General features: G+C 44.7%; 2 long non-coding RNA genes across 2 annotated transcripts; both read left to right on the top strand.

Annotated features, from left to right (window-relative positions):
- Positions 1-20094: 20094 nt before the first annotated feature.
- Positions 20095-31126, top strand: LOC117525228. The gene is made up of 4 exons (XR_004565000.1): positions 20095-20104; positions 26514-26520; positions 27432-27437; positions 30934-31126. It is a non-coding gene; the product is annotated as an uncharacterized LOC117525228 (long non-coding RNA).
- A 17121-nt stretch (positions 31127-48247) lies between these two features.
- Positions 48248-67029, top strand: LOC117524713. The gene is made up of 3 exons (XR_004564836.1): positions 48248-48259; positions 50712-50713; positions 66869-67029. It is a non-coding gene; the product is annotated as an uncharacterized LOC117524713 (long non-coding RNA).
- Positions 67030-69514: the final 2485 nt, after the last annotated feature.

Genomic DNA, 69514 nt, shown 5'->3' with positions numbered 1-69514 from the left:
TGAATCGATGCTAGTCTTGCAGGCTGAATTGAAAACAAGAAGCCAGTAGGTTGCAGCATGCAGATGAAGAACTTCATCAAACTTCAACAGCTTCATCAAACTGTGAGTTTTAAAGCAATCAAAGACATTAGACATGCTCCTATAGAGACTAACAGAGTAATAATATACAAATAATGAATGTTTATGAGTTCAATGGTATGAATATTTCATGAGGTGAAAGATGGAATGTTCCATTCAACCAGGTGAAGCCAAGGTGAATGGTACATTCCGTCTTTCACCAAATTAAATATTTGTTCCATTGAGAGAATGAAAAAACATTCATTATTTGTTTTATATAACGGCTAAAATAGATCCTTGTTATTTGATATTTTATTCATTTTTAAACAACAGAAAAGGGATTCACATGTTGGTGTTTCACTGCTGCTTAACAGCCCAACACAAACTTTAAATAGAAGTCCAAAATTGTTCTCAGTCAACTTGGAAAAACAGTTAGATAGTTCAAAAATAATTGCGACGATGTTGCCGTGCACTGACTTTGTGTACTTCCAATGAACTGTGATAAATCGGGACATGACACAGGGTGTGATATATAAACAGACATGTGATAAGGTATACTTATCACATATTACAACATAAATCTGCACTATACTCATAAACCAGCTGTAGAAGAATTTTTAGGTCCATATTTGAACTGTGATGAACTATCAAGTGTCCTGATCCGAACTGTATGTCCTCTGGTTGAACTAGCAGGTGTTCAACCCAAAAAAAAAGGGCTCTATTAGTCATTTAGTCTGTCAGGGGCTTTCCAAGGCCTTTTAGGTGCTTTCCTGCAGGCCACGTGCAGGGGCCTCAGGCCAGCTGCACGTGTGGCTGAGGCCACGTGCGGAGGGGGCCTCAGGCCAGCTGCACCTGTGGCTGAAGGTCTTTTAAAAAAATCAGTTGTAAATCCTTCATGTTTTAATGGGAGCATTTGTCACATTGAAATAATGGCCTAACACCTGCTTAGGGTTCACTAGAGGACGCTTCCAATAGAAAACCATGTCTTGGGAATGAAATAAATAAAAAAAAGTCGAAGGAGGAGCGATGCCCGCGGGTCTCCAATAAATAGACGAGCGCGGTTGTCATATTCAGTCTCTCTAGAGGACTCAGTTTGTCTAAGCTTTGTGTCGAAGGCTTAAATAAACTTAAAAACTCTGTGCATTTTATCTTGCTTAAGGCTGAATTATTCTAAAGTGTTGTGTCATTTTCTAGCATATCACTTGCAATTAGTTTGTGTTATCTAAAAGACGACATCCTGAGAAGACTAAAGACGAGCCGCGACAGAACTTGGCGAGCCAGCTTCAGGAGGGTCCAGGGGCATTCCGGCAGCCTGGGGCAGTCCAGCTCATCCCTCCAGACCGTAAATAACAGTGATCACGACTAAAAGGTAAGCAGAAACCTTTTATAATTTCTGCACGATCTGGAGGAGTGAGTCGGGATTTCCGCCCAAGTTGACAGGTGATATTTTTAATTGCCTCTTACCCAAAAGAACCTGGACTAAGAAAATTGATAAGAGACTAAAAAAAAGATAAGATTGAAAATTATCAGGCCTTGTAGATAAAATGCTCAGAAGGTGTGTGTGTTCCCGGGAAAAAAGAATGTCTGTGTGAGTGAAAGGTCAGGAATGTTCATGAACTCTGGTGCGGAAAAAGAGTGCGTGAAGAACTAACCTGAATGCTTGGAGAATAATTGGTGTTGAAATTTGTTACTAACGTGCCGGCTGATAGCATGCGCTGTAGGGGTTAATTTAGGGGAGTATACTGACAAATAGATACAAGGTAATACAAGGTTATTTAAAGAGTTTAACAGAGACTGAAGTGAAATAAGTGAGAAAAAAGAGTTTAACAGAGAATACGTGCAGAGAAAGCACAAGATAAGCGCCTGAGGGGGCGCAGTAGAAATACCGTACATGATAAAGAGATTTAAAGAGGAAAGTGCAAAGTGGCACCGCTGACAGTAAGTAAAAGAGCTCAATAAAGGACGTCATTTTTTAAGAAAAGAGAAAAACTATAAAAAAAAAAATGAATGAAGAGCTAGTGCAGAATACATGAGAATTAATGAAGCAGAAAATAGTGCAGTAAGGCACCAGATACACGCTTGTGGGGCGTGGGAGAAGAATAAGTAATTAAGTACACAGTAATATGAGTTTTTTATAAGAAAAGAAAAAGAGAATATTTTCAGTGCAAAGGCACATTAAGCTCATGAGGAGCTCAGTAAGTGAAGAAAAAAGGTAGAAGAAAGTGCAGAAAGGCACAGGATACGCACGCGAGGCGCGGTAAGGCGTAGAAATAAATGAAATATTGTATGCTCAGAAAGGAGCTTGTGAAAATAATATAGTAAGCACAGGATACGCACGCGAGGCGCGGTAAGGCGTAGAAGTAAATGAAATATTGTATGCTCAGAAAGGAGCTGGTGAAAAATAATATATTAAGCACAGGATACGCACGCGAGGCGCGGTAAGGCGTAGAAGTAAATGAAATATTGTACGCTCAAAGAGGGCTTGAAAAAAGTAATATATGAAGTTGCTGACAGCGCCGGAGAAGCTGTCTAACGTGAAGAAGAGATACATGCTTAAACAGAACACATTGGTGTTAAGTGAATAAAAAGGTTGTTTAAAGCCGCGGAGTGAAAAGTGGCAGAAGTCTAGATAGAGATATATAGAAAGTTGTTTTTAATAATTTTTGTGTATAAAGCTTTTGAAGATTGGTGTGTGGGAGAGTGGAGAGTAATCTGTGTAAAGCTGTGAGAACTTGCAGGCTGGCTGACATACAAGATTAATGTGAAAGAGTACGAGGGGGAGGTATTTAGACCCAACAGGAGGACTTGGGAGGTGCATGACAGGCAGAGAGGAAAGTGTGAAACAGAGACAGTGAAGAAAAAGACAGGAGAAGAGTGCTATGTAAATACAGAGAAGGTAGATATTATTTCAAAGAGAGAAAACTAATAAACAAACATAGCAGAAAAAGACGAGAAGCAGAAAGTTAAAAAAAAAAATTAAATTAGAAGGGAAATAGAAAGTCGGGAGCAAAGACATTAGGAAGTGTTAGGGTTGTAAGAGGATTAAATAAATAAAATTGGTTATAAATCAAAAGAGATAAAGCTTAGATTATAGTGAAAAAGCTGACAGACTGATCAATGCTTGGGACAGTCATTGATGGGAGACTTAAGTGATGATGAAATAATACTCCCAGAACATTACTTGACTGACGGAGACATCGAAACCCAGGGAATCAGGACACATTTTTGGCTGGAAAGGACCTATTTTGACAGGGTAGGAGCAGAACATTGGCAGGACGAACAAGAGATCAATCAGAAATTATGGCAGATTACTAAGGTAATCAATCTGAAGCAAAAGAAAGAACAATTCCCTCTAATTAATTGGGAGCTGCTGATAAGACGTCTGTGGCATCAGGGTTTAACCCCGTGGCTGGAGCTGCTTTGTGCTGACCCTAATAAAGAACTTAGCATACCATTAAATCATTTAGTAACACTACCAACCGATCCAGGTGAAGAACTGTTTCCTAGGTTGACTCTGACTGTGGTCCCAAGGAAGGTTCGGTGGGAAACAGGTAAATTTTCATATTTAGTTAAAGAAAAAGAAGACGGGCATAGCAGTTGGAAATTTAATCCTTTTAAGGGTTTAAAATACAAAACAGGTGTTACAGCCAGCAAGTTATTGGTCTGGATCAGGACAGCCCCTGAGGGACTACCAGAACACCATAGAAACACCTCACATAGCGTTTGTCAGGGTTACATGGGTAACTCTCAAGGTCAAGGTCGGGAAAGTACCCCGCTAGACTTAGTACTAAGAAAATATCCAGGAAAACGCACTAAGGCCAACCAATGTATGAGAAAGTGGCACAAAAGGTCACATGGGGGCAGGCAATGGCCTTTGGTGGGATCATTTGATCCGGTGATGTGTGAAGCAGTTGCGGTAGAAATACAGAAAAAAGAAATTAAAGATCAGCAGAAGAACGTAAAAAACAACAAAAAACGCACTGAAGAAAAAGAAGTTTTGGCCTTGTTCAAGCAGGAAGCACAGAGGCTACAGCAGAAAAGAGAAAAAATGACAGAGGAAAGATCCAAAGGGACTAAAGCCAGTGCACCGAGCTGGGAAGCAGAGCCACCCCCATATAAACGTCATGATATGGGGAAGACAGCTGGACAATTTGTATTAGGAACTCGTGAAGAGGACCAAGGCATGGATGTGGAGGGCAAATTCACACTGACACTAAAAGCTCGAGAGCCACAAGGAGACAGGTCCTCAGTCTGTCAAATGGATCATACAAGGTCTCCAAGTCCGAAAGTAAGTGGTCGCTCACCACGACCAGCAGGGGGGGCCACAAATAACAGTGACACGGAGGCAGACGAGGATAAAGAGAGAGACCTGAAGGCTCCGCCTGCACATCGAGGTCCACTGAAAACCATCCCCTCCCACCATAAGTCAGCCAACTGGACCTTCACAGGCTATAGAGGCTCCGAAGAGTGGCACAAGAGCTTCTGTGACACACTGGATCTGGCCAGAAGAGATAATGAAGAACTAGCTGAGCAACTTCGGCTAGCGAAGGAAAGAATACAAAGACATAGGGACGCCGAGGAAAGAAGAATATTACAACAATCGACGCCCAATCAAGGGAATCACATTATAGAGCCACCCACCCGAAAAATCTCTGGTGAGATCATCATTGAGACTGCAAAAGAGGCCCGACTCAGGCAAAGACAACAATGTGTAGCCAAAGACATAGCGGCTTTAGAACAGAATATAACCGACTGGATGGACTGCCTGGAACCAGTCAGTCGCACTCGATCTGGAAGACAGTATGGAGTCCGCACAGAAGAAGAGGAGGACGAAGACCTCATATGCCCATTGGTGGTTAGAAATGGTCATCATGTGTATACCCCATGGAGCTGGACAGACATGGTGGGGCTGGCCAACAGACTGCCAGACATCACCCAAGGAGCTGGGAGATGGATAACTGCCTTAGAAGAAGGCACTGCAGGGGTAACCTTGTCTTTAGCTGACATAAAAGCCTTGCTAATGCATGTCATGGGAAAACATGACACTGAAGAATTGGCAGGAAAGGTTGGACTAACACAAATGATGGGCACTAATCAACATGATGAAGTCCCCTTTAATCGCTATAGAAACTCCATGTGGGAAGGACTGAGAAGAAAGTACCCTGAGGTCTTGGATCCCTCTAAATTGGATGATGAGGAGTGGACACCTGAAGAGTGCCCAAAGAAGTTCCTGCACCGATTCCAGAAAAGATGGGCGGAGGAAACAGGAAATGCATGGAACCATTCTCCAGCAACTGAAATCCTGTTTAAAATAACTGTAAAAAAAGGCTCTACCAGATGAGGTTCAGAAAGCCCTAGATGGAGTTGTGGGACTATCGAAAATGAATTGGGCTTTATACTCTGAGCATATTTGTCACCATCTTGAAATCTACAAGAAAGAAAAACAAAAAGAAGAAGATGCAGCAAAATCCCTGACGAAAAAATTGGTGCAGATGCAGTTGGGAGAGCTAACCAAAGTCAAGAAAGAAAAAACAAAGACCCAGGCACCAATGATGACCCCTGTTCCTTCTGAGTCGGCAAGCCTAGCCCCTACGACAAACACTGCTGCCACCATACAGGCACCTGTGGTAACAGCCACACAGAGCCCCCAAGGAGCAGCAGGGAGCACTGCTGCAGGAGAAGTCTCGGCACCAGTGGAGCATCACTATCACTACCATAGCACTGGCACACCCGGAAATGGACCCACCTACAGTCATGGGTGGAGAGGAGAGTCACGGAACTTTCAAGGTCAAAGAGGAGGGTGGCGAAGAGGATCTCGCCAACCTTCATTTGGAAGCAGATTCCAAAACTCAGCTCCCAGGAACAGTCAAGCGGGACCGCCTATGGGACCAACACCCCCAATAGGGGATCAACCCTCTAATGAGTGTTGGAGCTGTGGACAACCTGGACATCGAATGAGAAATTGTCCGGCCCGACCTTGGGTTGGACCCTCTGCCTATTGGCAATAGGGAGGCCTAGAGAAGACAGAGGGGGAAACGGTGGCATTGGCTATTTCGATGATACCTAAGGAAGAGCCAACCGTCACTGTTAATATACAAAACAGAGATTTCCCTTTCATGGTGGATACAGGGGCAACATACTCTTGCATAGGGAAAATGGGCGCTCATCTCCCCCTCTCTGGGTCTGTAATTAAGACCATCGGCTTCTCTGGGAAGACTCAAATAATACCGTTTACACGCCCACTTCCTGTAACGATTGCAGGAAAAACAATTGAAGCACCCCTGTTATACTCACAAAATACACCTGTGAATTTGCTGGGAAGAGACATTTTATGTAAGCTACAAACCCAGATAGTGTGTACCCATCAAGGACTGCAAATACACTTTCCTGACGAAGCACTCGCCAACATTATGGTGCTTATGGACATGGAAAACAAGGGCCGACCTGTGCAACCCATGGTATACTGGCTGAAGTTACAACCAGAAAATTCAAATCTTCAACTGGAATGGGAAAAATGGAAGCCCTGGGCAGAACAACACTATGAAGCAGTATGTACACCTAGTTTACCTTTACATGTCACCCTGATGTTCGATGCCAAACAAGACCAAACTGACTATGCATGCTGCTGGGATGCATTGATGAATCAACGGCTGTTTCACATAACCACCACAGAAATTTATTTAGGCCCCCAAGGGGCCGCAGCTTCTGTCAAGCTAACTTCAGCTGAACAACAATGGTATCAAGTGCCGAATGCCACACCTCATGTGACCCTTTTAGTCTCAGAAAAGTATGAATCCCATGACCTAGGTCCAATGGTAAAGACAGCCTCAGAAGTTGAAGAATGGCAAAACATGGAAAGTCCACAAGTACATCTGTCAAAAGACCAGCAGTTTATACGAATTAATTTAAAAGTAAATGATGAGGCTATAGCTCAAAAAGTGGAGCTCGATCCTAGACCAGAGGGACAGATGGTGTTATCGGCCCAACAAGAGAAATTGTTAGAGCAAATACCACCAGTGGTGTGGTCCAAAAGCAAAACGGATGTAGGACTAGTAAAAACAGCCTTACCAGTAAAAATAAAAGTAAAACCGGGAGCAAAACTGCCTCACCAAAGGCAGTATCCATTAAAACCTCAGGCTATTGAAGGCATAAAACCAGTAATTAAGGGACTAATGGCAGCTGGAGTTTTAATAAAAACTGCAAGCCCATGCAATACTCCTATCTATCCTATCCCTAAAAACAATACCAAAGAGTATCGGCTGGTACATGATCTGCGTCCTATCAATGCAATAATAGAAATGGATGCACCTATAGTACCTGATCCGCATACTATACTATCAAGCATCCCTGCTGGAGCAAAATGGTACACAGTAATAGATCTGTGTTCAGCCTATTTCAGTGTGCCTGTGCACCCAGACTCACAACATTTGTTTGCATTCACATTTCTGGGACAACAGCTAACGTATACACGGCTACCTCAGGGACTGAACCTGTCCCCAGCCATCTTTAACAAAGTCCTGGCTGAAGATTTACAACACCTTGACATACCCAGTACATTGGTGCAATATATGGATGATCTCCTTATTGCATCAGAGACTCAAGAACAGTGTGAAAAAGATTCATTAATTGTATTGCATGCATTGGCAGATGGAGGTCATAAAGTAAGTAAGGACAAATTGCAGTTCTGCAAACAACAAGTAGAATACTTGGGAAGACAGTTGTGTGGGACCACGCGATGTATAGCCCCAAGCTAAGTGGAGGCTATAATCAAGGCTCCCAAACCCCAAACAGTGGGACAGATGCTTTCATTCCTTGGGATGGCAGGGTACAGTCGGCCGTGGATTTGTGATTATGCTATAAAAACTGCACCTTTGCGTGCCATGATTAGAGCAGTGGGGCAAACAAGCAATGCAGCTCTCCTCGTCTGGACAGATGAGGCAACGGGAGCTTTTGAGGCCCTAAAAACAGACATGCAATCTGCTCCCGCGTTAGGTAACCCAGATTATGGGAAACCTTTCCAGTTGTATGTTACTGAAAAAACTGGATATGCTTGTGCTGTACTAATGCAGGAAACAAATGAAGGAAAACAACCATTGGCCTATTATAGTACAAAGCTTGACAACATTGAAACAGGATTGCCACCATGCTATCAGGGTCTAGCAGCAGCTGCCTTTGCATTTCAAAAAGCATCATCCATAATCATGGGACATGCAGTAACGTTGTACACGTCGCATCAGTTACATGCCCTGCTAACCAGTCAACGTTTTGTCTTAACACAAGCTAGACGCACTGGATATGAAGTTGTGTTGTCCGCTCCAGAAATAACAATACAACGTTGTCACACGGTGAATCCCGCCACCAAATTGACCACACCGTTAGATGGTACTCCACATAACTGTGTGGCAGAGACAGAGAAATTTTTGAGAGCCAGAGAACATTTGTATAATCACGCCATAGATGCAGATCTAACCCTGTTCGTGGATGGCTCATGCTTTCGGGATGCCGCGGGATTGCATGCGGGTATGGGGATTGTTAAACTAAACACGGATGGCGAGACCTTTGAATTACTGGAGTCCCAAGGAATTGATCAGCCTTGTTCAACCCAACTGGCAGAAATCAAAGCCTTAACTATGGCTTGCCAGATAGCTAAAGATCAACGTGTTAATATCTACACAGACTCAGCCTACGCTTATGGCGTATGTCATGTACATGCAAACATTTGGAAACAAAGGGGATTCCTGAGAGCAGATGGCACCCCTGTCACTCATGGAGAAGCGATTTCCCAACTGTTACAAGCTCTCCAATTACCGTCTGAGGTAGCCATCATTAAATGTGCAGGTCATCAAAAGAATAATAACATCATAGCTCAAGGTAACAATCTAGCAGATGACGCAGCTCGCAAAGGAGCACAAGGAGAAAATATGTTTCCCCTGCTAACCATCCAAGATTGTGCCCCACTGGTTTCACTTGACGCACTGATAGTGGCTCAAAGTAGGGCCAGTGGAGAAGAAAAACGAATGTGGGTTAAACGAGGCGCTATTGAGACACGCAGTCAGGGGCCAGCGGACAAGCTGTGGCGCAGTAGTCATGGACATTTTGTGTTACCCACCAATTTATTACGACATGCAATCATTTGGGCCCACGGACCTGATCATTGTTCGCGAGTCCAAATTATGAACAAACTAAAAGCTGTCTGGTGGTCACCATATATGGCAGCTACAGTGGACCGTTTGTTGAATGAGTGTGAGGTATGTGCACAGTACAATGTCCGGAAATCATTCACAGCCCCTTTAGCCCACATTCCGGTCCCTGATGGGCCATTCAGACATCTTATGATGGATTTCATAGACATGGGAGCTGACAATCGAGTTAAACGAATGAGATATGTTTTGGTAGTGATATGCAGATTCAGCCGATGGATTGAGGCAGTAGCCTCTGCAAATCAAGACCATAAAACGGTAGCCAAATTCTTGTGCCGAGATGTCTTTCCAAGATTTGGCATTCCAGATACTATCTCATCTGACAACGGTAGGGCTTTTGTAGCCAAGGTTACACAAGAAACATTCAAACAATTGGGTATCAAACAGAAGTTTGGGTGTGTTTATCACCCCCAATCAAATGGGGCGGTGGAACGGGCTAATGGCATTTTAAAGAACAAACTAGCAAAAATCATAGCAGACAGTAATGGCAAACTAACCTGGCTGGATGCGTTGCCGCTTGCTTTATTGTCAATGCGCTCACAAACTAACCGACTAACCCATTTGACACCATTTGAAGCTCTTACAGGTCGGCCGATGCCTATTCCATACCTGAGAGGACCCTACGAAGGACCATCACTGGAGCAGCTACAAGACGAATGGCATAATTATCTGAGACAGTTAACCCAAATACACAAAACTATCTTTTTGCAGGTCAAAGGTGCTACAGAAGACAGAGAAGCAGAGATTCCACTCGAAAATCAGAGCATCCAGCCTGGTGATCTGGTTTACGTCAAGGTGTTCAAAAAGAAGTGCGACAGGCCCCGCCGAGAAGGTCCTTTCAAAGTTATTCTTGCCTCACGTACAGCAGTCAAAGTAGACGGTAAGGACACTTGGTTTCATTTAAACCACTGCTGTAGGGTTGGTGGCCCAGCGCCCCTGCGGCCTCGGCAAGCTCGTCTTGGCAGAGCCGCCGGGCCAAGGGGGGAAGCAGGAGAAGCCAGAGACCCTACAGCAGCACCGAGGGACGGCCACGCCTCCCTGCAGCCAGAAGAAGCACCGAGGGAAGGCCACGCCTCCCTGCAGCCAGGCGAACACTGGCCAAGGCGCTCACAGAGACTGATTGAACAAAGACGACGCACAGCTTCAGAGAGTAGTGGATCCCTGCCAGATAGAGCAGCGACAGACTCAGATGCAGACTCAGAAACAACTGGAGACGCAGGCCAACAGACAGACAGAAATACAGACCGACAGATAGACAGGCCACAGGAGACATCAGACTCGGACAGCAACTCAGTAGATTTACCGACAGAAGAACCGCAGGAAGTACAACCCAGACAAAGCACAGATACACCACACATCCCTAGTGACAGCTCATCTCGTGACGGCTCACTTAGTAGCACATCTAGTAGCACATCTCAACAGTCATCAGAGCAATGATTAAGGAATTATTCAAGGGATTGACAATACTACTGGTGGTCAGTATGGGAGAAAATAGACATCCAAAACATACAACGGACTGTGCCGTGGCCATGGCCGCAATAGCAGCTAAACAAGGCATTCTAAACACAGGAAAAACATATAATTTGGTATACATTAAATCAAAAGCCTACAAGAACATAGGAATACAGGGAAAGCTGGGGGATTACATATTAGGCGAAGCCATTAGCATCAAATGTGAAGAGGAGGGAACACTCAACATAGAGGTAATTTGTGATAAAAGAGGATGCAGGGAAACCAAGCAAGACGTAACTGTTACAGTACATGAAGCCACAAAATGGGTAAAAATCAAACCAAGGAAAAAGAGGACAATTAGAAGCCTAGAAACAAGCAGTCACTTAGGGAGATGGGATCCCAGTACAGACCTAGCCCGCACACAAGGGTTGAAGACCAATTTATTTTACCAATGGTTGAAATTTTCGGCTAGGCAGATCAGTGAAAAGCCTTGCATAGCCTGTCACTGGAAAGGTGTGATACCTCAGGCTAAACCCCTACCTGATATCAACAACTGTTATAGGAGTCCCCAACATAACTCAGACCAAGCAGAATGCTATACATAATGTGTTATGAAAATGGCAGTAGGTGATGAAAAATATGCTGCCGACAGTAAACTTTGTCCAGTGCCCCTAAGTACAGAAGGAACCGTTCCACCTATGATTAAAATAGAGAAAGGGATGATACACCCATTCTGTATAGCTAAAGGCTTAGTAGCACAATACATAAGCGATTGGCAGGTAGGGACGACCCAGCCAAAACACCACATACAGTGTATGCAAAAGCAGCAAGAATACAAACCGGCCAAAACAGCATGGAACATTACCGTCTGTCACACCCTGCCAGCAGCAGGCATACAGTGTGAACAAATAGTACCGGCCACAGGGGGGTCTGTAATTGGACTGAATCTCACCCATGCTTCATGGGTATCTACTCCAAATTTAGCTAAGGGAACGGTACCCTTAGCTGACATCTTTTGGATATGCGGACAAAAAAGGAAACTCCTGTCATCGCTGTCCCCGAATTGGAAAGGCCTTTGTGCTCCTGTGATGCTCACAGGAGCAATAACAGTAATTGAAATGCCGAATTCAATACAACCCATGCCACAGAAACTTCGTAAGAAAAGAGGAATAATGACGTTTAAAACAGACTACAACATCACAGTAAGAAACGGGATACCAGAAGGGATTCCCCGACAGTTAGAAGCCATAGACAGTAGCAGAGTTAAAGCAGATGAAGATGCGGATAAATGGGGATGGGCATTGGCTCTGTTCGGGGTTACTCCAAAAATCCGTTCTAGGTTCCAGGAGGTGCAGTGGATTAATTACTTATGGTATAATCAGCAAAGATACCTGAACTGGACATTGGCAGCAGTAGGAGCCTTAACCGAACAACTGCACGCCACCTCGCTAATGACAATGCAAAATAGATTAGCTATCGAGATGATGATGGCTGATGAACAAGGAGTTTGTATTATGATCAAAGCCACCGAATGCTGCACAGCTATTCCCATGCGTACAGGGGAAGACGGAAATTTGACAGAGCTCTTAATTACACTTGAAGAGATGCAACAGGAACTGTTAAGTAACTCCATAGGAGGGAGAAATGAAACTGACGATTCTGGATACATTGTAGGGAATGGAATGAATATTGGCCCACTGTTTTCACTGTTTGGGACTCTAAGGAGAGGGTGGATATCATGGAAAGACTGGTTATACCAGATAGGTGTAATCTTGGCACTAACAGGGGTGGCGGTCTTGCTGGTAATATGTTGTGGTATTCCCTTGATAAAATTTCTGGTCAATAAATTGCTTTCATCCACAGTAGGACAGCTCCCACTGTTAGCCATCCGAGCCCTAGAAGAAAGCACAAACGAAACAGACAGAGAACCAGAATATATGGAAATGGATGAAATACCAATTATCCTCCCCGACAGCCCCCAGCTCCCTAATATTGTGGCGTATACCCCAGATAGGGAGGACTGGGATGGACCGTGCTTGGTGATATTGTAGACGAGGAAGAAGACATGCACGCACATTTACATTCACACACATGCACCCACAAAAATGAGGGATAGGATAGACAATATCTGAAAGAATGACATGGAGCTGTAATAATGAACGTATATGTATATTACTAGGACACAGGAGTATGGCTGAGAGACCAGACTCCCCTGATCAGGGACCTATGCCTGATCTGCCTCTATCAAGTCTGATTGGACTCTCAGAACTGTTTGGAGAAGAGGATATGCAGGAGGGATGGTCGAGACATGATTGGTCGCCACAGCCGCCTTCCATCCAGCAGCTAAACCAGTTGGCAACAGAAGGATCTTCATCGTTCCAGCACCTGGCGATGACGGCTTCACAGAATCTGCCTGCAGCAAGAGTCGGCCCCGAGGACTCCACCATCACCTGAAGGACCCTTTGGACTCAGGAACACACCCCTTCCGCAGATGCCATGGAGACAGTCACATGTGCCAGTGGCAACGATACCCTCCAGGGGAGGCAGCCAAGGTCGGCCATATGCAGCAACCGCCCGAGTGCATCCTAGACCCAATTCACTGCTAGGACCTGTCCCCAGCTTTCCACCCCCAAGGCAGGAGAGATATTCTGATCAGCCCAGTACCTCTGAAGGAGGATCAGCAGGGGTAGACCTTAGCCAAACTCACCCACCAGGACAGAGGGGAGCTTTGTACAGGCTGCTAAATGCCCAGAGTGTCCCACCCACTTGCCTGTGCGACATCAACAATACTCCCCCCACACACGAAATGCCTTCCCCCTTGTACTTCCTGTCCCCTGGACTGCACAACCTTAATCTGGTCATGGTCACCCCACAGGACATGGCAATCTTGGTTCGAGAGCTTCGTCTTCCACAAGAGTCTGTTCCAAAAACCTTGGAGCAGCTCCTGCCCCTCACAAATCACATTCCCCATGAGCTATTTGAGGAAATCATGCCACAACTAAGTCAGACAGCTGCATACCTGTTCAGGATACACCGTGACAATGCCAACATCTCTTGTGCTCAGGAGGGCCTCCATACTCAACTGTGTGGTCTTCAGTCTAGTATGGACATGCTAGCCTGCATGATGGAGCATATGGAAAGGGAACAACTAGGGCTGGCCACCACCACCCTGAATGTGGGCAAGAATTCTCTGGGGGCCCTGTACAACCTGGCCAAGCAGCACAAGGAGCTGGAAAGATCCATCAGAGAACTGCACGACTGTCTGAAAGCCAGAATTCCTGATCCTTCCCCCACTACCCCTGAAAGGCCAACCTCCCCATGTTCCCCAACTTCTCCCAAAACTTCAGATGCTGAGTAAATGCTGAGGAGCGCGGACTGACGTAATGGCACTGAACACGGACTATGATCTTGGTTCTTGAGTTTGAATTGCGGACTGGTTTCAGAAATCTGAGTGTAAATAAAACAAAGAAGGATATATGTTAGTAACGCAGGTTGGGTAAATGTCTGTCCTTACCATCATCTGCGTAACACAGATAAAGCTAAATGCATACACATAGATATCACATTGCAAAGTTATAAAAAGGGGACCCTTACACGGCGTGTTTGTAGATTAGTAGTAAAGATGCACCATAGGGACCCCTTTTTTCTTAAATTATAGCATGCCTCAAGAGACATGCATTGCCTAAATTTGGTGTCTGGCCAAAACAGGCATTAGAAAACAAGCTGAAAAAGAAGAAAAACAAAGTGGAGAATGTTGAGAAATGGCCTATAATGAAAACCATTATACGATTGACTAAGGCAAATGACTTAAGGACGGACATGAAGGGAAACCATTTATTGTGTTTATCATTTAACTAGACATAGCTGCGCTAACCTTAGAATAGTTACTTGATTGGTTGACTAAATAGTGGTAACGTAGGGGTTATTTGATGCATTTAAATAATAAATGTGTGACGCTTTAACAAAATAATATGTAGAACCAAGTATAATGGGTTGGAGCCTCTGGTTGAGTGAGTCAATAGATGCCAGAAGATGATTGGTTGCACTGATGTCAATGTGAAGCCTTTACTTTGCCATGATTAAGAGGTTGATGTAACTTGTTTATGTGGCCATTTTAAGTGCCTTGAATTACACCAAAACTCAATGTTTGAATGTCACCTTGTGTTGATATAATCCAGCTAATTGATCACCTTGTGCCTTAGTATGTAGGTTCACCTGCACTTCAATATATTTACCGTGTGACGTATCACTGATATTCATATCCGCACCAGAGTTATCAGTAAGTCGAGTGATGTGTTTTTCTTTTTTATTGCAATGCACAAATGAGGATGTCTTGTCAGTAAACAACCCAAGAGTATAGTTGATGTAATGGGACTCTTTCGAGTCCCAGAGGAGGGACTGTAGAAGAATTTTTAGGTCCATATTTGAACTGTGATGAACTATCAAGTGTCCTGATCCGAACTGTATGTCCTCTGGTTGAACTAGCAGGTGTTCAACCCCAAAAAAAGGGGCTCTATTAGTCATTTAGTCTGTCAGGGGCTTTCCAAGGCCTTTTAGGTGCTTTCCCGCAGGCCACGTGCAGGGGCCTCAGGCCAGCTGCACGTGTGGCTGAGGCCACGTGCGGAGGGGGCCTCAGGCCAGCTGCACCTGTGGCTGAAGGTCTTTTAAAAAAATCAGTTGTAAATCCTTCATGTTTTAATGGGAGCATTTGTCACATTGAAATAATGGCCTAACACCTGCTTAGGGTTCACTAGAGGACGCTTCCAATAGAAAACCATGTCTTGGGAATGAAATAAATAAAAAAAGTCGAAGGAGGAGCGATGCCCGCGGGTCTCCAATAAATAGACGAGCGCGGTTGTCATATTCAGTCTCTCTAGAGGACTCGGTTTGTCTAAGCTTTGTGTCGAAGGCTTAAATAAACTTAAAAACTCTGTGCATTTTATCTTGCTTAAGGCTGAATTATTCTAAAGTGTTGTGTCATTTTCTAGCATATCACTTGCAATTAGTTTGTGTTATCTAAAAGACGACATCCTGAGAAGACTAAAGACGAGCCGCGACACAGCCCTCATGAGACACAAGAAAAAATTGTGCTGATAAATCATACACTTTTCTTATTAATTTTACTGCCCTGGAAACTGTGGCAATAAAATCAGCGCGATACAAATCTTAAAACAGACAATACAAAAAAAAAAAAAGACATTGAAAATGCCAGGCTTTGTACTGCCCTGCTTTTCATCCAATCAGGAGCCCCCAGTTCTCAGCCCCACCAATGACACACCCCCATTTTGTGTTACCCTGGTGACAAGTGCAGGATCCTGATACAGGATCCAGATCATTTCATTCAACCAAGATGTCTGATCAAGGTGAGAGAGTCTTAGCCTCCCTAGCAAGGAGAATTCTACACCTTGAGTCTCAAACTGAAGTTGTGAGACATCAAGAAGTTAGTGGGGAGGACCCTCATGACTTGATAGAGTGACATAAGAACATTCCATAATTTACATAGCTACATGATTTACCTACATTATTCATTCTACATGTTTCATGTGTATCATTATTCTTTAATGATTTTGATGATTATACAGATCAAGACCTACTGTGTTATTATTAGCACAAGTGTTGAATGAACGTCATTGGTGTAGTGAGTAAATGAGTTGTTATTAAATGGAGTTGATGATAATTATATGGTTCTTGTTTTTTATTTTTGTTGTAATATGTGATAATTATCGGACTCGGACTGACACAGATACATTGGGTACATTAGGCTTCATCACGGCGTTGCTGTGCGCCATGCGGCACCGCCGCGACGCGCGGAATTCCTCCGCACGTCTGTCTCAATGTGCCGAAAAAGTGCTGATGTCCACGTCTTTTCACAATTCCTGTGCTAGTCAGACGACGTCCCAGATAAAACACAGCGTTTGGAAATGAATGGCACATTCCACTGTAACAGGAGTTTTTGTCAGGGAAAGAGGAGCAGAGGCTTCGCACGTCATGGCGGTGCCGCATGGTGCACAGCAACGCCGTGATGAAGCCTCACAGGACATGTTCTGGCATGTCCAGGCACATCCACAATTTCTCGGATAATCACTCGATGGAAAAACCACCGACAGCTGTCTGAACGCCATCTCAAAGCTGTCCTGTGAGACCAAAACAGAGGTGGATTTGTCTCGCTCCAGTGGCTAGGCTTTCCATGACAAAATCTCTTGTTAAAAGTGAAATCTGCTGGAAAATGGTTGATGTCCAGCTCTTGTGATAACCAGAGAAATGGGACATGATGGTCACGGATCCAGACAGCCATCCATTTAGAAATGAAATGGTCGTTCAGCCTGTTGATGGCGGCTTCGGAACGCGGCGTGCCCCACAGACGCTGGGGGCCATCCTTACAGCGACAGTAACACTCCTTATTCTTTACCAAGCCTGTAACATTTTCACCGAAAGCCAGATAAATTTTTCTAATGGTTTCCAGCTGCCAGTCTCTAACAGTTTCTGAAAAAATTTGGATGGAAAAAAAAGCCCAAATCATTCCGCCATTTCCTACCAGGTATCATGGATCAGTTTGGATATGTCAAAATACTTGACGAGGTCATGTTGCCTTATGCTGAAGAGGACAATGACCCCAAGCACACTAGTAAATGAGCAAAATCTTGGTTCCAAACCAACAAAATTAATGCCTCGCAGATGTGAAGAAATCATGAAAAACTGTGGTTATACAACTAAATACTAGTTTAGTGATTCACAGGATTGCTAAAAAAGCAGTTTGAACATAATAGTTTTGAGTTTGTAGCATCAACAGCAGATGCTACTGTTATTGTGAAAACGCTCTTTTCTACTTTTTTTTACTAGTAGCCCAGTTTCATAGCCTTAAGAGTGTGCATATCATGAATGCTTGGTCTTGTTGGATTTGTGAGAATCTACTGAATCTACTGGTACCTTGTGTTGTGTGGGCCGCCAGAAGAGGAGGTACTGCTGGCCCACCACCAGAGGGCGCCCTGTCTGGAGTGCGGGCTCCAGGCACCAGAGGGCGCAGCCGCCTCACAGGAGCAGCCAGGGTGACAGCTGTCACGCATTACTACCTGCAACAGCTGTTACCAATCATCTGATCGGCAGGAGTATATCAGCAGGACGACGTCTCCACCTCTTTGCCGAGATATCGTTTCTACCGAGAAGGTAACGTGCTCAGCTGACTGTTTAACAGTGATCTTTGTGACTTTTGTGCATTGCTCTGAGAGTATTTTCCAACGAGAGGTGGAGGTAACTTACCTGCCGTTCGGATTCCTGGGTGCGAACGCGCCCTCCTTTAATTGTCCTTTGTTCCTCGCCAGCAGTACCAGGTCCGACACGCGGAGGCAGTGGCCACCTGGGAGTTCGGGACTTGGCGGCTCCAGTATTCCCGGGGTCTGGTGGCGGAGGAAACCGTGTGGTTCCGGTTCTACTTTGGAGAGGCGTCTCCTATCTTCGAGCCTGCCCACACGACACCTGTGTGAATTTGACTTTGTCCATTATTGTAATCTGTTGTTCTTGTTGTGCATTTTCACAACAGTAAAGTGTGTTATTTGACCTATTCCATTGTCTGTTCATTTGCGCCCCCTGTTGTGGGTCCGTGTACTTACACTTCCCAACACCTTGTTTCCCATGTAACAATAAGAAATATACTCAAACCTGGATTAATCTTTTTAGTCACATAGCACTATTATTATTCTGAACACTACTGGATTCTGAACACTACTGTGTGTGTGTGTGTGTGTGTGTGTGTGTGTGTGTGTGTGTGTGTGTGTGTGTGTGTGTGGTGTGTGTGTGTGTGTGTGTGTGTGTGTATGTATATGTACACACACAAACAAATAGGGGGTTAAAAAAGTAATATTACTATTGTTAATACAGAAAAACATACAAGTTGTATCACCTCTCACATTACATTGCCAATGAAATTCAGCAGAAGGAGCCGGAGACTGAAACTGCAATTCAAACTATAATTAAAAACAAACAGACAAAAATAAATAAATAAATAAATAATCATGAAAAGTTTGGCCTCAGCACAGTCAGTTCCTGCAGTGATCTTCTCATGTTTGTATAAATTCCTCCCATCTTATCTTGGTTTCCACCCAGTGTAAATAAAGCAGCGTGCGTGGAAATCCTGCCCAGCGGCTGATGAACTTATCAGCAGTCCACTTGTTTGATTTTAGACTCGCCCGGGTTCACACTCCACAGCAAAGTGACGAGACGCCGAGGGTTCTTCACTTTTAATATGTCAATCTCTGCTTCCAGACCACTTCAAGATTGATCACTTAAATATTTGTATGCATTTTAAAAGTCTCATGTGATGAACATACTTAGTTTGCATGACACGCACATACAGTATTTTCATGGAATGTTACATTTTCAGGAAACAACTCGCCCTATACATAATTAACATATTATGGTTTCCTTCCATGAAATAATATTAACTCAGTACTTCTGTCATCTGTACTACATATTGAGGGTGTGTTTGGGCGTCATGGGTCATGATTTTGTGTTTTACTTCTGATCTACATGTTCTTTTGTTTTTGGCATTAATGGTTTACCCATGTTCTCTTGGGGGATTTCACGCCCACGTGGGCAGCGACAGTGAGACCTGGAGGGGGATGATCGGGAAGCACGGGCCCTCCCGATCTGAACCCGAGTGGTGTTCAGTTGTTGGACTTCTGTGCTAGTCACAGTTTGTCCATCATGAACACCATGTTCGAGCACAAGGGTGTCCATAAGTGCACGTGGCACGAGGACACCCTGAGCCGGAGGTCGATGATCGACTTTGTAGTCGTCATCTGACCTTTGGCCACGTGTCTCGGACACTCGAGTGAAGAGAGGGGCAGAGCTGTCGACCGATCACCACCTGGTGGTGAGTTGGATCCGCTGGGAGGGGAGGAAGCCGGTCAGACCTGGCAGGCCCAAACGTATGTGAGGGTCTGCTGGGAATGACTGGGGGAACCCTCTGTCAGGGAGGTCTTCAACTCCCACCTCCGGGAGAGCTTCTCACAGATCCCGGGGGAGGTTGGAGCCATGGAGTCCGAGTGGACCATGTTCTCCACCTCTATTGTCGATGCGTCCATCGTAGCTGTGGTAGCAAGGTCCTCTGGTGCCTGTCGCGGTGGCAATCCCCAAACCCGGTGGTGGACACCGGAAGTAAGGGATGCCGTCAAGCTGAAGAAGGAGTCCTACTTATCTTTGTTGGTAGTGGGACCCCAGAGGCAGCTGACAGGTACCGGCAGGCCAAGCATGCCGCAGCCCGTGCGGTTGCAGAGGCAAAAAACTCGGGTCTGGGAGGAGTTTGGGGAGGCTATGGAGGAGGACTATCGGTCGGCCTCGAAGAGATTCTGGCAAACCGTCCGCACCTCAGGAGGCGGAAGCAGCTCTCCACCAGCACTGTTTATGGTTGCGGGTGGGGAGCTGTTGACCCTGACTGGGGATGTTGTTTGGGCGGTGGAAGGAGTACTTCGAGGATCTCCTCAATCCCATCGTCAGTCTCCGAAGAGGAAGCAGAGACTGGGGACGCAGAGGCAGACTCATCTATTACCCAGGACAAAGTCACGGAGGTGGTTAGAAAGCTCCTCGGTGGCAAGGCTCCTGGAGTGGATGAAATCCGTCCTGAGTACCTTAAGTCTCTGGATGTGTGGGACTGTCTTGGCTGACATGCCTCTGCAACATCGTGTGGCGATCGGGGACAGTGCCTCAGGATTGGCAGACGGGGTGGTGGTCCACTCTGTTTAAGAAGGGGGACCAGAGGGTGTGTTCCAACTATAGGGGATCACACTCCTCAGCCTCCCCGGTGAGGTCTATTCCAGAGTACTGGAGAGGAGAATTCGACCGATGGTCGAACCTTGGATCAGGAGGAGCAGTGTGGTTTTTGTCCTGGTTGCGGCACCATGGACCAGCTCTACACGCTCCATCGGGTGCTCGAGAGTTCATGGGAGTTTGCCCAACCAGTCCACATGTGTTTTGGGATTTGGAGAAGGCGTTCGACCGTGTCCCTCGGGGCACCTGTGGGGAGTGCTCCGGGAGTACGGGGTCCGGGGTCCTTTGCTAAGGGCCTATCCGGTCCCTGTACGACCACAGCCGGAGCTTGGTTCGCGTTGCCGGTAGTAAGTCAAACCTGTTCCAGTGCATGTTGGCCTCCGCCAGGGCTGCCTGTCAGGTCATGAGTTTATCTATGCGGGGTTTTGATTAGTTTTATCTGATTGGTTGTTTTCTTGCTTTTAATTATGTTCTTGGTTGACTTTTTCCCTGTGTTGGGTTTTCTGCTCTCTGGGATATGGGGGTGTGTCTCTGTCTCCCTCTCTCTTTTATCTCTTTTCTCGCCCTGGCCATGCCCTCTTTCAGGTGCCTTCTGCGCACACCTGTCTCTTTGCCTCTCATTATCGGAATATATATATATATATATATAGCTCATGTTGCTCTGCTTCTTCGCCAGATTGATGCGCACTGTGCCTTCATTCCTGCCTCCGATTCCTGTGTCCATTGTCCTGCCTGCTTTTGCGTATTACCGACCTCCAGCCTGTTCACTCTGACCTTATTTAAGCCTGACGTCTATGGTACTTTTGCTGTGTTTTTGGACTGTCTCTCCGTGTACCAACCTGTGCTCTTCATCTCACTAAAGTTTTGCTCAAACCCTAACTGCCTACCTGAGTGCTGCATTTGTCTCCAGACAAAACCACCTGTCAGATCAATCTGGCCAGTAATGGAGGCAGCAGACTCAGATCCCTTCCAGCAGGCAGTTCGGTTCCACAGCAAGCAGCTTGCACAGCAGGAAGAAGCTTGCATCACTGAGCTCCGGCATCTCCAAACTCGCCAAACGTCAGAACGATTTTATGTCCTCTGTCAATGCACAGATGAGTCAGCTGCTGTCACGGTTCGATTCTCAGGCTTCGTCGGAGACAGGCGCCCGTGATACCAGCACCAGTGCCTGTCGCATGCAATCAGCTGTCACGTCCAGAATGCTTCTCCGGCAACACCGGAGATGTCAAACCATTCATCACACAATGTGAGCTCCACTTCAAACTAATGGCATCCATGTTCCCAACCGACAGAACCAAGATAGTGTACATGATCACTCACCGCTCCGGTCGCGCGGCAGCCTGGGCTACTGCCAAGTGGGCATGTCAGTCTCCAGCCTGTGTTTCACTTCCAGCATTCACCACCGCACTTGAGCAAGTGTTCCAGCATACGGCTCCTGGGCGCGAGGCAGCGCGCGCACTCATGAGACTGAAGCCGGGCAGCTGCCGGGTCACCGATTACGCCATTGATTTCCGCATTCTTGCTGCAAAAAGTGAATGGAACCCGGCGGCCCTCATCGACATCTTTTTCCAGGGTTTGTCAGCTGAGATACAGGATCAGCTGGTAGCGGTCGACTTGCCGGATGAGCTCGATGAATTAATTGCGCTGGCAATCTGCACTGACAGTCGCCTTCAGGACCGTCCGCGCCGAGGGATCCGCTATCCAGTTCAGCGGATTGACACACACCCAAGCCGTCCCTCTGCCTCCACTCCTGCCAACCTTCCACCCTTCAGCTCAGAGGAGCCCATGCAGTTGGGACGCATGCACCTGTCATCTGCAGAACTACAGCGCCGGCAAGAGGACGGCCTCTGTTTTTACTGTGGACAGTCTGGACATGTCATATCCCATTGTCAAGCCAGGGGCGCCACCATGCGGCCAAAAACAGAATTGCGGGTGAGTCTAAGTTCCATTTCTGTGTCAAGTCAAAATATGATCCTGGCCAAATTAATGTCTGATCATGCCTCAGTTACTGTCTCGGCTTTTGTTGATTCAGGATCAAATGCCAATCTAATTTTGCTCTCTCTTGCCAGGTCCCTTCAGCTAAAGATGTATAGAATCACACGGCCATTGGTGGTACGTGCAGTGGATGGTCACATTTTAGGACAAATTACTCACCGCACTCAGCAAGTTAAAATGTTAATCTCACACAGACATGAAGAATTAATCAGTTTCCACATAATGGAAAATATGACTCACCCGCTCATACTGGGGCACTCCTGGTTGCAACGTCATGGTCCCAACTTTGATTGGGCGAAATGTGAAATTATATCGTGGAGTCCGTCATGTACTAATGTACGTATTCTTGCTCCCGAATGCACTCCGCTAGAGGTTAATCCCGACCTTGCAGGAGTCCCAGAATGTTATCATGACCTTACACCCGTTTTTAGTAAGGCCAGAGCGAAATCGTTACCACCACATCGTGAATATGATTGTGTGATTGAGCTACTGCCAGGAGCAACTCCGCCTCATGGAAAACTTTTTTCCCTTTCAGCCCCAGAACGTCGCGCAATGAATGAGTACATTCAGGAATCTTTAGTAGCTGGATTAATCCATTCTTCGTCATCACCTGCAGGGGCGGCTTTCTTTTTCGTCGAAAAGAAGGATAAAACACTCCGCCCCTGCATCGATTACCGTGGCCTTAATGATATTACCATAAAGAACCGCTATCCACTACCGCTAATCTCCTCTGCATTCGAGTTATTGGAGGGTGCCACGGTCTTTTCCAAGCTCGACTTGCGAAATGCTTATCATCTAGTTAGAATTAAACAAGGAGACGAATGGAAAACAGCTTTCAATACACCCTCCGGACATTATGAATATCTCGTAATGCCGTTTGGACTCACGAACGCACCCGCCGTCTTCCAAAACTGGCCAATGATGTACTACGTGAATTCCTGAACAAATTTGTCTTCGTCTACTTGGACGATATTCTCATTTTTTCCCCAGATCAGGTAACCCACACCCGTAATGTCTGTCAGGTCCTTCAAACACTGCTGCAAAATGTTTTTTTGTGAAAGCCGAAAAGTGTGAATTCCACAGATCCACTATTTCCTTTTTAGGTTTTGTAATTTCGGCTGGAGAAATTAAGATGGATCCTGCAAAAATAGCGGTGGTGCGCAAGTGGGCAGTCCCCGTATCTCGCAAGGAGGTGCAGTGATTTTTAGGTTTTGCCAATTTCTATTGCAAATTCATTCGGGGTTTTAGCACCATCGCAGCTCTTTACATGCAGTCACCTCGTCCCTCTGCCCGTTCTCCTGGATGCCGGAGTGTGACGAGGCGTTCAGAGTCCTAAAAGATCATTTTACCACAGCCCCCGTGCTTCACCTCTCTGACCCCGCATGGCAGGTTGTGGTCGAAGTCGATTCCTCCAATGTAGACATGGGTGCAGTCCTGTCCCAGCGGAAGTCCATCCGACAACAGGCTGCATCCATGCACCTTCTGTCAAAGAAGCTGTCCCCAGCTGAGCGAAACTATGGCATTGGTGACCGCGAACTGTTAGTGGTAAAAGTGGCCTTGGAGGAGTGGCGCACTGGCTAGAGGGGGCACAGCTTCCATAGTTTATACCGTCCACAAAAACCTTGAATATTTGCGCTCTGCCAAACGACTGAACTCCCTGACAGGCCCGTTGGGCAATCTTTTTCAGTAGGTTTCAATTCACCTTGTCCTATCAGCCGGGCTCTAAAAACGGGAAACCCGATGCGCTATCCCGACAGGGGGATCCAGCTGAAGCTACCACAGAGCCAGAATCAATTTTACCCTCATCATGTTTCGTAGCTGCGCTAAACCTGGGACATTGAATCCAAAATAAAGTCTGCAGTAGGAGAGGCGCCTGTTCCCGCAGGATGTCCATGGGGAAAACTATACGTTCCCCCCACACTCAGGGGGGAAACCATCTGGTGGTGGCATGAGAGCCAGATGCTCTGTCACCCAGGGGTCAAGAAAACTGTGTTCATAGTTAAACAAAGGTTTTGGTGGCCAGGGTTATTTAGAGATGTCACTGAGTATGTGTCCGCTTGTCAGCAATGTGCCATACACAAATCTTCCAATCGCCCGCCAGCAGGCACATTACTGCCATTATCAGTCCCGACTCGACCATGGACGCATATAGCGATGGACTTTGTAACCGGGTTTCCTCCCTCTAAGGGTTGTACGGCTGTCCTGACGGTGGTGGATTGTCTCTCTAAGATGGTCCACTTCATTCCTTTGAGAAAGCTACCATCTGCTAAGGAAACTGCTGAGATAATGCTGAAACAGATTTTTAGGTTGCACGGGTTGCCACAAGACATTGTGTTGGACGGGGGCTGCAATTCGTGTCCCATTTTTGGAGGGAGTTTTGCCAGCTGCTTGGGGTTTCGTCCAGCCTTACCTCGGGCTACCATCCACAGGCCAATGGGCTGGTGGAACAGCTTAACCAAGAATTAGAAAAGGGGCTTCGGTTGCTCACCTCATGGCACCCCACATCCTGGTCTGACCAGCTCCCCTGGATTGAGCTTGCCCATAACTGTTTGCCCTCAGTGTCCACCGGTTACTCCCCTTTTCATGTAGTATTTGGTCACCAGCCCGCCTTGTTCCCTCAGCTGATCGCGACTCCTCTGTTCCGTCAGCACTAAGTCTTATCCTTTGTTGACGTAAGGCCTGGGATCGGGCGCGGGCGGTTTTGCTACGTTCCGCGGTGTCCTATAAGGCCTCCACGGATCGGAGACGGTCCCCTGCCCCTTCTTACATCTCGGGTCAGAAGGTATGGCTCTCGACGCGTCACCTTACCCTTAGGGGTGTGCCCACTAAACTAGCTCCGAGATTTGTCAGCCCATTTCTGTTTCCAAGTTCGTAAATCCCGTTTCTGTCCATCTTCGTCTTCCTGGTCCATGCGGGTCCATCCCACGTTTCATGTAGCAATATCAAACCTGTCCGGTCCAATGTTTTGTGTCCTCCTGCCGGCCCCGCCAGCCGCCCGGTGTGGGATGGTGGCCCGGTGTTCTCTGTGCGTCGGCTCCTGGCTTCTCGGCGGTGGGCACGGTTTTCAGTACCTGGTTGATTGGGATGGTTATGGCCCGAGGAGCGGTCGTGGGTTCCCTCCCGCTTTATTCTGGACCCCGGTCTGTCCGGGCCTTTCATCCCGGTCACCCTGCTTCTCTTGGGCCATCTGGGGCCGGCTGTGGCGGGGGGGGGGGGGGGGGGTCCTGTCAGCTCATGAGTTTATCTGCTGTGGGGTTTTGATTAGTTTTTATCTGATTGGTTGTTTTTTTTTTTAATTTTAATTATTGACTTTTTCCCTGTGTGGGTTTTCTGGCTCTCTGGGATGTGGGCGTGTCTCTCTGTCTCCCTCTCTTTATCTCTTTCTTGCCCTGGCCACGCCCTCTTTCAGGTGCCTTCTGCGCACACCTGTCTCTTTGCCTCTCATTATCGGAAGATATGTATATTGCTCATGTTGCTCTGCTTCTTCGCCAGATTGATGCACCCTGTGCTACAAGATCAAGAACTGTGAACAAGAGCTGAGCTGGAACGAAGATACTAGGAAACAACGAAGTGGCGAAGCATGCATGCAGACAGAGGGTTTAAATAAGAAGAATGATCAGAACAGATGAGGTGCAGGTGTGGGAGAACAGATAGGAAGAGGGCGTGGCAAACAAAGAGACAAGACACACCCAAATCCTACCACTAACCAACAGTGTGCAGTAAAGCCAAAACCAAGGAAACCCCACTGTGAGCAGACAAAAAATACACAAAATCCCCACATCAAGCAGATAACAATAAACACCTAAAAAGCAGACATAATCAAAAACTAATGAATTAATATGTCACCTCTGAAACATATACTATAACATTATTTCTTTATGCATTAGGACCTTCTCTCTCCAGATAATCGCCACACTACTTAAACCCACATGAGCTTCTCACTTTCCTTAGTCCAAACCTTCTTGCTCAACCTTGGAATATCTCTTGTAGACAGGAGTCTGAGAATAGCAATGTGTTTGAATTCGACCTCTTATTTATTCTGTAAAGCCTCTTTGTGACAATCTCTGGATTTGCAGAAGTAGAATAATAGCAGGTCAGTTTCAAAATTTAAAGCTGAAAGTTTGAAGGTTGGTGTGTCAGTTGATGCCAGAGCATATATTATTAGGTATGGGACAAAAAAACAAAAAACAAAAAACTTAAAGGAATTGTAACAGAAATTGTGGGTGCAAAAGAAACTTATAGAGACCTTCAAAATGGTGTTTAAATATTTGTTCTATGTCAAATATGAAGAAAGTTATGGGCATTTGAAGGTGGGAAGATCTTGGTAATTTACATCTGTGTGTTTTAAGGGACAAACACCAGAAAGTTGTCACTGGTGTCTCAATGTTTACATTGCAAAATGATGGTACTCTATCAAAGCTAATTATCTCATTTAAATGTGTGATTTGCAACGATCCACTGTATAAACACAGTTTCTGACAGTAGTTTCCAAGGTAAAAAAAATGTCAATTTCGTCATGTCTTGCCGACTCAACATCGGTTTTGCAGATCAGAAGGCTTCAATCACCACCAAACATCGCAGAAAGGTAAGTAATTACATGAATTAAATGTTCTATATGATTTGAAAACAGATCTTACTCACCTTCAAGGCGAATTTCTTTGACTTTTCCAACGTAATTTTTCAATCATGGAATTTCCTAACTTCTACTTGTCACATGGTGTTTGAAAATGAGGTTGCAGTGGAGGATTTCAACTACGTCATCTAATAGGGGGATTCCCAATTGAGAAAAAATAGACATTCCATGAAATGCAAACTCAGCACTACTGCCTGGAAAGTCTCTCAGGCCGTGTACAGCTGATACATCCACGCAGCAGATGCCATATTTAGGTTATACGCACGTACCTACATATATGTAGAACAAACCATGAGTGAGCGTTGAGTGGAGCAGAGGAATTCTTTTGCCAGCTCATGGTTGTGACATATTTGAAAATCTGGAGGGGCAAATTTATCGCTCACACCATCTTGCTCCACTTTCACATGTCCTCACACCATATGTGGGTGATTCTTTAACTACGGGCACTATTGGTCTTGTAAATGTAATTTCCACCACACCATTGCCTTACAATATAAAGCGCCTTGGGGCAACTGTTTGTTGTGATTTGGCACTATATACATGTGCTCTGATGTCACTGTTTATCTCCATAGAAACTACCCAAACAATCTTTCATACAAACTGTTTAAACATTACAGTGTTGTGGTGGAAATTACGGCAATAGTGTGGGACAACTACATTTTGTTTAAAAAATCACAACAGTTGTATGACATTGAATACCCCAATTATGTTTTGATTATTTTACTGATATTTTATTCAGAGATATTTTAAAACATTAGAAAAAACGTTTCTTTACCATTCATTTTTATCATTGAAGATCAAAAGTCTGGGTGTGGGACAAGCACAAAACGGCAATATTTACATATAATGATGCTGAAGAAAGGTGAAAAAGCCATCATAGACTACTAGAACAAATTTCTTAACACACTTTCATTGTAAAGATAACTATAAAAGTGTGAAATTTCCCCTTTTTTCTGTTTTTCATACAATATGATCAAAGGACATAATAAGTGCCCGTAGTCTAAGAATCACCCATGTCTGAAGTTCAATGTATGGTGTGCACATGGTGTGTGCATGCACATGATACATCTGCACTTCAAACACATGGTGTGAGTGTTAACGGTGTTGCCGGCATGATGTGAGAGTGTGACTCACAGCCACGTGACACATGGTGCCAGGCTGAGTGTATGATCATGTTACACCACATATGGTTCAAGACTTCAGACGCATGATTCTTCCACTGATAAATGCATCATTTAAGCATCATTGTTAGATCCACGCTTCAAGACAGAGTGGATAATCCAAACTGACCTTGTATGCAACAGAATCGGAGAAATTCAAACCTACTCATCAAAGAAACTCAGGTAGCATAATGAATGCTGCCACTGAGACTGAAACCCTACTTACCGCTTTCCCAAATCCTCAGCCTTATCCAAAAACAGTCGGCCTGTTCAGGATCTATTTCAGCGAGCAGGCGTGCTTATCTGGAGATCCAAAGGTGACGCCAAAAAGTACATATCCTCCCTGAGAGAGAACCCAGATGCAAATCTCATTCACCTTTGAAATGTCCCTGTCATTCCATGTGTTCAGCTTCCCAAACAGCGGGCAAGTGTTCCAAGGAATTCTGCAAATGCAGGTGTTCTCTTCTCTGCTGCCTGCAGTGCTGGCCTGCTTTTTTTTTTCCTTTTTTTTTTTGAGCAAGTGGTGAGCGATTTTGTTGGAGTAGGGTGAAAATTTACCAGAGCAGGAGCAGGGAAGTCTGCAGTGGCTGTGTGTGACAGAGCGCTCATATGCTCTGGAGATAGCAGTCAAAGTGGTCTATCCTTACAGAGTGATTTTGAAACCTGCTTAAGAACAATTTTAAATCATCTGAGATATTCTTATTCAGGATGTTCATTTCAATTTGGTGAAAATTTGATAAAATGCTGCCTTCTGGCTAGGATACAGGCCAGAGGGGCTGTGGTCTCAGTGGTTGCTGAGGCAAAAAGTTGGGTTGTGGGAGGAGTTTGGAGAGGATGGAGAATGACTTTTGGTCAGCATCAAAGCAGTTCTGGCAAAACAGAAGGCAACTCAGGAAAGTCGGGCAGTTTTTAGCCCAGGCTGTGTTCAGCAAGGGTTGAGGGCTGCTAACCTGGACTGGGGATATTGTCAGACAGTGGAAAGAAGACTGAGTATCTCCTCAACCCTGCCTGAAAGGAGGCAGGGATGGAAGACTTGGGCAAATTTAGTGCCATCATCCTTGTGGAAGTTACTGAGGGAGTCAAAACACTTTTGGTGACAACTCATCAGGAGTGGATAAGATTCATACTGAGATGTTAAACTCTTTGGATGTTCTTGGGCTGTCATGGCTGACAGGCCTGTACAATGTTGAATGGAAGTCTGAGACAGTCTTCTGGATTGGTAAACTGGGGAAGTGGTCCCCATCTTTAAAAAAAGGGGGGCAGGAGCCTGTATTCCAATTATGAAGGAGTCACACTTCTCCGCCTGCTTGGAAAAGCCTAGGCAAGGGTTAGAGAGGAGACTTAGACCGACAGTTGAACCTTGGATTCTGGAGGAACAATGCGGGTTCCATTGTGGTTGTGGAATGGCAGACCAGCTCACAGATCCTGAAAATTGCTTGGATGTATGCCCAACCAGTCTACATGTGTTTTCTTGACGTGTTAAAGGTGTACAACTGGTCCCCCAAGGTGTTTTGTGGGGAGTGCTGTGGGACTGTTCTCTGCATCACATCAGACCTGTTCGCAGTGGGTATTGGACTCCACCGGGGCTTCCCCTTAACAGAAATCCTGTTGGTGATGTTCATGAACAGGATTTCAAGGTGCAGTCAAGTACTGGAGGGTGTCCAACTTTCTGACCTTGGAATTACACCTCTGCTTTATGCAGCTGACGTGGTTGTGCTGACTTCATCAGACTGAGAACTCTGATGTGCAATTCAATACTTAACATTTAACATAATCCTCCTACGCCAGAAACATCAAAGACTATAAATGAATGTGAAAAAAAGTAAATCCAAATAACTGAAGAGGCTTTTCAAATAAAATAAAATAAATAAATAAATCTCTTTTTTTTTATAAACACAGCTTTGGTTCCATTTCCTCCCTCAGTAGTTTATATTTGTCCAGAGGTTGATGTGAGCCATGTGAGGGACCCACCAGTCCAATTTTCTTCGTTGTCTAACCACTAGACCTTGTGAAATAAACACAGACACTATTTCTGCAAAATCACCGAGATCAAGCTCTGATTGAAAATAAATATTTACATCTTATAAATGAGAATGCTGCTGTTAGGGTTTGGTGTAATCATATTTTTTTTAGTATTTTGCTTGTGACGCGCCAAGATAAACGCTCATGAAGACCTCAATGTGACTCTGCTTGTGTAGGGGTGTCACAGACCACAAAAAACCACCATTGTAAGCTGTGGATCATCATCGGATCACAAAAATGCAACAATACTCATCTTCAACCGCTTAGTCCAATTAAGGGTCGCCGGGGGCTGGAACCTATCCCAGCAGTCATAGAGTGCGAGGCGGGGTACACCCAGGACAGGATGCCAGTCTGTCACAAGGCCAAAAAAGCAACAATAATAAATAAATAAAAAAATAATAAAAAATAACATAAAGCAAGGGACAAATGGTTTTTTTCTTTATGAAAACAACTGAATGAGTAATTAAAAAATAAATTTTGTCTGTGTTCCTAAAAGAAAACAAGGTGGCCTATGTTTTATAATTGCTGAATTAAATTGCAGTATGAACAGTATCAGTGAATAAAATATAGCCTAAAAATTATAAAAGTCCAAAAAAGAAAAGGAGCAACACTGATTTGAGTTTAGAACTTCAACTTCTTTTTTTTCCACAAGAGATGAGGATGTCTGTATTATCTGATGAGAAGGTAACAATAATATTTTTATTGATAACCCTTTCTTGACAAATACATTCATCCTACCCACAAGCAAACACTCGGACACAGTCAGGAATATTAATTATTTTTCCGGAGCTGTGGACTTTCAGCCAACTTGGCTGTGCATGCGCTATGAGTACAATACTCGGTTCAGTGGGCTGAACAGGGAAGAGATGACAACTCTTAATATGAATGGAGAGATCACAAGTCTGTACGGGTTCCATTTGTGCGGTGCAACAGCAGGAAAGTGTGCTTCAAAGCTGCTGAATTCAAAACAAGAAGCTGACTGTGGACTAACTAAGTTACAATACCTAGTTATTAAATAACGTCTGATATCAGATAGTACATCACATAATTCAAAGTAAAGACTGCAGCCAAAGCACTCAGAATCAAAGTTTTGAATCGATGCTAGTCTTGCAGGCTGAATTGAAAACAAGAAGCCAGTAGGTTGCAGCATGCAGATGAAGAACTTCATCAAACTTCAACAGCTTCATCAAACTGTGAGTTTTAAAGCAATCAAAGACATTAGACATGCTCCTATAGAGACTAACAGAGTAATAATATACAAATAATGAATGTTTATGAGTTCAATGGTATGAATATTTCATGAGGTGAAAGATGGAATGTTCCATTCAACCAGGTGAAGCCAAGGTGAATGGTACATTCCGTCTTTCACCAAATTAAATATTTGTTCCATTGAGAGAATGAAAAAACATTCATTATTTGTTTTATATAACGGCTAAAATAGATCCTTGTTATTTGATATTTTATTCATTTTTAAACAACAGAAAAGGGATTCACATGTTGGTGTTTCACTGCTGCTTAACAGCCCAACACAAACTTTAAATAGAAGTCCAAAATTGTTCTCAGTCAACTTGGAAAAACAGTTAGATAGTTCAAAAATAATTGCGACGATGTTGCCGTGCACTGACTTTGTGTACTTCCAATGAACTGTGATAAATCGGGACATGACACAGGGTGTGATATATAAACAGACATGTGATAAGGTATACTTATCACATATTACAACATAAATCTGCACTATACTCATAAACCAGCTGTAGAAGAATTTTTAGGTCCATATTTGAACTGTGATGAACTATCAAGTGTCCTGATCCGAACTGTATGTCCTCTGGTTGAACTAGCAGGTGTTCAACCCAAAAAAAAAGGGCTCTATTAGTCATTTAGTCTGTCAGGGGCTTTCCAAGGCCTTTTAGGTGCTTTCCTGCAGGCCACGTGCAGGGGCCTCAGGCCAGCTGCACGTGTGGCTGAGGCCACGTGCGGAGGGGGCCTCAGGCCAGCTGCACCTGTGGCTGAAGGTCTTTTAAAAAAATCAGTTGTAAATCCTTCATGTTTTAATGGGAGCATTTGTCACATTGAAATAATGGCCTAACACCTGCTTAGGGTTCACTAGAGGACGCTTCCAATAGAAAACCATGTCTTGGGAATGAAATAAATAAAAAAAAGTCGAAGGAGGAGCGATGCCCGCGGGTCTCCAATAAATAGACGAGCGCGGTTGTCATATTCAGTCTCTCTAGAGGACTCAGTTTGTCTAAGCTTTGTGTCGAAGGCTTAAATAAACTTAAAAACTCTGTGCATTTTATCTTGCTTAAGGCTGAATTATTCTAAGTGTTGTGTCATTTTCTAGCATATCACTTGCAATTAGTTTGTGTTATCTAAAAGACGACATCCTGAGAAGACTAAAGACGAGCCGCGACAGAACTTGGCGAGCCAGCTTCAGGAGGGTCCAGGGGCATTCCGGCAGCCTGGGGCAGTCCAGCTCATCCCTCCAGACCGTAAATAACAGTGATCACGACTAAAAGGTAAGCAGAAACCTTTTATAATTTCTGCACGATCTGGAGGAGTGAGTCGGGATTTCCGCCCAAGTTGACAGGTGATATTTTTAATTGCCTCTTACCCAAAGAACCTGGACTAAGAAAATTGATAAGAGACTAAAAAAAAGATAAGATTGAAAATTATCAGGCCTTGTAGATAAAATGCTCAGAAGGTGTGTGTGTTCCCGGGAAAAAAGAATGTCTGTGTGAGTGAAAGGTCAGGAATGTTCATGAACTCTGGTGCGGAAAAAGAGTGCGTGAAGAACTAACCTGAATGCTTGGAGAATAATTGGTGTTGAAATTTGTTACTAACGTGCCGGCTGATAGCATGCGCTGTAGGGGTTAATTTAGGGGAGTATACTGACAAATAGATACAAGGTAATACAAGGTTATTTAAAGAGTTTAACAGAGACTGAAGTGAAATAAGTGAGAAAAAAGAGTTTAACAGAGAATACGTGCAGAGAAAGCACAAGATAAGCGCCTGAGGGGGCGCAGTAGAAATACCGTACATGATAAAGAGATTTAAAGAGGAAAGTGCAAAGTGGCACCGCTGACAGTAAGTAAAAGAGCTCAATAAAGGACGTCATTTTTTAAGAAAAGAGAAAAACTATAAAAAAAAAAATGAATGAAGAGCTAGTGCAGAATACATGAGAATTAATGAAGCAGAAAAATAGTGCAGTAAGGCACCAGATACACGCTTGTGGGGCGTGGGAGAAGAATAAGTAATTAAGTACACAGTAATATGAGTTTTTTATAAGAAAAGAAAAAGAGAATATTTTCAGTGCAAAGGCACATTAAGCTCATGAGGAGCTCAGTAAGTGAAGAAAAAGGTAGAAGAAAGTGCAGAAAGGCACAGGATACGCACGCGAGGCGCGGTAAGGCGTAGAAATAAATGAAATATTGTATGCTCAGAAAGGAGCTTGTGAAAATAATATAGTAAGCACAGGATACGCACGCGAGGCGCGGTAAGGCGTTAGAAGTAAATGAAATATTGTATGCTCAGAAAGGAGCTGGTGAAAAATAATATATTAAGCACAGGATACGCACGCGAGGCGCGGTAAGGCGTAGAAGTAAATGAAATATTGTACGCTCAAAGAGGGCTTGAAAAAGTAATATATGAAGTTGCTGACAGCGCCGGAGAAGCTGTCTAACGTGAAGAAGAGATACATGCTTAAACAGAACACATTGGTGTTAAGTGAATAAAAGGTTGTTTAAAGCCGCGGAGTGAAAAGTGGCAGAAGTCTAGATAGAGATATATAGAAAGTTGTTTTAATAATTTTTGTTGTATAAAGCTTTTGAAGATTGGTGTGTGGGAGAGTGGAGAGTAATCTGTGTAAAGCTGTGAGAACTTGCAGGCTGGCTGACATACAAGATTAATGTGAAAGAGTACGAGGGGGAGGTATTTAGACCCAACAGGAGGACTTGGGAGGTGCATGACAGGCAGAGAGGGAAAGTGTGAACAGAGACAGTGAAGAAAAAGACAGGAGAAGAGTGCTATGTAAATACAGAGAAGGTAGATATTATTTCAAAGAGAGAAAACTAATAAACAAACATAGCAGAAAAGACGAGAAGCAGAAAGTTAAAAAAAAAAATTAAATTAGAAGGGAAATAGAAAGTCGGGAGCAAAGACATTAGGAAGTGTTAGGGTTGTAAGAGGATTAAATAAATAAAATTGGTTATAAATCAAAAGAGATAAAGCTTAGATTATAGTGAAAAAGCTGACAGACTGATCAATGCTTGGGACAGTCATTGATGGGAGACTTAAGTGATGATGAAATAATACTCCCAGAACATTACTTGACTGACGGAGACATCGAAACCCAGGGAATCAGGACACATTTTTGGCTGGAAAGGACCTATTTTGACAGGGTAGGAGCAGAACATTGGCAGGACGAACAAGAGATCAATCAGAAATTATGGCAGATTACTAAGGTAATCAATCTGAAGCAAAAGAAAGAACAATTCCCTCTAATTAATTGGGAGCTGCTGATAAGACGTCTGTGGCATCAGGGTTTAACCCCGTGGCTGGAGCTGCTTTGTGCTGACCCTAATAAAGAACTTAGCATACCATTAAATCATTTAGTAACACTACCAACCGATCCAGGTGAAGAACTGTTTCCTAGGTTGACTCTGACTGTGGTCCCAAGGAAGGTTCGGTGGGAAACAGGTAAATTTTCATATTTAGTTAAAGATAAGAAGACGGGCATAGCAGTTGGAAATTTAATCCTTTTAAGGGTTTAAAATACAAAACAGGTGTTACAGCCAGCAAGTTATTGGTCTGGATCAGGACAGCCCCTGAGGGACTACCAGAACACCATAGAAACACCTCACATAGCGTTTGTCAGGGTTACATGGGTAACTCTCAAGGTCAAGGTCGGGAAAGTACCCCGCTAGACTTAGTACTAAGAAAATATCCAGGAAAACGCACTAAGGCCAACCAATGTATGAGAAAGTGGCACAAAAGGTCACATGGGGGCAGGCAATGGCCTTTGGTGGGATCATTTGATCCGGTGATGTGTGAAGCAGTTGCGGTAGAAATACAGAAAAAAGAAATTAAAGATCAGCAGAAGAACGTAAAAAACAACAAAAACGCACTGAAGAAAAAGAAGTTTTGGCCTTGTTCAAGCAGGAAGCACAGAGGCTACAGCAGAAAAGAGAAAAAATGACAGAGGAAAGATCCAAAGGGACTAAAGCCAGTGCACCGAGCTGGGAAGCAGAGCCACCCCCATATAAACGTCATGATATGGGGAAGACAGCTGGACAATTTGTATTAGGAACTCGTGAAGAGGACCAAGGGCATGGATGTGGAGGGCAAATTCACACTGACACTAAAAGCTCGAGAGCCACAAGGAGACAGGTCCTCAGTCTGTCAAATGGATCATACAAGGTCTCCAAGTCCGAAAGTAAGTGGTCGCTCACCACGACCAGCAGGGGGGGGCCACAAATAACAGTGACACGGAGGCAGACGAGGATAAAGAGAGAGACCTGAAGGCTCCGCCTGCACATCGAGGTCCACTGAAAACCATCCCCTCCCACCATAAGTCAGCCAACTGGACCTTCACAGGCTATAGAGGCTCCGAAGAGTGGCACAAGAGCTTCTGTGACACACTGGATCTGGCCAGAAGAGATAATGAAGAACTAGCTGAGCAACTTCGGCTAGCGAAGGAAAGAATACAAAGACATAGGGACGCCGAGGAAAGAAGAATATTACAACAATCGACGCCCAATCAAGGGAATCACATTATAGAGCCACCCACCCGAAAATCTCTGGTGAGATCATCATTGAGACTGCAAAAGAGGCCCGACTCAGGCAAAGACAACAATGTGTAGCCAAAGACATAGCGGCTTTAGAACAGAATATAACCGACTGGATGGACTGCCTGGAACCAGTCAGTCGCACTCGATCTGGAAGACAGTATGGAGTCCGCACAGAAGAAGAGGAGGACGAAGACCTCATATGCCCATTGGTGGTTAGAAATGGTCATCATGTGTATACCCCATGGAGCTGGACAGACATGGTGGGGCTGGCCAACAGACTGCCAGACATCACCCAAGGAGCTGGGAGATGGATAACTGCCTTAGAAGAAGGCACTGCAGGGGTAACCTTGTCTTTAGCTGACATAAAAGCCTTGCTAATGCATGTCATGGGAAAACATGACACTGAAGAATTGGCAGGAAAGGTGGACTAACACAATGATGGGCACTAATCAACATGATGAAGTCCCCTTAATCGCTATAGAAACTCCATGTGGGAAGGACTGAGAAGAAGTACCCTGAGGTCTTGGATCCCTCTAAATTGGATGATGAGGAGTGGACACCTGAAGAGTGCCCAAAGAAGTTCCTGCACCGATTCCAGAAAAGATGGGCGGAGGGGAACCAGGAAATGCATGGAACCATTCTCCAGCAACTGAAATCCTGTTTAAAATAACTGTAAAAAAAGGCTCTACCAGATGAGGTTCAGAAAGCCCTAGATGGAGTTGTGGGACTATCGAAAATGAATTGGGCTTTATACTCTGAGCATATTTGTCACCATCTTGAAATCTACAAGAAAGAAAAACAAAAAGAAGAAGAGCAGCAAAATCCCTGACGAAAAAATTGGTGCAGATGCAGTTGGGAGAGCTAACCAAGTCAAGAAAGAAAAAAACAAAGACCCAGGCACCCAATGATGACCCCTGTTCCTTCTGAGTCGGCAAGCCTAGCCCCTAGACAAACACTGCTGCCACCATACAGGCACTGTGGTAACAGCCACACCGAGCCCCCAAGGAGCAGCAGGGAGCACTGCTGCAGGAGAAGTCTCGGCACCAGTGGAGCATCACTATCACTACATAGCACTGGCACACCTGGAAATGGACCCACCTACAGTCATGGGTGGAGAGGAGAGTCACGGAACTTTCAGGTCAAAGAGGAGGTGGCGAAGAGGATCTCGCCAACCTTCATTTGGAAGCAGATTCCAAAACTCAGCTCCCAGGAACAGTCAAGCGGGACCGCCTATGGGACCAACACCCCCAATAGGGGATCAACCCTCTAATGACTGTTGGAGCTGTGGACAACCTGGACATCGAATGAGAGAATTGTCCGGCCCCGACCTTGGGTGGACCCTCTGCCTATTGGCAATAGGGAGGCCTAGAGAAGACAGAGGGGGAACGGTGGCATTGGCTATTTCGATGATACCTAAGGAAGAGCCAACCGTCACTGTTAATATACAAAACAGAGATTTCCCTTTCATGGTGGATACAGGGGCAACATACTCTTGCATAGGGAAAATGGGCGCTCATCTCCCCCTCTCTGGGTCTGTAATTAAGACCATCGGCTTCTCTGGGAAGGCTCAAATAATACCGTTTACACGCCCACTTCCTGTAACGATTGCAGGAAAACAATTGAAGCACCCCTGTTATACTCACAAAATTACACCTGTGAATTTGCTGGGAAGAGACATTTATGTAAGCTACAAACCCAGATAGTGTGTACCCATCAAGGACTGCAAATACACTTTCCTGACGAAGCACTCGCCAACATTATGGTGCTATGGACATGGAAAACAAGGGCCGACCTGTGCAACCCATGGTATACTGGCTGAAGTTACAACCAGAAAATTCAAATCTTCAACTGGAATGGGAAAATGGAAGCCCTGGGCAGAACAACACTATGAAGCAGTATGTACACCTAGTTACCTTTACATGTCACCCCTGATGTTCGATGCCAAACAAGACCAAACTGACTATGCATGCTGCTGGGATGCATTGATGAATCAACGGCTGTTCACATAACCACCACAGAAATTTATTTTAGGCCCCCAAGGGGCCGCAGCTTCTGTCAAGCTAACTTCAGCTGAACAACAATGGTATCAAGTGCCGAATGCCACACCTCATGTGACCCTTTAGTCTCAGAAAAGTATGAATCCCATGAACCTAGGTCCATGGTAAGACAGCCTCAGAAGTTGAAGAATGGCAAAACATGGAAAGTCCACAAGTACATCTGTAAAGACCAGCAGTTTATACGAATTAATTTAAAAGTAAATGATGAGGCTATAGCTCAAAAGTGGAGCTCGATCCTAGACCAGAGGGACAGATGGTGTTATCGGCCCAACAAGAGAAATTGTTAGAGCAAATACCACCAGTGGTTTGGTCCAAAGCAAAACGGATGTAGGACTAGTAAAAACAGCCTTACCAGTAAAATAAAAGTAAAACCGGGAGCAAAACTGCCTCACCAAGGCAGTATCCATTAAACCTCAGGCTATTGAAGGCATAAAACCAGTAATTAAGGGACTAATGGCAGCTGGAGTTTTAATAAAAACTGCAAGCCCATGCAATACTCCTATCTATCCTATCCCTAAAAACAATACCAAAGAGTATCGGCTGGTACATGATCTGCGTCCTATCAATGCAATAATAGAAATGGATGCACCTATAGTACCTGATCCGCATACTATACTATCAAGCATCCCTGCTGGAGCAAAATGGTACACAGTAATAGATCTGTGTTCAGCCTATTTCAGTGTGCCTGTGCACCCAGACTCACAACATTTGTTTGCATTCACATTTCTGGGACAACAGCTAACGTATACACGGCTACCTCAGGGACTGAACCTGTCCCCAGCCATCTTTAACAAAGTCCTGGCTGAAGATTTACAACACCTTGACATACCCAGTACATTGGTGCAATATATGGATGATCTCCTTATTGCATCAGAGACTCAAGAACAGTGTGAAAAAGATTCATTAATTGTATTGCATGCATTGGCAGATGGAGGTCATAAAGTAAGTAAGGACAAATTGCAGTTCTGCAAACAACACGTAGAATACTTGGGAAGACAGTTGTGTGGGACCACGCGATGTATAGCCCCAAGCTAAGTGGAGGCTATAATCAAGGCTCCCAAACCCCAAACAGTGGGTACAGATGCTTTCATTCCTTGGGATGGCAGGGTACAGTCGGCCGTGGATTTGTGATTATGCTATAAAAACTGCACCTTTGCGTGCCATGATTAGAGCAGTGGGGCAAACAAGCAATGCAGCTCTCCTCGTCTGGACAGATGAGGCAACGGGAGCTTTTGAGGCCCTAAAAACAGACATGCAATCTGCTCCCGCGTTAGGTAACCCAGATTATGGGAAACCTTTCCAGTTGTATGTTACTGAAAAACTGGATATGCTTGTGCTGTACTAATGCAGGAAACAAATGAAGGAAAAACAACCATTGGCCTATTATAGTACAAAGCTTGACAACATTGAAACAGGATTGCCACCATGCTATCAGGGTCTAGCAGCAGCTGCCTTTGCATTTCAAAAAGCATCATCCATAATCATGGGACATGCAGTACGTTGTACACGTCGCATCAGTTACATGCCCTGCTAACCAGTCAACGTTTTGTCTTAACACAAGCTAGACGCACTGGATATGAAGTTGTGTTGTCCGCTCCAGAAATAACAATACAACGTTGTCACACGGTGAATCCCGCCACCAAATTGACCACACCGTTAGATGGTACTCCACTAACTGTGTGGCAGAGACAGAGAAATTTTTGAGAGCCAGAGAACATTTGTATAATCACGACATAGATGCAGATCTAACCCTGTTCGTGGATGGCTCATGCTTTCGGGATGCCGCGGGATTGCATGCGGGTATGGGGATTGTTAAACTAAACACGGATGGCGAGACCTTTGAATTACTGGAGTCCCAAGGAATTGATCAGCCTTGTTCAACCCAACTGGCAGAAATCAAAGCCTTAACTATGGCTTGCCAGATAGCTAAAGATCAACGTGTTAATATCTACACAGACTCAGCCTACGCTTATGGCGTATGTCATGTACATGCAAACATTTGGAAACAAAGGGGATTCCTGAGAGCAGATGGCACCCCTGTCACTCATGGAGAAGCGATTTCCCAACTGTTACAAGCTCTCCAATTACCGTCTGAGGTAGCCATCATTAAATGTGCAGGTCATCAAAAGAATAATAACATCATAGCTCAAGGTAACAATCTAGCAGATGACGCAGCTCGCAAAGGAGCACAAGGAGAAAATATGTTTCCCCTGCTAACCATCCAAGATTGTGCCCCACTGGTTTCACTTGACGCACTGATAGTGGCTCAAAGTAGGGCCAGTGGAGAAGAAAAACGAATGTGGGTTAAACGAGGCGCTATTGAGACACGCAGTCAGGGGCCAGCGGACAAGCTGTGGCGCAGTAGTCATGGACATTTTGTGTTACCCACCAATTTATTACGACATGCAATCATTTGGGCCCACGGACCTGATCATTGTTCGCGAGTCCAAATTATGAACAAACTAAAAGCTGTCTGGTGGTCACCATATATGGCAGCTACAGTGGACCGTTTGTTGAATGAGTGTGAGGTATGTGCACAGTACAATGTCCGGAAATCATTCACAGCCCCTTTAGCCCACATTCCGGTCCCTGATGGGCCATTCAGACATCTTATGATGGATTCATAGACATGGGAGCTGACAATCGAGTTAAACGAATGAGATATGTTTTGGTAGTGATATGCAGATTCAGCCGATGGATTGAGGCAGTAGCCTCTGCAAATCAAGCCATAAACGGTAGCCAAATTCTTGTGCCGAGATGTCTTTCCAAGATTTGGCATTCCAGATACTATCTCATCTGACAACGGTAGGGCTTTGTAGCCAAGGTTACACAAGAAACATTCAAACAATTGGGTATCAAACAGAAGTTGGGTGTGTTTATCACCCCCAATCAAATGGGGCGGGTGGAACGGGCTAATGGCATTTTAAAGAACAAACTAGCAAAAATCATAGCAGACAGTAATGGCAAACTAACCTGGCTGGATGCTGTTGCCGCTTGCTTTACTTGTCAATGCGCTCACAAACCTAACCGACTAACCCAATTTGACACCATTTGAAGCTCTTACAGGTCGGCCGATGCCTATTCCATACCTGAGAGGACCCTACGAAGGACCCTCGCTGGAGCAGCTACAAGACTAATGGCATAATTATCTGAGACAGTTAACCCAAATGCACAAAACTATCTTTTTGCAGGTCAAAGGTGCTACAGAAGACAGAGAAGCAGAAATTCCACTCGAAATCAGAGCATCCAGCCTGGTGATCTGGTTACGTCAAGGTGTTCAAAAGAAGTGCGACAGGCCCCGCCGAGAAGGTCCTTTCAAAGTTATTCTTGCCTCACGTACAGCAGTCAAAGTAGACGGTAAGGACACTTGGTTTCATTTAAACCACTGCTGTAGGGTTGGTGGCCCAGCGCCCCTGCGGCCTCGGCAAGCTCGTCTTGGCAGAGCCGCCGGGCCAAGGGGGGAAGCAGGAGAAGCCAGAGACCTACAGCAGCACCGAGGGACGGCCACGCCTCCCTGCAGCCAGAAGAAGCACCGAGGGAAGGCCACGCCTCCCTGCAGCCAGGCGAACACTGGCCAAGGCGCTCACAGAGACTGATTGAACAAAGACGACGCACAGCTTCAGAGAGTAGTGGATCCCTGCCAGATAGAGCAGCGACAGACTCAGATGCAGACTCAGAAACAACTGGAGACGCAGGCCAACAGACAGACAGAATACAGACCGACAGATAGACAGGCCCAGGAGACATCAGACTCGGACAGCAACTCAGTAGATTTACCGACAGAAGACCGCAGGAAGTACAACCCAGACAAAGCACAGATACACCACACATCCCTAGTGACAGCTCATCTCGTGACGGCTCACTTAGTAGCACATCTAGTAGCACATCTCAACAGTCATCAGAGCAATGATTAAGGAATTATTCAAGGGATTGACAATACTACTGGTGGTCAGTATGGGAGAAAATAGACATCCAAAACATACAACGGACTGTGCCGTGGCCATGGCCGCAATAGCAGCTAAACAAGGCATTCTAAACACAGGAAAAACATATAATTTGGTATACATTAAATCAAAGCCTACAAGAACATAGGAATACAGGGAAAGCTGGGGGGATTACATATTAGGCGAAGCCATTAGCATCAAATGTGAAGAGGAGGGAACACTCAACATAGAGGTAATTTGTGATAAAAGAGGATGCAGGGAAACCAAGCAAGACGTAACTGTTACAGTACATGAAGCCACAAAATGGGTAAAAATCAAACCAAGGAAAAAGAGGACAATTAGAAGCCTAGAAACAAGCAGTCACTTAGGGAGATGGGATCCCAGTACAGACCTAGCCCGCACACAAGGGTTGAAGACCAATTTATTTTACCAATGGTTGAAATTTTCGGCTAGGCAGATCAGTGAAAAGCCTTGCATAGCCTGTCACTGGAAAGGTGTGATACCTCAGGCTAAACCCCTACCTGATATCAACAACTGTTATAGGAGTCCCCAACATAACTCAGACCAAGCAGAATGCTATACATAATGTGTTATGAAAATGGCAGTAGGTGATGAAAAATATGCTGCCGACAGTAAACTTTGTCCAGTGCCCCTAAGTACAGAAGGAACCGTTCCACCTATGATTAAAATAGAGAAAGGGATGATACACCCATTCTGTATAGCTAAAGGCTTAGTAGCACAATACATAAGCGATTGGCAGGTAGGGACGACCCAGCCAAAACACCACATACAGTGTATGCAAAAGCAGCAAGAATACAAACCGGCCAAAACAGCATGGAACATTACCGTCTGTCACACCCTGCCAGCAGCAGGCATACAGTGTGAACAAATAGTACCGGCCACAGGGGGGTCTGTAATTGGACTGAATCTCACCCATGCTTCATGGGTATCTACTCCAAATTTAGCTAAGGGAACGGTACCCTTAGCTGACATCTTTTGGATATGCGGACAAAAAAGGAAACTCCTGTCATCGCTGTCCCCGAATTGGAAAGGCCTTTGTGCTCCTGTGATGCTCACAGGAGCAATAACAGTAATTGAAATGCCGAATTCAATACAACCCATGCCACAGAAACTTCGTAAGAAAAGAGGAATAATGACGTTTAAAACAGACTACAACATCACAGTAAGAAACGGGATACCAGAAGGGATTCCCCGACAGTTAGAAGCCATAGACAGTAGCAGAGTTAAAGCAGATGAAGATGCGGATAAATGGGGATGGGCATTGGCTCTGTTCGGGGTTACTCCAAAAATCCGTTCTAGGTTCCAGGAGGTGCAGTGGATTAATTACTTATGGTATAATCAGCAAAGATACCTGAACTGGACATTGGCAGCAGTAGGAGCCTTAACCGAACAACTGCACGCCACCTCGCTAATGACAATGCAAAATAGATTAGCTATCGAGATGATGATGGCTGATGAACAAGGAGTTTGTATTATGATCAAAGCCACCGAATGCTGCACAGCTATTCCCATGCGTACAGGGGAAGACGGAAATTTGACAGAGCTCTTAATTACACTTGAAGAGATGCAACAGGAACTGTTAAGTAACTCCATAGGAGGGAGAAATGAAACTGACGATTCTGGATACATTGTAGGGAATGGAATGAATATTGGCCCACTGTTTTCACTGTTTGGGACTCTAAGGAGAGGGTGGATATCATGGAAAGACTGGTTATACCAGATAGGTGTAATCTTGGCACTAACAGGGGTGGCGGTTCTTGCTGGTAATATGTTGTGGTATTCCCTTGATAAAATTTCTGGTCAATAAATTGCTTTCATCCACAGTAGGACAGCTCCCACTGTTAGCCATCCGAGCCCTAGAAGAAAGCACAAACGAAACAGACAGAGAACCAGAATATATGGACATGGATGAAATACCAATTATCCTCCCCGACAGCCCCCAGCTCCCTAATATTGTGGCGTATACCCCAGATAGGGAGGACTGGGATGGACCGTGCTTGGTGATATTGTAGACGAGGAAGAAGACATGCACGCACATTTACATTCACACACATGCACCCCACAAAATGAGGGATAGGATAGACAATATCTGAAAGAATGACATGGAGCTGTAATAATGAACGTATATGTATATTACTAGGACACAGGAGTATGGCTGAGAGACCAGACTCCCCTGATCAGGGACCTATGCCTGATCTGCCTCTATCAAGTCTGATTGGACTCTCAGAACTGTTTGGAGAAGAGGATATGCAGGAGGGATGGTCGAGACATGATTGGTCGCCACAGCCGCCTTCCATCCAGCAGCTAAACCAGTTGGCAACAGAAGGATCTTCATCGTTCCAGCACCTGGCGATGACGGCTTCACAGAATCTGCCTGCAGCAAGAGTCGGCCCGAGGACTCCACCATCACCTGAAGGACCCTTTGGACTCAGGAACACACCCCTTCCGCAGATGCCATGGAGACAGTCACATGTGCCAGTGGCAACGATACCCTCCAGGGGAGGCAGCCAAGGTCGGCCATATGCAGCAACCGCCCGAGTGCATCCTAGACCCAATTCACTGCTAGGACCTGTCCCCAGCTTTCCACCCCCAAGGCAGGAGAGATATTCTGATCAGCCCAGTACCTCTGAAGGAGGATCAGCAGGGGTAGACCTTAGCCAAACTCACCCACCAGGACAGAGGGGAGCTTTGTACAGGCTGCTAAATGCCCAGAGTGTCCCACCCACTTGCCTGTGCGACATCAACAATACTCCCCCCACACACGAAATGCCTTCCCCCTTGTACTTCCTGTCCCCTGGACTGCACAACCTTAATCTGGTCATGGTCACCCCACAGGACATGGCAATCTTGGTTCGAGAGCTTCGTCTTCCACAAGAGTCTGTTCCAAAAACCTTGGAGCAGCTCCTGCCCCTCACAAATCACATTCCCCATGAGCTATTTGAGGAAATCATGCCACAACTAAGTCAGACAGCTGCATACCTGTTCAGGATACACCGTGACAATGCCAACATCTCTTGTGCTCAGGAGGGCCTCCATACTCAACTGTGTGGTCTTCAGTCTAGTATGGACATGCTAGCCTGCATGATGGAGCATATGGAAAGGGAACAACTAGGGCTGGCCACCACCACCCTGAATGTGGGCAAGAATTCTCTGGGGGCCCTGTACAACCTGGCCAAGCAGCACAAGGAGCTGGAAAGATCCATCAGAGAACTGCACGACTGTCTGAAAGCCAGAATTCCTGATCCTTCCCCCACTACCCCTGAAAGGCCAACCTCCCCATGTTCCCAACTTCTCCCAAAACTTCAGATGCTGAGTAAATGCTGAGGAGCGCGGACTGACGTAATGGCACTGAACACGGACTATGATCTTGGTTCTTGAGTTTGAATTGCGGACTGGTTTCAGAAATCTGAGTGTAAATAAAACAAAGAAGGATATATGTTAGTAACGCAGGTTGGGTAAATGTCTGTCCTTACCATCATCTGCGTAACACAGATAAAGCTAAATGCATACACATAGATATCACATTGCAAAGTTATAAAAAGGGGACCCTTACACGGCGTGTTTGTAGATTTAGTAGTAAAGATGCACCATAGGGACCCCTTTTTTCTTAAATTATAGCATGCCTCAAGAGACATGCATTGCCTAAATTTGGTGTCTGGCCAAAACAGGCATTAGAAAACAAGCTGAAAAAGAAGAAAAACAAAGTGGAGAATGTTGAGAAATGGCCTATAATGAAAACCATTATACGATTGACTAAGGCAAATGACTTAAGGACGGACATGAAGGGAAACCATTTATTGTGTTTATCATTTAACTAGACATAGCTGCGCTAACCTTAGAATAGTTACTTGATTGGTTGACTAAATAGTGGTAACGTAGGGGTTATTTGATGCATTTAAATAATAAATGTGTGACGCTTTAACAAAATAATATGTAGAACCAAGTATAATGGGTTGGAGCCTCTGGTTGAGTGAGTCAATAGATGCCAGAAGATGATTGGTTGCACTGATGTCAATGTGAAGCCTTTACTTTGCCATGATTAAGAGGTTGATGTAACTTGTTTTATGTGGCCATTTTAAGTGCCTTGAATTACACCAAAACTCAATGTTTGAATGTCACCTTGTGTTGATATAATCCAGCTAATTGATCACCTTGTGCCTTAGTATGTAGGTTCACCTGCACTTCAATATATTTACCGTGTGACGTATCACTGATATTCATATCCGCACCAGAGTTATCAGTAAGTCGAGTGATGTGTTTTTCTTTTTTATTGCAATGCACAAATGAGGATGTCTTGTCAGTAAACAACCCAAGAGTATAGTTGATGTAATGGGACTCTTTCGAGTCCCAGAGGAGGGACTGTAGAAGAATTTTTAGGTCCATATTTGAACTGTGATGAACTATCAAGTGTCCTGATCCGAACTGTATGTCCTCTGGTTGAACTAGCAGGTGTTCAACCCCAAAAAAAGGGGCTCTATTAGTCATTTAGTCTGTCAGGGGCTTTCCAAGGCCTTTTAGGTGCTTTCCCGCAGGCCACGTGCAGGGGCCTCAGGCCAGCTGCACGTGTGGCTGAGGCCACGTGCGGAGGGGGCCTCAGGCCAGCTGCACCTGTGGCTGAAGGTCTTTTAAAAAAATCAGTTGTAAATCCTTCATGTTTTAATGGGAGCATTTGTCACATTGAAATAATGGCCTAACACCTGCTTAGGGTTCACTAGAGGACGCTTCCAATAGAAAACCATGTCTTGGGAATGAAATAAATAAAAAAAGTCGAAGGAGGAGCGATGCCCGCGGGTCTCCAATAAATAGACGAGCGCGGTTGTCATATTCAGTCTCTCTAGAGGACTCGGTTTGTCTAAGCTTTGTGTCGAAGGCTTAAATAAACTTAAAAACTCTGTGCATTTTATCTTGCTTAAGGCTGAATTATTCTAAAGTGTTGTGTCATTTTCTAGCATATCACTTGCAATTAGTTTGTGTTATCTAAAAGACGACATCCTGAGAAGACTAAAGACGAGCCGCGACACAGCCCTCATGAGACACAAGAAAAAATTGTGCTGATAAATCATACACTTTTCTTATTAATTTTACTGCCCTGGAAACTGTGGCAATAAAATCAGCGCGATACAAATCTTAAAACAGACAATACAAAAAAAAAAAAAGACATTGAAAATGCCAGGCTTTGTACTGCCCTGCTTTTCATCCAATCAGGAGCCCCCAGTTCTCAGCCCCACCAATGACACACCCCCATTTTGTGTTACCCTGGTGACAAGTGCAGGATCCTGATACAGGATCCAGATCATTTCATTCAACCAAGATGTCTGATCAAGGTGAGAGAGTCTTAGCCTCCCTAGCAAGGAGAATTCTACACCTTGAGTCTCAAACTGAAGTTGTGAGACATCAAGAAGTTAGTGGGGAGGACCCTCATGACTTGATAGAGTGACATAAGAACATTCCATAATTTACATAGCTACATGATTTACCTACATTATTCATTCTACATGTTTCATGTGTATCATTATTCTTTAATGATTTTGATGATTATACAGATCAAGACCTACTGTGTTATTATTAGCACAAGTGTTGAATGAACGTCATTGGTGTAGTGAGTAAATGAGTTGTTATTAAATGGAGTTGATGATAATTATATGGTTCTTGTTTTTTATTTTTGTTGTAATATGTGATAATTATCGGACTCGGACTGACACAGATACATTGGGTACATTAGGCTTCATCACGGCGTTGCTGTGCGCCATGCGGCACCGCCGCGACGCGCGGAATTCCTCCGCACGTCTGTCTCAATGTGCCGAAAAAGTGCTGATGTCCACGTCTTTTCACAATTCCTGTGCTAGTCAGACGACGTCCCAGATAAAACACAGCGTTTGGAAATGAATGGCACATTCCACTGTAACAGGAGTTTTTGTCAGGGAAAGAGGAGCAGAGGCTTCGCACGTCATGGCGGTGCCGCATGGTGCACAGCAACGCCGTGATGAAGCCTCACAGGACATGTTCTGGCATGTCCAGGCACATCCACAATTTCTCGGATAATCACTCGATGGAAAAACCACCGACAGCTGTCTGAACGCCATCTCAAAGCTGTCCTGTGAGACCAAAACAGAGGTGGATTTGTCTCGCTCCAGTGGCTAGGCTTTCCATGACAAAATCTCTTGTTAAAAGTGAAATCTGCTGGAAAATGGTTGATGTCCAGCTCTTGTGATAACCAGAGAAATGGGACATGATGGTCACGGATCCAGACAGCCATCCATTTAGAAATGAAATGGTCGTTCAGCCTGTTGATGGCGGCTTCGGAACGCGGCGTGCCCCACAGACGCTGGGGGCCATCCTTACAGCGACAGTAACACTCCTTATTCTTTACCAAGCCTGTAACATTTTCACCGAAAGCCAGATAAATTTTTCTAATGGTTTCCAGCTGCCAGTCTCTAACAGTTTCTGAAAAAATTTGGATGGAAAAAAAGCCCAAATCATTCCGCCATTTCCTACCAGGTATCATGGATCAGTTTGGATATGTCAAAATACTTGACGAGGTCATGTTGCCTTATGCTGAAGAGGACAATGACCCCAAGCACACTAGTAAATGAGCAAAATCTTGGTTCCAAACCAACAAAATTAATGCCTCGCAGATGTGAAGAAATCATGAAAAACTGTGGTTATACAACTAAATACTAGTTTAGTGATTCACAGGATTGCTAAAAAAGCAGTTTGAACATAATAGTTTTGAGTTTGTAGCATCAACAGCAGATGCTACTGTTATTGTGAAAACGCTCTTTTCTACTTTTTTTACTAGTAGCCCAGTTTCATAGCCTTAAGAGTGTGCATATCATGAATGCTTGGTCTTGTTGGATTTGTGAGAATCTACTGAATCTACTGGTACCTTGTGTTGTGTGGGCCGCCAGAAGAGGAGGTACTGCTGGCCCACCACCAGAGGGCGCCCTGTCTGGAGTGCGGGCTCCAGGCACCAGAGGGCGCAGCCGCCTCACAGGAGCAGCCAGGGTGACAGCTGTCACGCATTACTACCTGCAACAGCTGTTACCAATCATCTGATCGGCAGGAGTATATCAGCAGGACGACGTCTCCACCTCTTTGCCGAGATATCGTTTCTACCGAGAAGGTAACGTGCTCAGCTGACTGTTTAACAGTGATCTTTGTGACTTTTGTGCATTGCTCTGAGAGTATTTTCCAACGAGAGGTGGAGGTAACTTACCTGCCGTTCGGATTCCTGGGTGCGAACGCGCCCTCCTTTAATTGTCCTTTGTTCCTCGCCAGCAGTACCAGGTCCGACACGCGGAGGCAGTGGCCACCTGGGAGTTCGGGACTTGGCGGCTCCAGTATTCCCGGGGTCTGGTGGCGGAGGAAACCGTGTGGTTCCGGTTCTACTTTGGAGAGGCGTCTCCTATCTTCGAGCCTGCCCACACGACACCTGTGTGAATTTGACTTTGTCCATTATTGTAATCTGTTGTTCTTGTTGTGCATTTTCACAACAGTAAAGTGTGTTATTTGACCTATTCCATTGTCTGTTCATTTGCGCCCCCTGTTGTGGGTCCGTGTACTTACACTTTCCCAACACCTTGTTTCCCATGTAACAATAAGAAATATACTCAAACCTGGATTAATCTTTTTAGTCACATAGCACTATTATTATTCTGAACACTACTGGATTCTGAACACTACTGTGTGTGTGTGTGTGTGTGTGTGTGTGTGTGTGTGTGTGTGTGTGTGTGTGTGTGTGTGTGTGTGTGTGTGTGTGTGTGTGTGTGTGTGTGTGTGTATGTATATGTACACACACAAACAAATAGGGGGTTAAAAAAGTAATATTACTATTGTTAATACAGAAAAACATACAAGTTGTATCACCTCTCACATTACATTGCCAATGAAATTCAGCAGAAGGAGCCGGAGACTGAAACTGCAATTCAAACTATAATTAAAAACAAACAGACAAAAATAAATAAATAAATAAATAATCATGAAAAGTTTGGCCTCAGCACAGTCAGTTCCTGCAGTGATCTTCTCATGTTTGTATAAATTCCTCCCATCTTATCTTGGTTTCCACCCAGTGTAAATAAAGCAGCGTGCGTGGAAATCCTGCCCAGCGGCTGATGAACTTATCAGCAGTCCACTTGTTTGATTTTAGACTCGCCCGGGTTCACACTCCACAGCAAAGTGACGAGACGCCGAGGGTTCTTCACTTTTAATATGTCAATCTCTGCTTCCAGACCACTTCAAGATTGATCACTTAAATATTTTGTATGCATTTTAAAAGTCTCATGTGATGAACATACTTAGTTTGCATGACACGCACATACAGTATTTCATGGAATGTTACATTTTCAGGAAACAACTCGCCTATACATAATTAACATATTATGGTTTTCCTTCCATGAAATAATATTAACTCAGTACTTCTGTCACTGTACTACATATTGAGGGTGTGTTTGGGCGTCATGGGTCATGATTTTGTGTTTTACTTCTGATCTACATGTTCTTTTGTTTTTGGCATTAATGGTTTACCCATGTTCTCTTGGGGGATTTCAACGCCCACGTGGGCAGCGACAGTGAGACCTGGAGGGGGATGATCGGGAAGCACGGCCTCCCCGATCTGAACCCGAGTGGTGTTCAGTTGTTGGACTTCTGTGCTAGTCACAGTTTGTCCATCATGAACACCATGTTCGAGCACAAGGGTGTCCATAAGTGCACGTGGCACGAGGACACCCTGAGCCGGAGGTCGATGATCGACTTTGTAGTCGTCATCTGACCTTTGGCCACGTGTCTCGGACACTCGAGTGAAGAGAGGGGCAGAGCTGTCGACCGATCACCACCTGGTGGTGAGTTGGATCCGCTGGGAGGGGAGGAAGCCGGTCAGACCTGGCAGGCCCAAACGTATTGTGAGGGTCTGCTGGGAATGACTGGGGGAACCCTCTGTCAGGGAGGTCTTCAACTCCCACCTCCGGGAGAGCTTCTCACAGATCCCGGGGGAGGTTGGAGCCATGGAGTCCGAGTGGACCATGTTCTCCACCTCTATTGTCGATGCGTCCACTCGTAGCTGTGGTAGCAAGGTCTCTGGTGCCTGTCGCGGTGGCAATCCCCAAACCCGGTGGTGGACACCGGAAGTAAGGGATGCCGTCAAGCTGAAGAAGGAGTCCTACTTATCTTTGTTGGTAGGTGGGACCCCAGAGGCAGCTGACAGGTACCGGCAGGCCAAGCATGCCGCAGCCCGTGCGGTTGCAGAGGCAAAAACTCGGGTCTGGGAGGAGTTTGGGGAGGCTATGGAGGAGGACTATCGGTCGGCCTCGAAGAGATTCTGGCAAACCGTCCGACACCTCAGGAGGCGGAAGCAGCTCTCCACCAGCACTGTTTATGGTGCGGGTGGGGAGCTGTTGACCCTGACTGGGGATGTTGTTGGGCGGTGGAAGGAGTACTTCGAGGATCTCCTCAATCCCATCGTCACGTCTTCCGAAGAGGAAGCAGAGACTGGGGACGCAGAGGCAGACTCATCTATTACCCAGGACAAAGTCACGGAGGTGGTTAGAAAGCTCCTCGGTGGCAAGGCTCCTGGAGTGGATGAAATCCGTCCTGAGTACCTTAAGTCTCTGGATGTTGTGGGACTGTCTTGGCTGACATGCCTCTGCAACATCGTGTGGCGATCGGGGACAGTGCCTCAGGATTGGCAGACCGGGGTGGTGGTCCCTCTGTTTAAGAAGGGGGACCAGAGGGTGTGTTCCAACTATAGGGGGATCACACTCCTCAGCCTCCCCGGTGAGGTCTATTCCAGAGTACTGGAGAGGAGAATTCGACCGATGGTCGAACCTTGGATTCAGGAGGAGCAGTGTGGTTTTTGTCCTGGTTGCGGCACACTGGACCAGCTCTACACGCTCCATCGGGTGCTCGAGAGTTCATGGGAGTTTGCCCAACCAGTCCACATGTGTTTTGTGGATTTGGAGAAGGCGTTCGACCGTGTCCCTCGGGGCACCCTGTGGGGAGTGCTCCGGGAGTACGGGGTCCGGGGTCCTTTGCTAAGGGCTATCCGGTCCCTGTACGACCACAGCAGGAGCTTGGTTCGCGTTGCCGGTAGTAAGTCAAACCTGTTTCCAGTGCATGTTGGCCTCCGCCAGGGCTGCCTGTCAGGTCATGAGTTTATCTACTGCGGGGTTTTGATTAGTTTTTATCTGATTGGTTGTTTTCTTGCTTTTAATTATGTTCTTGGTTGACTTTTTCCCTGTGTTGGGTTTTCTGGCTCTCTGGGATATGGGGGTGTGTCTCTGTCTCCCTCTCTCTTTATCTCTTTCTCGCCCTGGCCATGCCCTCTTTCAGGTGCCTTCTGCGCACACCTGTCTCTTTGCCTCTCATTATCGGAATATATATATATATATATAGCTCATGTTGCTCTGCTTCTTCGCCAGATTGATGCGCACTGTGCCTTCATTCCTGCCTCCGATTCCTGTGTCCATTGTCCTGCCTGCTTTTGCGTATTACCGACCTCCAGCCTGTTCACTCTGACCTTATTTAAGCCTGACGTCTATGGTACTTTTGCTGTGTTTTTTGGACTGTCTCTCCGTGTACCAACCTGTGCTCTTCATCTCACTAAAGTTTTGCTCAAACCCTAACTGCCTACCTGAGTGCTGCATTTGTCTCCAGACAAAACCACCTGTCAGATCAATCTGGCCAGTAATGGAGGCAGCAGACTCAGATCCCTTCCAGCAGGCAGTTCGGTTCCACAGCAAGCAGCTTGCACAGCAGGAAGAAGCTTGCATCACTGAGCTCCGGCATCTCCAAACTCGCCAAACGTCAGAACGATTTTATGTCCTCTGTCAATGCACAGATGAGTCAGCTGCTGTCACGGTTCGATTCTCAGGCTTCGTCGGAGACAGGCGCCCGTGATACCAGCACCAGTGCCTGTCGCATGCAATCAGCTGTCACGTCCAGAATGCTTCTCCGGCAACACCGGAGATGTCAAACCATTCATCACACAATGTGAGCTCCACTTCAAACTAATGGCATCCATGTTCCCAACCGACAGAACCAAGATAGTGTACATGATCACTCACCGCTCCGGTCGCGCGGCAGCCTGGGCTACTGCCAAGTGGGCATGTCAGTCTCCAGCCTGTGTTTCACTTCCAGCATTCACCACCGCACTTGAGCAAGTGTTCCAGCATACGGCTCCTGGGCGCGAGGCAGCGCGCGCACTCATGAGACTGAAGCCGGGCAGCTGCCGGGTCACCGATTACGCCATTGATTTCCGCATTCTTGCTGCAAAAAGTGAATGGAACCCGGCGGCCCTCATCGACATCTTTTTCCAGGGTTTGTCAGCTGAGATACAGGATCAGCTGGTAGCGGTCGACTTGCCGGATGAGCTCGATGAATTAATTGCGCTGGCAATCTGCACTGACAGTCGCCTTCAGGACCGTCCGCGCCGAGGGATCCGCTATCCAGTTCAGCGGATTGACACACACCCAAGCCGTCCCTCTGCCTCCACTCCTGCCAACCTTCCACCCTTCAGCTCAGAGGAGCCCATGCAGTTGGGACGCATGCACCTGTCATCTGCAGAACTACAGCGCCGGCAAGAGGACGGCCTCTGTTTTTACTGTGGACAGTCTGGACATGTCATATCCCATTGTCAAGCCAGGGGCGCCACCATGCGGCCAAAAACAGAATTGCGGGTGAGTCTAAGTTCCATTTCTGTGTCAAGTCAAAATATGATCCTGGCCAAATTAATGTCTGATCATGCCTCAGTTACTGTCTCGGCTTTTGTTGATTCAGGATCAAATGCCAATCTAATTTTGCTCTCTCTTGCCAGGTCCCTTCAGCTAAAGATGTATAGAATCACACGGCCATTGGTGGTACGTGCAGTGGATGGTCACATTTTAGGACAAATTACTCACCGCACTCAGCAAGTTAAAATGTTAATCTCACACAGACATGAAGAATTAATCAGTTTCCACATAATGGAAAATATGACTCACCCGCTCATACTGGGGCACTCCTGGTTGCAACGTCATGGTCCCAACTTTGATTGGGCGAAATGTGAAATTATATCATGGAGTCCGTCATGTACTAATGTACGTATTCTTGCTCCCGAATGCACTCCGCTAGAGGTTAATCCCGACCTTGCAGGAGTCCCAGAATGTTATCATGACCTTACACCCGTTTTTAGTAAGGCCAGAGCGAAATCGTTACCACCACATCGTGAATATGATTGTGTGATTGAGCTACTGCCAGGAGCAACTCCGCCTCATGGAAAACTTTTTTCCCTTTCAGCCCCAGAACGTCGCGCAATGAATGAGTACATTCAGGAATCTTTAGTAGCTGGATTAATCCATTCTTCGTCATCACCTGCAGGGGCGGCTTTCTTTTTCGTCGAAAAGAAGGATAAAACACTCCGCCCCTGCATCGATTACCGTGGCCTTAATGATATTACCATAAAGAACCGCTATCCACTACCGCTAATCTCCTCTGCATTCGAGTTATTGGAGGGTGCCACGGTCTTTTCCAAGCTCGACTTGCGAAATGCTTATCATCTAGTTAGAATTAAACAAGGAGACGAATGGAAAACAGCTTTCAATACACCCTCCGGACATTATGAATATCTCGTAATGCCGTTTGGACTCACGAACGCACCCGCCGTCTTCCAAAACCTGGCCAATGATGTACTACGTGAATTCCTGAACAAATTTGTCTTCGTCTACTTGGACGATATTCTCATTTTTTCCCCAGATCAGGTAACCCACACCCGTAATGTCTGTCAGGTCCTTCAAACACTGCTGCAAAATGTTTTTTTGTGAAAGCCGAAAAGTGTGAATTCCACAGATCCACTATTTCCTTTTTAGGTTTTGTAATTTCGGCTGGAGAAATTAAGATGGATCCTGCAAAAATAGCGGTGGTGCGCAAGTGGGCAGTCCCCGTATCTCGCAAGGAGGTGCAGTGATTTTTAGGTTTTGCCAATTTCTATTGCAAATTCATTCGGGGTTTTAGCACCATCGCAGCTCCTTTACATGCAGTCACCTCGTCCCTCTGCCCGTTCTCCTGGATGCCGGAGTGTGACGAGGCGTTCAGAGTCCTAAAAGATCATTTTACCACAGCCCCCGTGCTTCACCTCTCTGACCCCGCATGGCAGGTTGTGGTCGAAGTCGATTCCTCCAATGTAGACATGGGTGCAGTCCTGTCCCAGCGGAGTCCATCCGACAACAGGCTGCATCCATGCACCTTTCTGTCAAAGAAGCTGTCCCCAGCTGAGCGAAACTATGGCATTGGTGACCGCGAACTGTTAGTGGTAAAAGTGGCCTTGGAGGAGTGGCGGCACTGGCTAGAGGGGGCACAGCTTCCATAGTTTATACCGTCCACAAAAACCTTGAATATTTGCGCTCTGCCAAACGACTGAACTCCCGACAGGCCCGTTGGGCAATCTTTTTCAGTAGGTTTCAATTCACCTTGTCCTATCAGCCGGGCTCTAAAAACGGGAAACCCGATGCGCTATCCCGACAGGGGGATCCAGCTGAAGCTACCACAGAGCCAGAATCAATTTTACCCTCATCATGTTTCGTAGCTGCGCTAACCTGGGACATTGAATCCAAAATAAAGTCTGCAGTAGGAGAGGCGCCTGTTCCCGCAGGATGTCCATGGGGAAAACTATACGTTCCCCCCACACTCAGGGGGGAAACCATCTGGTGGTGGCATGAGAGCCAGATGCTCTGTCACCCAGGGGTCAAGAAAACTGTGTTCATAGTTAAACAAAGGTTTTGGTGGCCAGGGTTATTTAGAGATGTCACTGAGTATGTGTCCGCTTGTCAGCAATGTGCCATACACAAATCTTCCAATCGCCCGCCAGCAGGCACATTACTGCCATTATCAGTCCCGACTCGACCATGGACGCATATAGCGATGGACTTTGTAACCGGGTTTCCTCCCTCTAAGGGTTGTACGGCTGTCCTGACGGTGGTGGATTGTCTCTCTAAGATGGTCCACTTCATTCCTTTGAGAAAGCTACCATCTGCTAAGGAAACTGCTGAGATAATGCTGAAACAGATTTTTAGGTTGCACGGGTTGCCACAAGACATTGTGTTGGACCGGGGGCTGCAATTCGTGTCCCATTTTTGGAGGGAGTTTTGCCAGCTGCTTGGGGTTTCGTCCAGCCTTACCTCGGGCTACCATCCACAGGCCAATGGGCTGGTGGAACAGCTTAACCAAGAATTAGAAAAGGGGCTTCGGTTGCTCACCTCATGGCACCCCACATCCTGGTCTGACCAGCTCCCCTGGATTGAGCTTGCCCATAACTGTTTGCCCTCAGTGTCCACCGGTTACTCCCCTTTTCATGTAGTATTTGGTCACCAGCCCGCCTTGTTCCCCTCAGCTGATCGCGACTCCTCTGTTCCGTCAGCACTAAGTCTTATCCTTTGTTGACGTAAGGCCTGGGATCGGGCGCGGGCGGTTTTGCTACGTTCCGCGGTGTCCTATAAGGCCTCCACGGATCGGAGACGGTCCCCTGCCCCTTCTTACATCTCGGGTCAGAAGGTATGGCTCTCGACGCGTCACCTTACCCTTAGGGGTGTGCCCACTAAACTAGCTCCGAGATTTGTCAGCCCATTTTCTGTTTCCAAGTTCGTAAATCCCGTTTCTGTCCATCTTCGTCTTCCCTGGTCCATGCGGGTCCATCCCACGTTTCATGTAGCAATATCAAACCTGTCCGGTCCAATGTTTTGTGTCCTCCTGCCGGTCCCCCGCCAGCCGCCCGGTGTGTGGATGGTGGCCCGGTGTTCTCTGTGCGTCGGCTCCTGGCTTCTCGGCGCTGTGGGCACGGTTTTCAGTACCTGGTTGATTGGGATGGTTATGGCCCCGAGGAGCGGTCGTGGGTTCCCTCCCGCTTTATTCTGGACCCCGGTCTGTCCGGGCCTTTCATCCCGGTCACCCTGCTTCTCTTGGGCCATCTGGGGCCGGCTGTGGCGGGGGGGGGGGGGGGGGGGGTCCTGTCAGCTCATGAGTTTATCTGCTGTGGGGTTTTGATTAGTTTTTATCTGATTGGTTGTTTTCTTTTCTTTTAATTTTAATTATTGACTTTTTCCCTGTGTTGGGTTTTCTGGCTCTCTGGGATGTGGGCGTGTCTCTCTGTCTCCCTCTCTCTTTATCTCTTTCTTGCCCTGGCCACGCCCTCTTTCAGGTGCCTTCTGCGCACACCTGTCTCTTTGCCTCTCATTATCGGAAGATATGTATATTGCTCATGTTGCTCTGCTTCTTCGCCAGATTGATGCACCCTGTGCTTTCATTCCCGCCTCCGATTCCTGTGTCTATTGTCCTGCCTGCTTTTGCGTATTACCGACCTCCAGCCTGTTCACTCTGACCTTGTTTAAGCCTGATGTCTATGGTACTTTTGCTGTGTTTTTGGACTGTCTCTCCATGTACCGACCTGTGCTCTTCATCTCACTAAAGTTTTGCTCAAACCCTAACTGCCTACCTGAGTCCTGCATTTGTCTCCAGACAAAACCACCTGTCACTGCCCTTTGTCACCGGTTCTGTTCATTATTTTTATGGACAGAATTTCTAGGCACAGCCAGGGTGTAGAGGGGGTCTGGTTTGGGAACCACAGCATCTCGTCTCTGCTGTTTGCGGACGATGTGGTTCTGTTGGCTTCGTCAAATCAGGACCTTCAGCATGCACTGGGGCGGTTTGCAGCCGAGTGTGAAGCGTCCAGGGTGAAAATCAGCACCTCCAAATCCGAGGCCATGGTTCTCGACTGGAAAAAGGTGCTTTGCCCTCTTCAGGTCGGTGGAGTGTCCTTGCCTCAAGTGGAGGAGTTTAAGTATCTCAGGGTCTTGTTCACGAGTGAGGGACGGATGGATCGTGAGATCGATAGACGGATCCGTGCAGCATCTGCAGTGATGCGGTCGCTGTATCGGACCGTCGTAGTGAAGAGAGAGCTGAGTAGGGGGGCAAAGCTCTCGATTTACCGATCAATCTACGTTCCGATCCTCACCTATGGTCATGAGATTTGGCTCATGACTGAAAGAACGAGATTGCTAGTACAAGCAGCCGAGATAAGTTTCCTCCGCAGGGTGGCTGGGCACTCCCTTAGAGATAGGGTGAGGAGCTCGGTCAGTCGGGATGAGCTCGGAGTCGAGCCGCTGCTCCTCCACGTCGAAAGGAGTCAGTTGAGGTGGCTCGGGCATCTTTTCCGGATGCCCCCTGGACGCCTCGCTGGAGAGGTTTTCTGGGCACGTCCCATTGGGAGGAGGCCCCGGGGAAGACCCAGGACATGCTGGAGGGACTAAATCTCTCGGCTGGCTTGGGAACACCTTGGGGTTCCCCCGGAGGAGCTGGGGGAGGTGTGTGTGGATCGGGAGATCTGGGCGGCTTTGCTTGAGCTGCTGCACCCGCGACCCAACTCCGGATAAAGTGGAAGAAAATGGATGGATGGATGGATGATGGATGGATGGATGGGTTTATCCATGACTGTGATATTTCACCTCCATTGTGGCAGTTGAAACTGTCATTGTGTGCAAACGTTATGTATCAGTATGTATTTTTAGTAAGAGCAGTTTGCGTCAGCCCAAAACCAGAGATACTGTATATTCTTCTGTTAGATGACAGAAAAAAACATCAAGCCATTATTCAATGCTCCCAGTACTATTTGAATTGCAACACTGATTAAATTCTAGTCTGATGCCCCATCAACTGCCAAATTAAATATGAACATAGCTAATGACAAGACAAGTAACGTGTGTTTACTTACACTGACAAATCAAATTATTGTTCAAATTTGGGCAGAGTTATGTTTGTAAGATATGTGGAGCTCCACTGAGAATTCACAGCTGTGAGACATCGGTTAAAGCTTTTACTGATGACACTTTGTAAGGAAAAAAATAAGTAGTGTGCTGTTGACGAAAGATGTAAAATGATACAACCAGTACTGAATCAGTGGCAGAAATCCAGACACACCTCCACTCAGCTCACTGCAATCAGATAGCTCACTGGGGAAAAATCTTTTCTGTGAATGGAAGGTTTGGCATTACATTGTCTTAAATGCAGAAACAGGGAACAGGTTCATAGTGTTACTTTTTAAATAAGTACAATCGGGTAAAAAAGTATTCAGTCAGTCCCTGATTGTGCAAGTTCTCCTACTTATAAAGATGAGAGAGGTCTGTAATTTTCATCATAGGTACACTTCAACTGTGAGAGACAAAATGAGAAAAAAAAATCCAGGAAATCACATTGTAGGATTTTTAAAGAATTTATTTTTAAATTATGGTGGATAATAAGTATTTGGTCATTAACAAAAGTTCAACTCAATACTTTGTAACATAATCTTTGTTGGCAATGACAGAGGTAAAACGTTTCCTGTAAGTCTTCACCAGGTTTGCACACACTGTAGCTGGTATTTTGGCCCATTCCTCCATGCAGATCTCCTCTAGAGCAGTGATGTTTTGGGGCTGTTGCTGGGCAACATGGACTTTCAACTCCCTCAACAAATTTTCTATGGGGTTGAGGTCTGGAGACTGGCTTGGCAACTCCAGGACCTTGAAATGCTTTTTACGGAGCCACTCCTTCATTGCCTGAGCAGTGTGTTTGGGATCATTGTCATGCTGGAAGACCCAGCCACGTTGCATCTTCAATGCTCTCACTGATGCAAGGAGGTTTTGTCTTAAAATCTCATGATACATGGCCCCGTTCATTCTTCCCTTAACACAGATCAGTCGTCCTGTCCCCTTTGCAGAAAAACAGCGCCAAAGCTTGATGTTTCCACCCCCATGCTTCACAGTAGATGTGGTGTTCTTGGAATGCAAATCAGCATTCTTCTTCCTCCAAATACGACGAGTTGAGTTTTTACCAAAATGTTCTATTTTGGTTTCATCTGACCACATATTCTCCCAGTCCTCTTCTGGATCATCCATATGCTCTCTGGCAAACTTCAGACGGGCCTGGACATGTACTGGCTTAAGTAGGGGGACACGCCTGGCACTGCATGATTTGAGTCCCTCTCTAAGTAGTGTGTAGCCTTTGTTACTTTGGTCCCAGTTCTCTGCAGGTCATTCATCAGGTCCCTCCGTGTAGTTCTGGGATTTTTGTTCACCGTTCTCATGATCCTTTTGACCCCATGGGATGACATCTTGCGTGAAGCCCCAGATTGAGGGAGATTATCAATGGTCTTGTATGTCTTCCATTTTCTTACAATTGCTCCCACAGTTGATTTATTCACACTAACCTGCTTGACTATTGTAGATTCACTCTTCCCAGCCTGGTGCACATCTACAATTTTCTTCCTGGTGTCCTTCGACAGCTCTTTGGTCTTGGCCGTGGTTGAGTTTGGAGTCTGACTGTTTGAGGTTGTGGACAGGTGTCTTTTATACACATAACAAGTTCAAACTGTTGCCATTAATACAGGTAACAGGTGGAGGACTTCTTAAAGAAGAATTTACAGGTCTGTGAGAGCCAGAAATCTTGCTTGTTTGTGGGTGACCAAATACTTATTTTCCACCATAATTTACAAGTAAATTCTTAAAAAACCCTACAGTGTAATTTTCTGGATTTTTTTTCTAATTTTGCCTCTCATAATTGAAGTGTACCTATGTTGAAAATTATAGACCTCTCTCATCTTTCTAAGTAGAACTTGCACAATCAGGGACTGACTAAATACTTTTTTGCCCCACTGTATATCCAAGATTGTCTTGCAAAATACCCCTCAGTAAAAGTAATCTTTTGTCAGTAAGATTACTGACTCAAAGATTCAAATCACTGCAGATTTGAAACATTTCAGTCACTGGAATTTTCCAGTTGCTGGGCCTCTCAGCACTGAGGCACCTGTACCATGTTCAATGACGTGCACCACATTAGCACCAAGTCTCTGGAATGCATTCCCTCTGCCTTTATTCTGCACAGACTCTGCTGACTCTTTTAAAAAGCAGCTGAAGACATGTTTACACAGATACATGTTCAGTTAGACTTGATTTATTGTGTTTTATATAGTTTGATATTTTTTATATGTATTTTTTGTGAAGCACTTTGCAAATTTTTAAAATCCATAATAAGTGATATATAAATAAACCTTATTTACTTACTTATTTACTCATCACATGGTCTTAATGTCGTAGATGGGTTCATTGAAAGTACAAGTAGTACACCTCTCCCTAAGTTAACTATTGCTTGTCACAAAGCTATTCCAGTGTTACCCCGGGATCCTCAGGATTTTGTTAACCAGTCCGTGATTTCCAGTATTTTGCTTAACAGTGTGGTTTTAAACTTCACTGCCTTCTGTCATAAACATTGCTTCCACTGAACTTCATCTGGACCAACCGCTTTTTCACCCTCTTCATACCTGTCCTCACTTCATCCTGACTAATTTATTGCACTTTCTAATTTACTCTGTCCACAACATCCAGCCTCTTTTGTTATCCTTTGTTCTTCACCTCAACAAAGAACTGTTTAAACTTTTTCAACATAATGTACTCTCTTCGCTTGTCAGCACATTTCCATCTGCATCTTTCATCATCTTAAGTCACAGCACATCTTTTCCAGCACTATTTCTCTTTCTGGCCAACTGGTACAACTCATTTTCTCCTTCCTTAGTATCCAACTTCAGCTGCAGTTCATCATACATCATTTCCATAGCGTTTAGCTCTCTGTTCCTTTTCACTACACCTGCCTTTAGTCCTATCGACATTCTTCAGCTCGCTGACTATCCAAATTCTTTTTCTACATCTTCTTCCTCCTGATACTTTTCTGTACTTTTTCATTCCACCACCTAGTCTCTGTCTTCCTTCCTCCATCCAGCTGTTTCACCCAGTGCCTTCCTTGCTGTCTCCCTCATTGCATCTGCAATATTTGGGAATAGTCTAGAATTGTGTAATGCATTTAGAAAAAAAGCTAAACTGCTAATTCCTACAATATGGGCATTTCTTTAAATGCTGACCTGGCTCTGTTGGTGTGTCCTCCACTTTAGTGTCTATGTCTGGAGTGAGCAGGAAGACTTTTCTCCCTGTGCTACTACTGTACGATGTGGCCCAAAACAGCATTTCGTAAGTGGTACCACTTATTAGCTTTGCGGTCCCAACTACTTTTTGGGTTGTGGTCCTTCATACACTTGTAATCCTGCTTATTTTTTTTTTAATATTGCTCTTGGCATTCTCTTTGTGATGGTATCCCGGAGTGTCCAGATGCACTGATATGGCCAGGTAAATCATTCCCTGGGAGGACTCTGGAGGTGCCTGTTCAAACGGAGTTGTTTGATTTTTATCATTTGTTAGCTTAATTGTTTTCTAACAGTTGTGTCCAACATTTACCACCATGTCTATTCTATGAAGCTTTTGGTAACAATTTTAATCCCCCCAAAGGCATTGTTCTTTTGGTGTAGTTAAGCATGAACAAATGATTGTATTGATTTATTTGTAAATGTATTCATTAATTTTCTAAATGACTGGTTATTGGTAGATTCTAAGAACTGTATTTAATATAATTCTGTTTTTCAGCTTTGTGTTTTGTAAGCCATATACAAAACTGTCAAATAACAGGATTGTAAATGTTATGTGATGGCCCCAATTTGTTTAGTTCTGTACATGTTTACTTAAAAATTAGAGGACATGTTTTCTATTACATTTTACTGTCATTAGTTGCACCTGAAATTACACTTTCAAATTGCTTGCGTGCTTGCTTTAGGGATTGGTAAGGTTAGATCTAATTGTGTAAAGCGCCTTGAGGCAGCTTTGTTGTGATTTGCCGCTATATAAAGAATATGAATTGAATTGAGGACTTGAATACTCACCAGACCTCATCTGTTGAGGAAAAAGCTAGCAACACCTGTATCTCCTTGTTACATAGCGTACCTAGCACACAAGGTTACGCCATCACCCGTTTGTTTGTTTGTCTGTTTGTTTGTGATCAGCCTGGAACCCACAATTTTTCATATATCGTTCTGAAATTTTTACTGAAGATTAATATCCCAGTAGGCAATTTTCACGGCCTTAGGTCAAAGGGCAAAGTCAGGAAAGTTCTTGGAAAATTAAAAAAAAATCCCTCTCTTTAACATTGAATGAATTTTCAAAAAATCATAACTCTGTCAAAAAGATCAAATTCCTTTCATATTTGATAGCATTATGTAGGATGAAATCCTTTATCGACTGATAAAGGTGGATCTGGATCTGATCCAGATTGCAGATTTTGTGGCCATTTAAATTTATATTTGAAAAACCCAATTTAATGTATATTTTACATTATATCTTAATCAAACATGCCCCAAATACTCTCATATTTGAAAGTGAGGTGCAGACTGACACTCACTATCACCTGGCAAAGTTTGATCCAGATCTGATTCAGGTTGTGGATTTTGTGGACATTTGAATTTATATTGAAAAGCCCATTTGATGTACATTTTGCATTAAATCTCAATCAAAAGTACCTCAATCACTCTCATTTCTGACAATGAGATGCAAACTGGCACTCTCAATGAATAGAAGAACTTTGATCTGCATCGGATCCATATTGTGGATTTAGGAGATATTTGATTCTTTTTAACATTGAAAAGCCCTTTTGATCTATATTTTGGGTTATATTTTAGCTTATGAAAACCACTTCTAACAGGACTTTGACCTTGAAAATTTTTTCAAAAGGAAAAATGTGTAGAATTGGAAACTGGTGTTGGCGGAGGTTTGTGTTGCTTTTTCTGTCCATCACTGTTCTTCTGCTTGTTTTTACTTTCACAAATGGTGCTTGTTGCGTTTTCCTATCTTGGCATGCATGAGTTCAATCAGTCAGCTTTGTGCGCCTCCCAACGGCATTTCAGGGCCGCTCAGACCTACATATGCGAAAGTAGGGCATTGTCTTGCCCAGAAAAAGGTTCAGAAAAATCATTTTTCAGGGACAATCCCGATGGTGAAGATATGCGTAAAGGTGACAGACAGCCTAAAATGACCCACAGGTTCCTGCTGTGTAAAAGGGCCTTACGTCTACATTTGCCCTCCCACCATTTCAGCCAGTTCTCTGTGTTGACAAAGTTTTGACTTTCACCTCCACATTTCTTCCTTGTCATCTAACAGCTTCACACTTCCCACTAGTACCCTGCTGACTAACAATACCTGTCATGGTCATTGATAACATGGGCCTCAACCAATCCGGTATCATATTTTTGATCTGCATATTTGATATGGCACAGGTTGTACACTCACAACCCTTCCTGACACAATCCATCCAATTTATACTGAACTTTGGACTGGTAATGGCCAGTTGTTGAGCTACCAGGCTGTTCCTTCACGATAACCTTGAACAACAACCTTTACTGTTTGCTAAACTGTATTAAGAACTGTAAGCTGAGATAAGAAGCAAAAGCACTTGATTAAACATAAGGGAAAACACAAGTACAGTAAAAGTCACGTGTAAATGAGTGGTGTTTTTAACATGCTTGGATAAACAAAATTAGCAATCTGTCCAGGAAACCCAAGCAAAAAAGGATCAAAGGAATCAGAGGAGCACATTTAGCTTTTACCTTCACTGATTTTAGGATTTCTGCTGTTAAACTCAATTACTCGCTTTATAATGGGTGTCATTATATGGATGCCAAAATGGGTGTGATATGTGTGAACATATCACCTATTTCACCTATTCATCACCTATTTAAAACCTATTTTTATTCTCTTTCTTATGAATAATTTTTATTCTTATCTGTTTTATTATTTTACTTCTGTTTTTAATTATGTATTTTTTTTTTTTTTTTTTTTTTAATTTTTATGTTGAACTGTTCTGTGTGAGGTGCCTTGAGACGGCTTTTGTTGTGATTTGGTGTTTTATAAGCTGATTAAATTGTAATTAATTGATCCACATTTATCTAAGTTCTGTTTGCCTAGACGTCTTTGACATTGCTTTGTTTTTTGGACCTTGCTCTTGTCACTGCCTTTTGAACTTTGCCTGTCTGTGCTTTGATCCTTGCTCGTTTTTTGGACCATGCCTCTGCCTCACGCCTGTCTGTCACCTCCGCATCACTGACTGTCAAACTGTGTGTCAAACCACTGCTTGATTGCAAGATAAAACCTTTTGTCTACTCCTATCCCTGTATCTGTAAGTCTGCATTTGTGTCCATCCTCTTTCTGAGCCTTACATCCATGTTCCTTGACAATTACAGTAAATTAACTTTAAAAAAAAAAAAACATAATTAAAAGGAAAAGAAAGGATTGAGGTCTAAGGTTCTAAAAACATTCTGGACTCACATCATTCCAACTCATTATAGAAACTTTGCACAATTTATTACCACCCTTGAAAAATCTCAGCTACCTCTTTTATAAACAGTACCCAATCTAGAGTCCATAGATCCCCACAGGCAATGTGCTGCTTATTATTTTAATATCAGTGACAATATTACACTGTCATTCCATGAATGAACAGATTACCCAAATGCGATGAATCAGTCCCCTCACCAAAAATTTCTGGATCCACCCTTGACTAAGTGATGTCAGACCTTATGTGGACACGAGTTTCAGACTAAACTGGATGTATTGTCATCAAATATTTTTCAGATGTTGCAAGATACAAATTCTTGTGAAATGAGATGAGTAGCTGTTCTGCAAATATCAGTATCGACTCTTTGTGTCCTTTCTGCGGTTGATGATGTTACCAATAGCTTCATGGGAATCCCCGATTTGAAACACTGACGCTTTTTGTAGAAAGTTTCTTTCACATATCCAGCTGGGCATTGCATTTTCTCCCCCATGTGAAAGCACTTTGAGTTCAGCGATAAAGACTTATAGACTGAATTAGTGCAGCACCACAACCGGCGCTTTGAAGGCTCCAACGATCTGAGAACAATTTTGAACATTACATTTGTACTTCGTGTTTGTATGACAGAGATCTTATTTTGCTGAACGTCGCTGAAGTGCTTCACCACCATGAGTTTGTCTTTGTTCTCTAAGTAGAATCCTGCTGTTTGTGGCTGTCTTCTGCCTTCATTTTAGCATATTAAAGCTTTTTGTGTATCGCTCTGCTCTGTAATAAGTAGAAAAAAGGCAGACTCTTACTTTGATCAGAACATAGCACCGTTATTTCACTAAAATTGAAGCTGCCTGAAGTTGTAAATAGTTTTCCCTGACTTTAACTTCCATAAGGTTTCTTTGATTTTAACTTGCATCCATTAGCTTTTTCTGACTTTAGTCAGCTGCCTTTAGATTTCTCAAACTTTAACTAGCTTTTTTGGCTTGTTCTAATGTTAGTTTGAGCTTCATTTGTCTTTCTGTAACTCAAGATGGCTTCTCAGATTTTCTAATTTCCTGCAAATTCCCACACAGGCAGGCATATCTCTGGATGTCAGCCTTCAGAGATGATACTTGATATGCTCCTCGGCAAGGCAAGCTGGGGATCTAAGGCTTGAATTGTTGGATTACATCAGTGGGCCTAAACAGTTAGACCAACCAAACTCTGGGCGTGTCAGTCCAATCTCACAGGCTTGGACCCTTTGTGCTAGACCAGATTAGTGCAGCAGATAACTGAAACAATCCTTCAAATGGTGATACAAGCACCAAATTCGGCACAAATACAATACTCTTGAAAAAACTGAATGGCCACTTGAATTGTCAATAGGCTGCCAGGTAGGTACCAACTGAGGAATTACACAGGGGTCAAAATTTAAAAATGCTCCAGTCATATTGACAACTATGCCACATTATTTGTCTGATCATAACAATTCCCAAAAGGTATAGTTTGAACTATCTACGACTGAATGTTATGGAGTTATGGGGTAAAAACAGCAAGAATGGTGACAAAGGTCAATTTCAGTTTGTACAGGGGTGAAAAGTTTAAGTTGCTCCAAGTGGTGCAAATTAGTGGTTGAGGTAATATGATTAATAAATGGAATAGTTTTGACTGTTCTGAATGTTTGGTCTCCAAAGTAAAGGTCAAACAATGTCAACGTCCATTGGATTCTATGACATGTGACATATGTTACCCTGTAACATGATAACTAAGCATGACACGGTGCAAACTATTCCTTTTTAGAACCCTATTATAGTCTGGGACAGCTGTATTCAAGGTACTCAATAGGTTCGGAATGCCTAGTACATGTTTGGAAGGGTCATAGAAGAGTGTAAAAGTTCTAATTTTGATATTTTTAATTTATTCTAATTTTAAGATTGTTTTGTGTTTATGTGTTTGAAAAAGAAAAAGTAATGTGGCTGCTGTGAAATTTCCCTGATAATCTTTAAAATGTTTAAGATCGCTAGATACTGCTGTCTGCTAAGAAAAGTTTTGTTTTGTGTTTTTCACTTTAAATCAATATTCCAATGAAAACAGTATGACTGAAAATAAAATCTCATTATATTTGGCAAATGTTCATTTTCTTATGATGTATGGAAATAAGTTGACCCATTTATTTGAGCTATTTTCTCTTAAAATATCAAAATAGAATTTTTACACTTTTCTATGACCCTCCCAAACATGTATATTGGTCGTTCTGAACATTTTGAGTACCTCGGAAAATCTGTAACTGCTGCAGTTTAGGAAATACAGCTGTATTTGAAGTAACACTTGGGACAAAAAAAGGAGTAGTGGATAGAGATTTTGGCACATATCCGAAGTTGTTCACTGTGGTCATATTAGTCTAGAACAGTTGAGTTATTCTCTCCTGCATCACTTTTTTTTATCAAACTTGAAGCCGCACAGAATTTTTGAAAATTCGTTCATTCCAATTTTCCAAGATTTTTCATAACTTTGACTTTGAAAATTTAATCCATTCATGCTTTTCAGGATATGAATCCTCTGTAAAATTTTTGTAATGACATATGAAAAATTGTGGGTTACAGGCTGTTCACAAACAGACAAACAAACAAACAAAAAAATCGAGTGAAAACATAACGTCTGCCCAACTTTGTTGGTATAGGTATAAAAAATAATTTAAAAAACGCAGTGTGAGTTTAGTTGGTATTTAATAGTGTTTCTGATGTTCCTTCTGCTTAGACACTTCCCTCTTGCATGGGTGTTTTTAGACTGGAACCTGGGTGGTACTGTGACCTAGATCACACCTCAGTACTAAAATAAATGACCTTCTTCAAGTGACATCAGCCTTTGTGTTCTCTGGCAGTGGGGCTCCAAATGACCTTCTCCATCCCCTACATAATGTGTATTGTCCTGCAACAGAAAGCAGTAATACATCTATTTTTGGGAGCTGTGCGAATGCTCTTATTTTGAAAAACAAAACAAAAAAGTTGTTTTTGTTTTGGCTTAAGTGCTAACAGCTAATGTCCATGAAAAGATACAATACACAATGACTTGAAATGGAATTCCCTGCATAAAAGGTAACAGTCTAATATTTCTGAAAAACCAAAACTGTGCATTTGTTTGTACTTGTGGCACTCAGTTCACATCTGTCAGCCAGTGACCTTGAATTTCCTTTATACATATGTGACTTGCATATAACAGCAGAAATTGACTGCACATGTCAAACCATTTAGGACAGTGTAAAGCGGAATTTGGAGGATACTTTGACAGGAGAGGCTGCATATCCTGTTGTTTAGATTTAAAAGTTTTCCACATTGGCATGACAGTGAATCTCAGCTTTCTATGCCCATAATACCTTTCTTTGCATAGATGTGACGCTTATGGTGTTATGCAGATGAAGAAATTGGACGTCAAAATGCAGAAACTACACACCAACTAGGTGAAATAAGTGATTTTATTTAACAAAAGGGCAGAGTCAGCATCCAAAAGCTAGGGATCTGTTCAACACATCCAAAGCGTATCATGTGTGGGCAGAGCAAGTGGTGAGGCTGAGCACAGGTGGCACAGGATTTGCACAAACAGGGAGTGTATGAATGAACCGGTCAGTTAAACTGCACTTCAATAGATGATTGACTGCAGGTGAAAGAGGCAAGTAGGTCAGCCACGCACAGCCTAAGACTCACGAGACAAACAGAAAAAGGTCAAATCCTCACAGAAAGAGATCAAATCATCACATACTGGGATAGTTCAGTTGGGAAGATGTCTGTAGAGTGTTATATGGCTGGGGGGGGCCTGGCTGCCGGTTTGTTTGTCTGTTTGTTTTCCTCCCAGGTGGCGTGCATTTGGGACTGAGTGGCTGTGTTGCTGAGGCTGTCAGGACCTCACCCTGATCACCTGCGACTCGTCAGGACTCACAGCTGAGGTGCATCTGGATGGATTGGAGCATGTTGGCATTTAAGACTGGAGTGCACAGTGTGTATTTGCCAGAGACTCGACCTTGTGACCAGACGGGTGAGATCGTCGTCTTGGGAGCCATCTCATCAGCAGCGGACGCTGAGAATGTCCAGGTTTGATGCACGGTCTGTGAAAGAGGAGGGGGTGAGGTCTCACGCTCGTCAGCACACTTCCTGAGGTACGTTGGATTTTGTGACTAACAGTTATACAGTCAGTAAATGTGGTGTCCCTCACACCTTATTGTATTGAGCTGTATGTTAGTCATGTATCAGCTTCCACTGCGGTGGAGT

Source organism: Thalassophryne amazonica, chromosome 14 (genome assembly GCF_902500255.1).
Source record: "Thalassophryne amazonica chromosome 14, fThaAma1.1, whole genome shotgun sequence".
Classification (NCBI taxonomy): Eukaryota; Metazoa; Chordata; class Actinopteri; order Batrachoidiformes; family Batrachoididae; genus Thalassophryne; species Thalassophryne amazonica.
The sequence above is the reverse complement of the archived record's forward strand: the minus strand, read 5'-3'. Positions and strand labels throughout refer to the sequence as shown.